Raw genomic sequence first — 72,089 nt, 5'->3', positions numbered from 1 at the left:
TGTACTAGCAGCATCTATTTTTCACTTGACTCCAAAGGACTCTAGAGTCACTAGCTCAGAAACTGGTATCTACAGTGCAAATAAAAATCCATAGCATAGTGTAGTCAGATGGATCCCATCTATGGAATTCTGATTACAACATGCTTTATTTGCAAGTTCGTACTTATCCTGGTATAAAGAGTATTACAAACCATGCAGCACAATCTCTGCCTTCTAGGATCTCAGTCCAACGCCAATGCCTGTTTCTAGGAGAGACACATTGTCTCAGGAATTTACCCTGGTCAGGAAAGATAACAAAAAGTAACTTGTCCGGCTACCTTCTCCAGGAAAGTAAAATGTGTTCTACTGCCGCACTGTCTGGATGCTTTCTTGCATTGTAATTAGTGATGGGACTCAGTCATTTACCCCAACAAGAATCGCAGAAAGTAAATTAGCTGAGCTTTACATTTGTGTGTCTGCACAGTGACATACACTACCCACCAACAAGTAACCTTCATTAAATCCAACATGACCATCTTAAAATGGCTACAGTAATTTTTGAAGTAGATAAAATAGAGGCTTCAGAACAATGTCACCTTACAGTCCTTTCATGGCTTTCCTATTTTATTAATATATATGTATACACTAAATATTTTTTAACAGTCTAGTCTGTGCAGAATATTTTATTTGGAGCTGTATTGTATGGAGGAAAAATATTTTTTCCCATTAAGGATTTGTAAAATGATTAAAAAATAACAAACCCCGTAGTCTAAAGAGACTTACCCTGAGCAGATCTTGAAACTTGTTATTTTAATATTTCTTGATACCAAAGCATTGCCCTGGTTATGTAAGATAATATACCATTTCACACACCACTTCATGTACTCGGAATCCTGAAACCAGACAATTACTGCTTTCTGATGGAACTGTAGTTCTCATGTCAAATTTCTTCTGAACACTTTTCTTAATTTATTGATTAAAAATTGCTTGAGCTGTCTCCAGCAATCAGATACTTGGATCAGCTAGCAAGGGCTCAGACAACTCGTACTGAAAATTTAGCAGATGCCCTGCAAACATGTCACACTCTCCTGATCCTGTGCCCCACCACCACCCCCCGACCCCCGCTTTTTTTTTTCTCATTGCTGTTTAGTAATGTGTATTTGTTCGGCAGGATTGTTAACCTTTTGCTCATGTGCACAGTAGGCAGCCACAACTGCTGGAATCTGTTCCTTTTCAGACTGCTGTTAGGTCCAGAAGCCAACGGCACATTTCACCCACAAACTGCTCTGTGCCAAACCTAGGGTGCTCAGGGTTAGCCCAGCTTTTCATTTGGGGCAAAATGGTGTCAGTGATGCTATGCTGGTTTGCAGCATCCATGGATCTGCCCTGCTCTGCTGCCACTGCTTGGTCAGGAGGTATGATAAATATATCTCCCCTTGACATAAAATCAATCTGTTGACCTTCACAGGTCATTAAACCAGGTCTGTCAGGAGGACCAGACTAATATCTTGCCATTTATTAGTTCCAGCCATGGATCTATATTTGCCCTATAGGAACCAGCAGCAGGGGAGCCTGATTTAATAGAACATTTTAATTACTGCACAAGTCCAGTACATTAATCTGACCTTTCTTTCTGTGGCCACCTCAGAAAGAAGCTGGACTATGATTTCAATCTCTTTCTTTGAGTCATAGAATGCCAGGCACATCCTCAGGAGCTACTGGAAAAGGTGCACTCAGTCAGGAAGAGCCCTCAGGTAGGTATCAGGAGATGTTGTAAGAGAGAGCTGTACAGATGAGGCCTTTTTTTTTAAACTAATGTAGATATAGGGTTGTTTCATAAATATGTTTTTGGCAGCCTTTCAGGAATTGTGGCTCACAGTGCCTTTAACATCTGCAGTCATGGAGAGAGGAGAGAAAAACCTCCATGAAAACTCTCTCAGTTTTGGAAGAGCCGTGGTAGTCAGACAATGTATTTGTGCAGAGATGCGAGTGTTTGTTCTCTCCTAGATCAGCACACGAGAGGAATGACTCTGTGAACAGAGCTGCTCCTGCTCCATGGCTTGCAGGGCACTCACCCTCGCTGTGCTGCAGCTGTGTGTGGGCAAAATGCCGGGCAAGTCCCACATCCCTGCGTCTCCTTAAGCCAGAGAGGGAGCCTGTCTGCCTCCCTCCCCCTGCTCCGCTGAACAAACTGCACAAAGGCATGTGCAAAAGCTGTGGCAGAGATAAGAAGAACTGAAGGAGGCATGACAGGTGTTGAGCATTAGAGTACCATCTGGGGCTGTCTAATTCCAGCCAAAACAGTCTCCTCCGCAACTGCTCAGAAGGGTGGGATGGCATAGTTACTCAATGTCAGGCAGGCAGAAAGGAAAGCAGAAGCTCTGGCTGGAGCCTGCAGATTGTTACAGGAGCCAGCAAGATTGTACCTATGCTATTAATGACTAGGCAGCATTAATACAAGTGCCAGCTCGCATTTTTCCTCTAATTACTTTTGCTGATGTATCATGACATCTTGAAGTCATCCTTGACTCTGACTGTGTGAGCCAGATTCCAGAAACATGGAGCAAACCACATCAGCAAACACAGGAAAAGTATTACCCCTCCCTATCTGAGGGTAAATTAAGCTAAAATATTCCTCACCTTCCTCAGACAAAAGCTGAAAAAACCTGAGGTCATCAGCACGTACTGAAACTCAAGCAGGTTACAACCAACCTTTTGAAAGGCTTCCAAGAAACACACACAACTCAGACCAGGCTTCACATCTGCAGTTCTGTTTGTCAAATGTCCCCCGAGTCTGCTGTTATTAACTTATCTGTACTCTCAATCAGCCACAATTTCTGAGGGAATTTAGGGATTCTCCACTTTAAAATACAGCAACTGCTAAACATTTCTTGAGCAATGGAAACTGAAATGTATGCATTTTGTGGCTGGCTATGCTGTGACAGGTTGACTAGAGAAAACACCTGTAAAACCCATTAATATGAATGCATTTGATTCTGGAGCTAGTCTTTTCCTGGGAAAGTAAGATCAAATCAACAAATAATTTTTAAGGTATCTCACGTGTTCAAACTAAAATGTAGTGAAAATATAAAATTGGACTTTAAATAACTGGGAGGTTTACTGTTTTCTGAGTTATTTCTAGTAATGCAGTTGTGTAGTTTTTATTAGGAAAATAAATGTGTGCAGACAGTGAAATGCTAACCAACCATTTTGCACTTGTATCTCATGAAGTTGAAAATAAATTATAATGACCCCAATTAAATACTCAGATAAAGATGAGAATGGTTAGACTGTTTTAGAAAGTAACTCGTGACTTACAGCATTGAGTCATACAGAAGAGGATTTATCCAGAGCAGATGATGGGTGCCATGACCTCCAGTGAATGCCATGCCTGGCAACACTTCTGGTCATTCGTACTGTCTCCTCAGAGGTCCAGAGCTGATATTTCAGAAATAAAGTAAGATATGCATTACCCATGTGCCATGAGTGAGACTTCAAAAAACATACTGTATAACTGCATCTTAAACAAATGTAAACTCGTACTGATATCAGTAGGAGAGCACTCCAAATTCAAATGGCCAAAACGTGCATCTAAGTTTCCTAGCTTTCTGTGTCATGTTGGGTAGGTGTTTCTGAAGAGCTGAAGCCAACAAATAGGAGGCAGTAGGCAAGGACTTGGGTGGACTTCAGGTTTACACAGCTGGCTGAATGTGGGCTGAATGATTTGGAAGACTCCACCTTGTCACTGCATCATCTCCTTTCACTGTAAACACATAGCCTGGAAGTTTACAGTGAGGTAAGAGGTTATGATTAATCATTGGTTCTTCTTTGCCCTCTCTTGAGTAGATTTGAGAGAATCAATTAGTTTTAGGTAAGACAAATGTACTTTTCTTTAATTATGTTCTCCTCATACATGCTGGGTTTAATTTTTTAAAAAATCAATGTAAAGAGTGTAAGAAAATTTGTGTGTAGTTTTCTGCACCACATATTACCTTTCGTATTTGTAATTGCCCGTTTATAATGTTAAGAGGGAAATATTGCTGTAACATCATGAGCACAAAAGCTACAGGGCTATTACATATTCTCATTCTCATATGTGTTATATATTCAGGCCAGCAGGTAATAGTATGATTACACTGGGCATGCGATAACCAGAGGTCATATATTTCACTGTAAGCTCTTGGTGTTAAGTCTTATGACACTAGAAAAAACTGGAGGCGCTGCTGTGTAACCATGGAAAGGATAAAACTCCAGTGCTACAAAAGCTTTTGTCCATATATTCTGAAACCATACCATGCTTTGCAAGATCCATATGCAGTTTTGTTTGGAGGCTTTGGATTCAGTTATCAGTATCACAAAACCAATATCCTGTTATTTCTAACGTCTGTGATTTTTGTAATTGCAATACAGAGGAGCCAGCTGCAAATGGAGCACTGTAAGACTAACTTCCATACAGATGCAGGCTCCTAGGCAGCCACTGCTTTTTTAAGCACAGTCTGTCAATTCAACACAGTAACTTCTCAGCTCTTCTTGCATCATATCTTAGAGTTTTGGAAAGCTTCCCTGTGACTGATTACATATACTTCTTTAAACTAGATCCAAATGTCAATGCCCAGGCTTAAAAATATTGGCATATGTCCACAAAAGTATGTTTTATCGCAGAAAATAGACATTAGAAAATAAATGATGGAAAAGACCTATGATATCATTTTGTCTCTCTCCATGAGCATAGGTTTGTTCTCTACAGTATATGTCAGGCAGCTTCATTCTTTCTGGTTTAAATGACTCTCAGGCTTTCTTCAGACTCTTTTACAGTTTAATTTATCTTACTACTATGACGTCTATCCAGATATTCAGCTTACTTTTTACTATGGTGTGTTTCATCCCATGATTTTGAATTGTTGTCCTTCCTTCCAAGGAAAGAATCTCTGTGTTCTGTGTTCTTGGGAAGTGCAAAAAATTCTGGACTTAAGTACACAGAAAATGTAAGCGGGTTTCAAGTGCATCCAGTTGAAAATCTCTCAAAAAATTATTATGCCCAACAGTAGGCAAACTATCTCCAACTCAAAACTACTCAGAGCAAAAAGTTAGTTAGCTATTTTCTGATAGTTTCTTTAAAATGAGCTTTCTCATTGTAATTTCCCGTTTGTTTTTATTGGATTCTGTGTACATCATCACTTCAAGTTCAATAGATACATTTGCATATCATTTGAATAGCAGTTGAATAGACATGGTTACTCCTATAAAAGTATGTGTGTTGTGGGTTTTTTCTGTTAGTGCCTTTTTAATTGACTGGTTTAAAAAGCACCTCCATGTTAACACTCATGTTTGCACTCTCATATACCCTCCAGCATCCTACCTCTGACCTTGGTCTCACACAGTCACTTGTCCTCCAAAGCATTCTGCTTCATGCACCCACATGCCCTTCAGAAGAAGTCTAGTGGACAGGCCACTCTAATTAACAAGAAGTGTTATCTGACTAATCTCATTAGACACTGTAATCCTGATTAAAATGTCCAGGAGACTAACATTTAATGGGATGAGTAAAAATGTGAATCCAAAGAAAATCTGCATGTTTAATTGTCCTCAAATAATAAAATACTGCTTGTTACTTCTGAAGGCTTTTCACAAATAGCATTACCTTAACAGAAATAGGAGACTTCACAATAGTTCTTAGGCAACTTCACCATCTTATACATCCTCAGTAGCATTTCAAATAAGCATATGATGTATTTGACAGACATCAATTGAACATACATATTAGGTTGGCCACTATATATTTGTGTGTGTAAATGTGTATGAAGAGGGGGATGTATATGTACGCTCACACATACAAATACATATATGTGGACTGGCTGTTGTGTTTCTAAGATGCTTAGTATCCAGGAGAGAGAAATATTGACTGGAACACCAAACTAGTTGTATCTTTTGTGCAACTAGAAGAATCAAAGTTTGAGGAGTGCTATATCCCATGAAAACTGCTATGCCCTATCCCTTTCACCTCTTGCCACTGTGGCTCTGCTTGTTTTGGCTTTGTGAACATAAACTTTCTACTACACAGTGTGTGGACCAGTGACTCCTGGGAGTATGCTTGTTCTACCTCCGATAACAGCTCTGTGAAATACTGTCTTTGCTGCTCAAAGCAAAACGTGGCAGCAGATTGCACAGAAATGGCCTTACTGTAAGCTAGAGTTTACCAGTGTTTGCTAAGCAATTTTAAGTATGCTAAGCTTTCTAGCCTCTTTACTGTCTAAGAAAGAACTTTATCTTCTCTCTTGAGTACCCTCCTACTAGAAGAAAAGCAAACCTGCTCTAAGATACCGCAGAAGCCTTTCTGGCATCATGACAGATACTCATGGCAGGTATTTTGTACTATAACCTCTGGCTACTATTTTTCATTTGTTTTAGTAATTACTGGCCAAAATTCATCATTGTCAGAACTCCACTGATTCAGCAGCAGACCCTCCTAGATAAGTCTATCCCCCATGTTTAAGCAGCTGCTGTACCTGCTCTGGCTGAGCTCTACATTGGCAATGTGATCCTGAGAAAATGCTCATGGAAATATCTGTACCCCATTCCTTCTGCTACACAGGCATTTACTTCAGGAAGGTCTTTCATTATTTCCTTCAGTTTATCTCATTTCATGGTTCTCAGTTGTAAAAATTTGACAGAGAAAATGCTTTTTTTTCTACTTGAAGAAAGCACCGTTTTGCTGTTCTTTACCACTGCAGACACTGAACACACTCAAAATATCTGCACTAGCTGCTGGCTTAAGCAACATCTATGTGAAAGGAGCCAGACCCAAAACCTCAGAGGAATGTAGCTCCCTTTGTTAAAAAAAAAATTAAAATAACATAAGGAATACTGGAGAGAATAAGAATCACTGTTTCTGAAAGTACAAGATTACCGGGCATAACGAATTTAACCATGTAAATCAGGATAATGTAGAAGCCAAAAACATATGCAAGTCCAATAGCGCAACAGGCTGATGAGGAACAGATCCACTGACTACAGTCACCTCTACCGTTATCTGTTATGATCTGGACACAACCTCCAGCACAGGCAGTCTCTAAAGCACTGGTTGCTGGAAACTAAGAGGGCATACCAGAGAAAGGTTTTTCTATATCCGCTCAGTTCCTACACTTTTAAGAACCTCCTGCTCACTGTTGCTGGAGAAGACACTAGAGCAGATGGCCTCCTGGTCTCATAAATACTGTAGATCCTGCAGTATCTTTGAAGATAAGACTCCCAGTGCCTTTGTCATCATATAGTATGGATTAAGTATTAGGAAGACCCTGGACTGACAAGGCATCCTTCCAGAAAGGTACACAATCACTCAGCAGTTTTATTAATTGACCCAAGGATGCTCATCTGTGTTCTTGGTCTTAATTTTAAATAATTGATCCTGGCTGTAGAGTTTTGATGGAGTGATTTCACACAGCCCCACCTACACTGTGTTATAAATCTGCCGTGGATTAAGCAGAGGTCACTACAGACATGGGCTGGATTGGAGAGGCTGCACAGCTGCTCCGCTTGCAAGTGACGTGAAACGTGCCATACAGGAGGAGCAGAGACAGTCTCCTGTTCCCTCCACACCATCCGCCAGCAAATCTCCTCCTGGATTAAGCAAGTTCAGTACACAGTTGTGTGTTATCTTGCTTTATTTCATACAGATCTGTTTTTCTGGTTGTTGTTGTTTCTGTGTCTAAGCCCACTGCAATATCTTTTGGGGTGAACATCTATAATGTGTGTGTGTGTGATTTAGCAAATCTCAGTAGGCAAATTGCTGTAAACTATTTGTTGTTCATCTTGTTTGAGTGGTCATCTAAGAGCATTACATATAACAAAATTTACTTGCTAGCATGCTTTCTGAAAATTGTAAAGCTCCAGCCTGGCTTTCGTAAATTTAAACCCCTGTATGATCAGAGTTGTCCTAAAAGATATATGTGTACTTTTTGAGGAAAAAAAAGGCATAAGAAAACTACAAGTGTAGATAATGACTGATATTTTAGAATAGCAGAATAATAAATACCAGCTAAAATTCTTATTCATCCAGAGATGCATTACATTTTCATGATTTGCAGACATCATAATTTCATATTCATGCAGCTGTCAGGACAGTTTTGGATTATAACCAGCCTCACAAGTCATAGTAAACCAACTCTGAAACAGAAAAAAATATTTGCAGGGGACTTTATTTACTATTAAGCCAACTTGAATGTTAAAACAAACAAATCAAGCATACCTTTTAACATACTTAAAAATATCTTGGCCTATTCCATAAGACTCACATTTTCTAAAAATGAAGGTATTTACTATACTTCTATGCAGCCCTATCCACTCCTGATAATGCTATAAGGAATAGCTTAGGATTTACAGACTGAAAAAGTGACTCCAGTTAGGAAAGAAGAAGCTATACAACATATGAAGGTGCTATAATTTCAAAATAATTCAAGAACAGAAATATGCTCAAAGAACTTTAAAACACTTCTGCCTTTAGTCAATCACACAGCAAACCACAAAACCACTTTTAGAGTCTCACATGGATTTTTCAAGGTTGTTAAACTGACTCTGCGAACTGCCCATGAGGGATGAAGGGATGGGTCTGTAGCATGTTTATTTTTAGTGCCTGAATTAGTGAGAAAACAGCCATCATTGCCTGTGTGTGCTGCCCTCTGGGGACATGCTCTTGTCCGCGTATCCCACCCACCAGCCAGCAGCGAAACAGCAAGCAGAGAAGTGAGCAAGCAACCCGAACAAGAGGCCCACAGCCTGATAGCCAGGAAAAAGAATTACTGGGAGCATGGGGAATACTCGCTTTCCTCTATATACTCCCTTCTTGTCCTGAACGTGCTGTAGCCATCTCAGCTAGGTAAAGACATCGTGGCGGCACACAAACACACGTGATCCATAGCCCCTTCATACAAAAAACACACTCCGGCACAGCTGACACCCAGGGGGGGTGAGCCCAGAGGTGTGAGAGCTTGCCGGGAGCCCCGGCCGGCCGAGGGGCTGCGCTTGCCTGGGGGCGGCTGCACGGCCACGCTGCTGCCCGCAGGCACGGACCGTCCCTGGCACCCGCCTCTGCCTGCCCGCGGGCACCGGCTCGCCGTGAAAGCTGTCTTCTTGCCAGCTGAGGCAGAGCAAAGCCATTTCCCTACCAGCTATGTCTCCAGAGAAGCTGGGCACGTTCGCCTTTTGCTTTGCTGATATCTGTTTTCACACTTTACCAGGATTTTGTGGGGTTTTTTGTTTGTTTTTACTTCAAGCCTGCCTAACTAGACTGTAAAACATTTCCTGCTCTCTGAAAAAATACCTGAGGCGGGGCTATTTTGCCAGGAAGGTCTGTAGGTGTTGGGAGAGGCACAGCCAGCGTGGGCTCCACAGGGCGGGGAGGAAACCACGGGGCCCGTCTGTCACCACCCAACACAAAGCAGAGCTGCACCGCAGGCCAGGGCACGACCCCTGCGCCGCGGCTGCCTCCCCATAGCTGGAGCCACTTGAGGGACCCTCTGCACCTCCTCTCGTCTGATCTTCTGTTTGTGTTCATGCACGCCTGTGTGTATAATCCACGAACTGACCAACGTTAACTGGAGGTTTCAGTTACATTTGTCAAGGAAAAGTTCCTTCTTGTGCTTATCTTTCCCATGTGTATATGTGGGACATAGTTGACAGACACTCCAAGCTGAAAAATGTGACTGTGTTAGTATGATGCTGGGCTTCAGCTAACACACGAGCCTCATCTTCATGTCAGAGTACAAATTGAGCCACTTCGTGTCTGTCCATCATACGCAGGATAAACACACATGGAGCTTTCAAGTAGTCCCTATCAGCTTCCAGATTCTCTTGCCAGTTAGAGTATCCACATAGTTTAAGGCCACACTTTGACTCACTTGGAATGGTTTTGTGTTCTCAGGAAAGGTCCTCTGAAGTTCAAAAATTACTTTATATAAAAGCCACTCGTCAGTAGGGAAATACGTTCTCTGCATTTCTGTTGCATGCTGATTCTACAGATCACAGTAAGAAATGAGCAAGCTTTACAACAGCCCTCCTTCAAACATTCGCTCAAGCATTTAAAACCACATCAGTTCTGTGTGCACATCTTTTGCTCTCTATGAATAACCGATGAATATTATTATTGTAGTATTATTATCTCCAGTAAACTGGAAAAGCAAAGCCTATGAGAGCAGACTGCAGCAGAACACAGCAATCTCCCATTTTAGTATTATATTTAACCTGTAAGGCCACCCTTTCTCCCCAGCACCAGCCCGCCACAGCCATTTGGAAGCCCTTCGCCAGTCTCAGGACTGCTAGCTGGGTATGTGACTCCACTCTGGCCATCCAAGGGGCCCCTACAATGCACTTCACCTCTGTGACTTTTCCTCACCTTTCTATGTCTTTTCTAGGTAGACTGGAAAATCTTGAGACCACAAAAGGGTTTCAGGATGCGTTTCAGTGCTGCATGACACCATGGGAGCACGGTGCTTGCTTGGCCATGCCAGTAGTACCATAATTCAAAATAATTATGATATATATTGTACAGGTGGAAGGGGACTTCCATAAATAAGTCTTATAAGTCTGGGAAGTACTTTGGCTACATCAAAGCAACAATAAATGCTGCTGCAATCTGGACTCCTGCTGGGTTGCACATTTGATGCGCCTTCAGCAGATGTAATACTGTAAGTCTTCAAAAGCATAGTACTGCTTTGCTTGATGTGTTTGGCTTTCTACTGAAACTACTTCTGGTGCTGTGGCCTACTAAGCTGCTTAACTTCAAATTCTGACAGTGATTGCACTATGTATATTGAGATACCAGTTAAATGTTAGCAGTTTTGTTTGAGTTTCATTGACACATGGCTAAATTGCCACTTCTGAGTAAGTATAATAATACCAAACCACAGATCTGTGTGCTCCTTTACTAATAATCGACTTGTCACTTTGCAAACCTGAAGTAAAGCTCATAACCTGGGATGAGATAACAACAGGAGTTCCAGGTATGCAAGGAATGGAGGACTAAGTCCTTTGTGCCACATTTTGCAGTTTGCATGTTACAGACACTTTTTTTCCTCACATTAGGGGCTTTGACAAAACTTGGCAACGAAATGTAAAATATTGCTAATAAAACACTTGGACACATGGACACATGGACACACATCTTCAATTACCCCAAACGCAAAAAGACAGAAGCCATCAGCTCATTCATTCCATATTACACACCTCATCATAGTCACACTGAAAAGAGAGGAACAACTTTTGATGCAATATTATGTAGCTGCATTATTTAACCTGTTATTCACCTGTTTACATCTGGACTACCCTGCTCATTGCTAAAGCTGAACAAGTATCAATCTTGTGTGTGTCATTGCATTGCACTTAGTTTTGCTTGCATGTGCCGGAGTTAGTGTACAGCAGAATAATGATCAGCAGCTGAAAAGACAAACTGGTTCCAGGTTGCCGTTGTAAATAGAAACATTGCATAGGACAATAATAAGACATGAATGGAGAAAACACAAGTATTTTCTCCTGCCACTGTGTAAAATCTGATGCTCAACTTTGTAATGATATCTGTCATTGCAACATGGCCCCATCAAAATGCTTTTGTTCATGTGACTATTTTTTCCAGCATGTACTTTACTTTTCTTATGTATAAATCTGATTTATCACTGACTGTAGCCTGCCTTGACAACTTCCACACTATGCCAGCCAGCTTCGCTAGAGCATGCTACCTTCGCAGCCAGGTGGTGAGATGTCCAAGTAAGGGCTGCAAGTAGTTTCTGGGTTTTCACAGGTCAGACAGGAGGGACCAGCATTCAAAGACATGCACTTAATCTGGCACAGAAACACCTACCATTATATGCAAATGAAATCGTTAGAAAGAACACTATTTAAAGATACGGGTGTGGGACTTAATCTTGTTATTGTCCTCTGATTTCTGCATTAAGAGGCAAGGAAAGAGATTCAAAGAAATGGGATTAGAAAAAAGGCATGTGCTTCCATGGCTTGCCACAGAAAAAAATGGGAAGCATGGCTGGCATTAGTATATTGTAAGCATTAATGAGGAACAGTTTTCTGTGATATGATAATCCTATGACACAATAAATAGATTCCTGTTGTTTCTACAACCAAAACTAATTGGACTGGATGGTTTATATTTACCTTTCATATAATAAAAAAGTGCTCAGAAGCAGGGGATGAACTAGTTTATTTTTTAAGCTGTTCTCTAAGAATTTACTTCTCACTGAAATTTCTTGTTTTCTGTTCAGTTGTGCCTGTTTGGATTTGTTACACTGCCAGTGTCATCCACACGTCCCATTGCACAGTCTGGACACAATCCCTGCTATGGCAGGTACCACTCCCAGGGTGGCTGACACTCTCCTCATTAGCCCAGCTTCCTGTGTCTCCTGAGAAAACTGATATAGCAAACACACAAAAGCAGAATGGGGCAAATAGCCTTGAAAAGGCATTCAAGCATCCATTGGGTATTATTACCCTGAATGCAGTGCAAAGGCAAGTTGACCTCACTGTCTCAGCAAGTCAGTGGCACAGTGAGACTGGGATTCCCAGTGTATCTCCATCTACTGGGCAAGAGGCAGCCACCTTCACCTGATTCAGTGCTGCACGAGGAGACTTTCTTGTTTTGCCTGTTGAGTATACCCAGATACACCACTCAGTCTGTTTTGGGGTTTTTTTATCCACTCTTCTTAAAACTGTTTTCAGCCAACTTGTAATTTGCTGTCTAACTTCACGTGACTAAATTTTGTGGTTTAAGAAAGAGCATTTTGGAGCTGAAGGGGTAAAAACACGTGTGAAGTTTTTCATGTATTTTGACAATGAAAATTTACTATCACAAATGTTTACAGAGAGGCTGTCAAAGTCTACCATTCATAGATGGCCGGCCATGCTCTGTACTGTTATTTGATGTCTGGAATGGAACTTCACTAATGTGCAGGCATTCTTAATGCACTGCATAATGTCAGAGATACTGGTTTCCTACAAATGAAATTCTCTTCCTCCACTTTAAATTATTTAATAGAAAAACAGTGCAAGTGTCTCCACTTAAAGAGTTGCTTCTGCTGGTTTGAAAAGCCAAGTGCTGATCCCACCCCACCATCTACTGGAACTCTGCAGAATCACAGGACTGCCTTAGAGACTTTGCTCTACAGGCCACCATCTGGAAAAGGCCAGAGACCAGGGGAGTGCTCAGAGGAAACATCACTGCACACTTTTCCTGCAGTTTGCCAGACAGCTGCTGCTGGATGCTATTCAGACACTGCCATTACCGGGAGCCTGCAATAGACACCTTTTTTTTCCCTTATACTATCTTGTAGAGCAAACAATAACAGAATAAATAAACTTAAACTTTAAAAAAATTAAATCTTGAGGGTTTGCACATAAACTTCTCTTTACCAGTGTAGTACCACCAATGTGACGGGCCCCATCTCCAGCTCCCTGCTGTTGCAGACAGGGCTATGTGCTTGGGACAGACACCCCTGCATCCTGACTACCCTGCATGAGCAGGTCTCCACACCGACCTCGTCTGCTCCCCCACGTGCACATCGGGCTCACCCACTCCATCAGGGTCTTCCAACCAGCCTTAGAGCATGCCAGAGGTACTGAATGCAGTTTTAGACCTGAAAATATCATGAGGAATTCTTTGGCAGGTAAAGAGGGAAATTACAGCATGGTAAGGGTAATAATCCCAGTGGGAGACTTCCCATTCCTTCTGAAGTGGGCAGAAAAAATCAGTCTGAGAAAAAAAAAAAAAAGGTTTTGTTAATTACAGACAGATTATCACTTGGGAAAATAAAACCCACAAAACCAATTGCTGTTTAAGAGCCTCAGGTGTGGGTGTGATTGGCTTGATACTAAATTTGTCTCACAGAATGCTAGTGATACCCTGAACAATCATACCATGGGAGATGCCCTGATCCCATTGAATTCAAGGGAAAAAAATCATATTGACTCAGCAGAGGATGTATTTGGTCTTATAAAGCAGGAAGCAGAGCAGTACAGATCCTCAGCCTGTCTTACATTTCACATGGGGACCTCTAGGACATAGCTCTGACTTTATTCTCCCTTCTCTACTCAATGGTTGTCTGCTGACATTTTAAGGGAGATTGTCCTCATTTGGGTGGACAGATCAGTCCCCTCCAGAAAGCACAGCTGAATCCTTCTGCCTGGGTAGGGGTCTGACTTCTTCACGTGATCTGAGCTTGCTGCCATAATAACACTCCCGACATTGAGGACTGAGCTGCAAATCCAATAATGAGTTAGTTCATAGGTAGCATGTTACCTGAAATGCTTTATAATCTAATTATTATTACTGGATTTCATTAGGAACTGAAAGTGTAAGCTGATGGCATCCCTTTCTTCGTTTCGACTTGCATTCACTAGATTACGTGTTTACCAAGCAGTATGGAGGGTGTAAGCATTCAGGTTTGTGACACACCTGTGAAGGAAGCAGGAAACACTTCACCCCTGGAGCTGCTGCCTCTGCAGCTCTGGCTGCTGGCTGTGCTCTCCACAGACGAGGGCACTGCTGCTCCAGGCACCTTGCAAAGGCAGAAAATCATCCTTCCTCCAAAACACTGACTGCGTGTGGCTGAAAATATGAATGCAGAGCCCTTGCACACTTGCCAATGTCCTCCGCAGGGGCAGCAGAAGAGCAGATGCGTTGGCTGAGTCTGTGCTTGTGATGGCAGCATGGCACAGAGCAGTAGCTGTCAGCTCGAACCGTCGATGATCTCTCAGTCTCTGTAATGCCAGCCTTTAGCCCTCCTCTGTACCCAGTAAACAACATTTACACAGCATTTGAATATACATTTCGACCATTTCTCTGTGGTCTTACTGCAGCTCTTGCATTCACTCAATGAACTGTTATTAGAAGGAGAGTTAACTACCCTACGTACAGCCAAATATTAATGCACAGGCAAAAGTGACCAAACATGAAAAAAAACCAAAACCAAACCACATAACCTCTGTGTTTCTGCTGCTTTCTCTTCATCATTTTTCTGTACCAGAGCTTTCCTCCAGTAAAAAAGAAAAAACACCTCAAAAAAGCCCAGCTACCACTGACAGCACAAAAAGTCAGAAACACTTTGCTTAAATTAAAGAATAATGTAAATCAATTATACTAAAGCTATCATCTTCATCTGCTGCCTAGATCAGGCTCAATCTCTTTTGCAGCTTTGGCGTCCTTAGTCAGGGTTGCTTTCACAGCCACTGAGCACAGGAGGCCCTGAGGAATTTCGACAAATTTCCTTCAAGTCTTCTGAAGAAGCAATTAAAAGATACTTACAGAGAAACCACTGACTCAAGCCAAATTCCTAAATCTCAGCTTTTCTGGCAGGCTCTGAGCTGTGATATGCCTACCACAGCTGAGAAACAGAACAGTGTTCAGCTGGTACTCATGCCCACACGGCGAAAGGTGTTTTGCTAAAGCGCTGGCCTTGCTTCTCTTCTGATGGATGCAGAGGGCAGGAGTTGCCAGTTCACTAACACACTTTGTTCCTGTGGACAGTGGACACCTGTCATGATTTAACCCCAGCTAGCAATGAAAACCATGATAGCCACTCGCTCGCTGCCCCCATCCCACTCTCAAACAGGGGAGAGACTCTAAAGGGAAGGGGAGAAACTCATGGATGGAGATAAAACCAGTTAAATAATAAAATAATAATAATAATATACTAATACTACTAATATATATGTAAAATTAAAATAAAATGCAAAATAAGTGATACTCAATGTAAGCCCCCACGAACTCCATCCGCATCGAGCAGCCAGTCCCATGTGGAGAAAGAGCACCCCGGTCCCAAACAGCCGATCCGAGGGAGAAAGAACAAAAAGACCAAAATGGCAGAAAGGCCCAGAGGCCAAGTGCAAAGCAGCAGAGCAGCAAAAAGCTAAACTAAAGGAACTCCCAAGCAGAACTCAACCAAAATGGAGCAGAACCAGAATGAGTCTCCCCAGCCGGAAAATCTGACTCCCATTAAATACAAAGCATGATGCTAATGGCATGGAATATTGTCATTGATCAGCTGGGATGTCAGTCAAGGTCTGTCACATTTATGCCCCACTTTCTTGCTGTCTCACACCTGCAGACAGAAAGACCTTGGTCTCCCAGGCAACGGCTAAGATAACAGTAAGTTCTTACATTATCTCCATTCCAACTCAAAAACACTGGAAAGTTACTTGAAGAAAAGCATTAATTCTTCCAGGGATGTTATCTTATTATTCTCGAACTAAATCCAAACAATGATCGTGCTAACTGCAAAAAATAAAAGTTTCTAATTTTATGAAGAAACTCAACTCGATTTCAGTCAGCCCAGTCTCAGAGGAGGTACCTGGCTTTCCTAAAGCCGAAGACAAGCTGAGCCCCTGTAAATGTACACAGTGCCACAGGGAACATTGCGCCCCATGTGGGACCCACAAGGAATCAGCTTCTGAGTGTTTCTCCCCCAAATTCCTTGCCTGCACGCCTGTAATGTGCCTCATTCCCAGGCTAACGCACAGCAAGAGTGAAACTGGAGCAGTAACCTCCAAAGCCCATTGCCTCCATCTCAGGAGCAGAATGGAAGGACAGAGACTGAGTAATGGTAAACAGGCAGATAAAACTGTGTTTAATTGATCAGATGAGGTAGAGGGCTGTGGAGCCACCAGCTAACTGCATAACCTGCACCTCAGCAGTGCCCATGGTCAGAAACGCTGAGCACAGAGAGGACAAAGGGCCCCTTGCCACATGCAGGAAGCAAAGGCCACTTTTGGTGTCCTTTGAGGAAGTGGCGCCAAGTTGCACCAGAGGAGGTTTAGATTGGATATTAGGAAAAATGTCTTCATGGAAAGGGTTGTCAGGCATTGGAACAGGCTGCTCAGGGAGGTGGTGGAGTCACCACCCCTGGAGGTGTTTAAAAATGTGTAGATAATGTTTTTAGGGACATGGTTTAGTGATAGTGTTAGGTTAATGGTTGGACTCAATGATCTTAAAGGTCTTTTCCAAGCAAAATGATTCTATTATTTCAGCTCTGGTCTTTGTCTTCAAGCTGTTGAGGCCGTATTGCTTCCTGGACCACACTATCTTTTTCCAAACACATAGTTTGGATTTACATTCAGAAGCAGATGCTTAGGGTGTGAAGCAGATCCAGATACAGTTCCTACAGTGTCCACATGTATGTTACATCTCTAGCATTTGTTGTAGTCATGAGAATCAGTCAATACAGCAGAATATAATAAATATAGTGAATAAAGTTTCGGGGCTTCTTAAGCTGACCCAACTTAGGCATAGCTTTAGTGTAGGCCCTATCTGCACTTTCAGGCCAAAAATGGTTTGCCTTTCCTAATTTCCATATGCAGGTCTGCCTTATTCAGTAGAGGTGATGTGTCTCTTTCAGTGCACCAGTGCTAATTAGACTTGTTATGTTTCTCCCGTCCACCAGCCCCCAGGCACTGCTGGTGATCCATCACTCCTGGTAAATTCCAAGTCAGCCCATTTATTGTTATTGCCTCCGTGGAAATAACCCAGCAAGAAGCAAAGTTCACCAGGGTGCCTTTCCCTTTACAGTAGAGACTCTCAGTTCCTAACTTAGGGATGCATGGAGCCAGACGAAAAAATAGTGTGAAGATGTGTGTCTGTTTTTCATTTGGCAGACACAGGATTTGGAGTATCTGCTGTGAACTATGATACCTGTTGCACTATGGAGATATCACTGTCTGCTTCAGCTGTGGTAATGTGCTCTCAGTTATTATCCCTTCATTAAACATCGTGCTTTACCTAATTTTAATTGGGTAGTACAAAACTAAGGGAGTAAGGGCTTGCTAATTTATGCTCTCCATGCAGGAGTTAAATTAGGAAGCAGTCTGTGAACACATCATGTCACAAGCCACCCTCAGCGGTGCTGGCCGCAGCGGGGCCTAGATGCTTGCCGGTGGCGCCCGGCTGTCCCTGGGCACCGCACCGCGGGGTGTCCTTGTCCGGCACCGCGGGGTGTCCTTGTCCGGCACCGCGGGGTGTCCTTGGCCAGCACCGCGAGGTGTCCCCAGCCCGCACCGCAGGGTGTCCCGCCGGCCGGGGCTGTCGGCTCTGCGGATGCTCCGCCTGCAGGCAAGTCCCGCTCGCCCTCCCAGGCGTGTCCGTCTGTCTGGGTGAGCTGCAGCATCCCTCAGAGCTGCTCGTAGGCGATTCCACTCGCTGAAGCGAAGATGTTTGTCAGAAGCTCAGCTGAGCTTCCAGGGATGTCATTTTAGGAAGGTCCATAACAAACAGAATACACTGTTCCCATCGAGTCAGTGATAATGCCCTTGCCTTGACAACAACCTGCAGCCATAAAGCGAGTTTAATTCTCCGACAAGAAGATTGGAGACAGCTATCATTGCATTGTTTACTGTAATATCTGGGATTCTTCCCAGAAAAGCTGGGAGATGGCACTTGTCCGGTCTGGTTGTAAATAACGAGATAGACTACAATGGATTTCAGTACCTCGTCAGTATTTGATCAGCACAAAGGTAAGTCACCTGCTACTAATTTCAAAATCCTCTGGTCCTCCCATGCCTCCCATGCAAGTATGCTAAGATAGCTTGACAGGATGAATAACAATACATTTTTGAAAATATCAGGTCTCATTTTGAGATCAGGTCATATTTTGATTGCACATGAAGGAATTTCTTCTATCAATTTTAGACATGGATGTTTCAGCCTATTGCTACAGTTGTTTTTAAAAATAAAATATTTCAGCAGAATAGCAACAGCATTTGATTGCTTAGGTTTAGCACTAAGAGATGTATGTATATGTTTATTGTTTGTATTACGTATTGATGCTCTTATGGATATATATATAAAACAATTGCAATATTAAGCAAACAGAGCAGTTTAAAATGGAAGAAAAATGGAATAAAAGGTGATTTTCATTAGACTACTAGTTTGTATACATTGAAAGGACTAGATGCTGACTTTGCTTCAGCAAATCTTAGCTCAGTATTGCCGTAATTGTGACTTTAAGTTATATTTTAAAGCCCAAACATTAAGATTTTCTACATGGTAAGGTTGCTATGGAAATACAAATGTCTCTTTGTTGTCTGTTTTAAAGTCAGATGATTGAATTTCATGTCTTTATTTGCCAATACAATCTTTTATGCCTTATTGCTTTAATCTGTTATAAGGAATGTAGTGGCATTTGTTTTATGTTCCCAAATGAGGAAGCTGTCATTGTTTGATTATCTGTGTTACAACAAATTTCTCTTCAAGTCAGCTTGCCAGATAATTTGTGTTCAGTGGCCAGTTTCCAGTGCACGCCTGCAAAGTGTCCAAACTGACACAGCTGTGCTGGCCTCACAGCAAAGGTGCTGACTACAGAAAAAAGACGAAGGGCAGGAGTCATTCAGGGGCAAGATGGGTGCTGCAGTGGCTTTTGGGCATCCCACAGGTTGTGCCTTTGTGCTTAGCTACACTTCTTTTTTGAACCCAAAGTAAATACACTCCATGTAAAGCTGTGGGCTCATGGCTGCCTTGCAGCCACAGCAGCCTTCAAAGCCTGAAGCAAGTCCTGTGTCTGTGCCAACCTGGACAGGAGCCCACGCTGAGCAGCCGGGTAAGAGCGAAGAGCCACCAACAACGGAGTGACAAGAGGTAAAAGGCACTGCCAGCAAGGATAAAGGAGGAAGGGAAATGCAAAGGGAGAATGGGGATGTGTTCTGCAGAAATAGAGTCAGGTTGTCCTAGGTCATATGTGGGTGACGTAAGGAGCATTTTCCCCAACAGGACAGAGGTGTGGGGCTGACTGAGCTTCTGCAGCTCTAAACAGCTGTTCTTAAGCTCTCCTTCTGCAGGCATTACAAGTATGGTCAGTGTCACTACAAGTGACACATGCCACATGCCAACCCAGCAGTACTCAGAGTGGGGAGGGAGATGGAACTGCCAGGAATGCAGATGGAATATCACCAGGGCTGGGGAAGGAGCAGCGAAGTCTCCAGATGGGTAACAGGGCAGACAGCAATGCAGAAGACCATTGAACCAAACCACCCCACCTGGATAGAAGTGAGAGAGTTGGGAGGCAACATCTGTCTGTACCTCCCCTTACTCCTAATCTGCAGGCCCAACTCCTGCCAAGCCACTCTCCACAATGACCCATCTTATTCCTGTCCAGCATCGCCTTCAGCCCCATTGCACACTCCACCTTCAGCACCTCCCCAGCAAGAGGGTCCCCTCCAGACAAATTCGTCATTCCCCTTCCACCACCACCGCAGATATGCAGGCTCATTAGATGATTTGTGATTTAAGGTTTGCTTTCCCTGCAAGCTGCATAGGAGGTGGACAGGGAGCAGGAGCAGACATCACACAGTAATGGGACACTTAACCCATTGATTATCATGCAAAGAAAGCTCTATTCAAAGTACATAGTGTATGGTGGATTTTATCTAAGTAGCATGTTAATGTCTTTGCACAGTACTGACTTAAGTAGGCATGATTTTTTTAGCAAGGAGAAGGGAAATATTTTTCATTGGAGCAATTTGTAACATTGGAAGAATACAGACTAGCTTTCAAACACCCCACAAACCCTTTCTCCACCCCATGGATCAGAAAACTATCCCAGCTACAGTCAAAAAAACAGCATTCCGGGCTTGAAAATCGTAGTCTCTTTGCAACACTTCCTATGGTACTGCTCAGTAATATTTTATAAAACTTACCAATAGTAACGGCAGTAGCAAGGCAAGACTTCCAGAAGCCAAGCAATATCAGAAACTCTTCCCCTCCTAATTCTGCTTAGTGCCCTTTAAATGTGCATTGTACCTGGCTTCAAATGTTTACCAGTTAAACAGAGAAGCCAGACACAGACCTGGACTGGTGTGTTCACAGCCAGGCACACACAGAGATTATTACTTTGTTAAGCAACCAATGAATCCATAATAGAGTGCAAATTACAATTTCCAAAATCTGCACTCATCCATCTGTCACCCACCCTTGACACTGACACGCTGAAATCAAACTGCCTAGTATTGTGTCCTGACGACCAGCTGTGGGAAATCACATGGGGCATTCGACTACTGTTGGAGACAGCAGGGTTTTTAGGACATGGGGGAGTAAATTATATACATAAACATTTCTTCCCAGTGAACATAAATTCCTGTTTTCCAGATTTCAGTCTTCAAAACTTAGTGTTTTAGCAAGACCTAAATCACTCATTGTCAAGACCACATAAACTAAGCTCCAGGAAATTTATTCAGATCTTAAAAATCCAATGTAGGAGAAAGCACGCACTTATGTACATCTAATGTGCGCATTGTAAAACAACAGATCAGCTGACATCATAAATCAAGGAAAACATGCGTTCTTCATAGGAATGTTAATGTTACGAGCAGTGTAATTTCATTGCTCTGAATCCTGTGATCATTCTGCATGTTTCTTTATATACCTCCTTTCAGATCAAAAGAGGCTATCGATGATGTGCTTTTAAAATACTGCAGGTTATTTCAGATAGATTGGCTTTTAACTCTGGCTCCTTCTGAGCATTTTAGCTACAAAAGAAAAAGTCACAGCCTTATATGTAATTTTGTCTTTGCTCACTAAGGCTGTTCTAGAGCTTTCTACACCACTGTCACGCCAGTCTGCATTTTCTGCCTACCCTTGCTGCATACACGGGCTCTCAGTTGGACCTTTTGCCTTCCTGAAGCTAACTGACAGCTTCCTTTCAGCAGTAGCACAGTAATTTTCCGAAATAAACTGCAAAATGGATCTGAAACAGCACCAGTACTCACTGGCATTTACAGGACTGCAAGGTAATGAATGGAGTAGCACTAAAACATCTGAAGAGGGAGGGCCAGGCAATCCCTTTATCCCATGTGATGCTGTTGTCCCTGCCACAGCCAAGCTCCCCAGCAGGGTAAGCCCACAGAGGGGTCACAAGCACTCAGACCTCACTGTGGCCTTTTGCAAAATGCCCACTCACCAAACTGTTCCTCTTCTGCTTTTTGTCTCAAAATCAAAAAAAAAACAAAAAAGGCCTACCAGCTTTGCGTCCAGGCCCCCTTATTCCTTGACAAGGTGAGCTGGAGGAAGATGAGGTGGGAGATGTTGTACCACCTGGAGCCAAGTGCATCCAGCATAAACAACATCCAAGCCCTCCTGGCGCCAGAAGACCACACATCTGCCTTCCCACTCTCCCCCCACCACACAGGTCATGTTAAAGATACACCACTTGAAATCATATCACGCTACAGAAATTGAATTAGTGTCAGTCTGGTTTATGTCAGAAACATAATATGGGCACTCATCAGTTCCTCCTGGCCCAGACTTCCCCTCCAGCATGGTGACAGCCTGGTCCACCTGCCTCTCCCTGCTCTGATGGCCTGGACTCATGAGTGGGGAAGCGTGAATCTTGGACATGGCTTCATGCCACTGCCCCTTAACTGGAGAGGGGCCCGTGTTCCGTGAGAGCTGGTGTGGGGAAAACTCCTTCGTTCATTTATCCACCCGTTCATTCAGAGTTTTACTTTCCCTTCTCATATAGCACAATTCTCTAGAGAAAGCAGATTCTGCCCAGCACAAGCAAAGGCCCAGGGAAGTAGGTGTTTCGGTTTTAGATGAATAAGGGTAGAGGGAGTCAGGGACCCACATGCAAGTATCCATCCATGTCCTCATCTTACTGCCATCCTGCCTTCTGGGTAAGAAACTGGCTCTGCTCAGGAAATGGAAAGTTTCATTTTCTGGCTGGATTGCTCTGCTCCTGACTCAAAGCAGGAAAAGTTAACAGTACCTACATGACTAAAGAGCAAAAAGTACAAAATCTACATGTGTAATGTATAAAAGGAGGTGAGGGTCCCTTTGATCCACTGTCTGTCCCAGTACATCTAACAGTTTCTTTCCCAGTGCCTGCAGCATCTTCTCTGTACCATTCCCATACAATAACCACCGCACGCAGCTGTGAGTGGTGCTCGTGGCTGGCACCTCCCGTGTACCTCCGGAGACTGGCCAGGAGGAGGAACACAAGCCATTAACTTCTGCCTAGTCTCCTTGCCTTCCACCCAGCCCACACTACCTCACCCTTTGAGTAGGGATGAGCTCAGACCTGAACTTCTTATTAACATGTCTTTGCCGAGTTTAGCGATTGTGAGACCAGTCTGCAGATCTGGTTAATTTGCCCTGTGGTAAAGCCACTTTTTTCATATACTAGTCACTGATGATGACTCTCCAGAGCCAATGACTCTTAGTGTCTCCTGATCTCTCAAGCCCACAGGTCAAAGCTTCTGAGCCAAATAAACAATGCCTTAGCAATAGACTCCCTAGTAGAATAAAAATCAAGTTAACATTTTTAATTTTAAAATTTTATCAAATGGGTATTTTAAAAGACCATCTAGAATAAAGAAAATAAATTAAATTCTCCTCAGCTGAGTAGTGATGGAGAGGGAATCCGTGCACTGGTAAAGCCTGATTTAACATCAGCTTTCTAGTTTTCCCAAGCCCACAGCCAGAGCTCCAGCTTTGACAGACTGACCTTTCCCAGGATGAGAGCTGGCTGCATCCTGATGGCAGCTAAGTTTTGAAGTCAAGAGTGATAATTGTGTCGCAGGGATAGAAGGTAGCATGTGGGAAATTACACTGGGCTGTAAACCCCAGCATGGAGCGCATGGGGGTTCAGCTGCAACAATGTCTGATCGCAATATTAATAGTGTGGCTAATAATTTAAAATTATATTTAAAGATATTTTATCAATTAAAAATATATACGATTATGTTTAAAATATAATTTGTATCAATGTGTTAATAAAAATTTATTATTTGATTATGAAAACAACTTTTTACTAACTTTTCAAATTATTTTCAAACTATTTGCCTTATTTCTGCAGACCTTACATAGCTATGCTGTCTCCAGAAGTTACGACAGTAAGGAGAAGTGAGCATACACTTAATCTGTCTTTCCTTTGATCAACTCTCTAGTGTGATTCAGGTGTCAGTTTTATTGTCTCCTGCTAACAAGGCAGTGCACCGGCTGGACAAATGTTATGCTCTGTAGCTCTGACTGTCAGCCACAGTGAACGGCACAACTCATGGCAGTTGCACTTCTTTTTGAGTTTATAGAGACAAGAAACACAAACACAACACTGTGGCTGACCAGCAATACATATCTGGAGCATTTTACCATTACATTAGATCTGACCCTGAACCAAAAAATCAGCTCTCTTGACTCCTGGAGTTGACAGGTTAACAGTCCACTTGAAGCCAAAGGAGGTGTAGGTGTGTGGACCATGGGATGACCAGTCTGGAAGGAGGTTACAAGCAAAGAAGCAAACAGAGAATCATCACAGTAATTCCTCTAGAAACAAAAATCTGAGTAGTGTTCAGGAACAGGTCCTGCAAGGCATCTGCTTTAAATAATACCTCATAATGTAATTGCCAAACAAAATAAACCTCTTCTGGGTTCCAAGCAATAGTCCACCAGTCCTTTTTGCAGGAGCTATTAACATAAACCATTGCTGCCAGAAGTGCACTCTCCTGAGAATATAATTCCCCCAGACACTGCAGGGAAAGGAAATGAAAAGCCTCAGTCTTCTGACCGGTGCAAGGATAACACGGAAACTAAAAACACCTATGTCCTGATTTCATCCTATTTCAGAAAAGTGTAGCCAGCAATATTATGGCTAGTTCAGTTGTTACTTCATTGTTTCTCAAGTCATGTTACATTAATGTTAGTATGATTTCTTATATGAGGTCGAAACTTTCCAGAAGTTTTTTTTTATCCTCTCACTGTCTACGTCTGACAGATTTTGGAAGAAGTTATGATGAAAAACAAGTTTCAGATGACTAACAAAAACCACAGTGCTGTTTGGATACACTTTGTTCCACCTCGTTATATAGCCATAAAAACTTAGTGAAATAAGTGTCGTAATTTTCACTGTTGATAATTTGTACATGCTCTCTGCTTACTCATGGACATACTCCTCCCCTGCAGGTGATGCAGCAGAAGACATTGACTTGACTGTGGTTTACCAAGCAGCAGCTAATGGCGATGTGAACACACTAACTGCAGTGATTCGAGAAGATCCTTCCATCCTGGAGTGCTGCGACAGCGAGGGTAAATGAAGGCAGAGCTTATTCTCAGGCAACTAGCTGCTTCATCTTGCAATTAAATTTTCCATTTTTTATCCTGATTTTTGTGGTCAGCAAATTATATTTAGTAGCAGAATATGGGAAGTTTGAGTTATTCTTTGGAACATGCACTAGAAATGCTCTGTTTGAATATTTCTTTCCCCCTGTAATGGTAAGATTTTTATATAGATACAAATAAGTTGTTTTGCTATAATCAGACAGTACTTTATAAGGAAACTATTTTATCTTCTTTAGAGAGATGCTGGGAACTTGTTGTCATTTCAGGGAAGGGAAAAAGAATATTTTTTATCAAAGCCAAATGCCATACATTCGGCACATCTTTAGAGTAGAGAGTTCCAGTCTTTTGCACCTAAAAATTGTGTGTACAGACACAGTTTGAAAGATTTTGTCATTTAATTGTTTGCCAAAGGGATGGCTGTAAAATGTGCAATGATCTAAATAATGTTTCATCCATGAGATTGTGCTCCTTTTCATCTTGTGTTCGGTTACTACTTAATGTTATTACAAAGTGCTGTCTATTGTCTGGGGTTTATATGCATCTATTTTCAAGTGAGTTAAAGCCACAGATATCTGGAAGCTTCTCTCAAGAAAGACTTTGTTTATTCAGAAGTAATTTTTATTGCAGTTTCTTTTAGAGGGTCCATATGAACACTGTCTATTCTAATCTTTACCAGCTTTTATGAAGTCACCATTTTTTCCTATGTTTTAAACCAGACATCCTAACTATTACCTTTAAAACATCTGTTGGTCAGCAGGAAAAATGCTTAAGCAAGCTGAAATGCTCTCAGTCCAGATCTTTAGCAGGAGAGGGACTAGGTATGAAGGGTGGAGATAGACAGATCAGCAAATGGAAGTATCATATTTCAGCTCCAGAATAAACTTGTTTACTAGGTTGTACATACAAATGTAACTAAACACTAGTCTTGCAAGACAAGACATATGGCTCATAACCTGCACATATGGCAGAGTCTGCACAATCTCAGGTCGAGTAGTGCACATTTGCTCAGCAGCCTCATTGAATCCAGTAAGAACAATTATTCCTCAGTTGTATCTGAAGTTTCTAGTACTATTATAGTTTCTAACAGTCATGTGTATTACCATCTTATTCATTTTAAGTCGCTTTGTCAAATTCTGCAGGAAAATCTCTTGCTGTTATTCAGCAGTTAACAGAATGGAAGAAAGAGGAAGCAATTGAAACATATCGTAATACTTCACGATGAAATTTGAGTATTACGTTTGAGTGTAGATTTCAGGTTTTTTCCAACAGAGAAATTGTTTGCAGGACATAAAATAAGTTCTCATGAGAACAGAAAATAAAATATTTTAAAACAAACTCAGTCTTAAAAATATGTTGTTGTATACACCAAGCATTAACTCACATATATACGCCTTTGCTTGGGGCAGGGCATAATTTCATAAATCTTTTGAATATATAGAGACAGAATGAGGCTGTGGTTTGAGAAAATTAACCAAGCACCATCTAGCTGCTAGTCAATCTGAAGAATATCAGCCTCCAAAATGGTGTACAAAGCCAACAGTTCATACTGGAAGCTTGTCAACAGAAAAACACTTTTCCCTCCAGAAGCAGAGTTAATGAGGCAAGGCTTTTGCTAATGAAGTCATGCTCCTTTTAAAATCAGTGGTCAGTAGCTGGCACAGCAGTTACTTCCTGCCTGCTAGAGCCGAGTACAACTGTTGGACAGTTGTCAGAGAAAGGACTTGTTAATTTGCCAGTGCTAACATTAGCAAATAAGAAAACATCTCTATCTTATGGCTTTGACAAAATAAAAATTGTAAAAGAATATATGACTTTCTTCCCCAGGTTGCACACCTTTGATGCACGCTGTGTCAGGACGCCAGGTCGATACAGTGAAGCTTCTGTTGAAGATGGGAGCCAATATTAATACTCAAGATGCTTGTGGGCGTACCAGTTTATCTCTGGCAACTTATCTGGTACGAAGACTTGGGCAAGGAGGATGGAAAGATAGATGTATTGAAGGGAGTAAATACACAGACCAAATAAGATTTCTGTTTATACTGCAGAGAGAAAAAAAAAGTACAAAACATTTGGTTCTAGACAACAGTGAAACTGTAAACTTTACTATAATGCAAAGCTGGAAGCAATGACTATTAGGAAAGGACTAGGACTCCTTTACTTTCAGGGTGTCCTTCCTCTTCTGGGTTGGAAAACCAGTGCTTGGCATGGGATTCGCACTGGATCCAGGGTCCTCTGTGTGGTTTCAAGAAAGCTACTTGTTTCTGTGCACTGGAAAGTCCCTTCTTGTTCTTAATAAGCAGATTAACTTCTCTGCTCTCACTATCAGCATCAGATTTTTATGCTCCAGAGAGGGCATTCCTATCTCAACTTCTGGTGGTCAACGGGCATGTTTTCCTGTGCACCACATGAGCCAGGGCACTGCTTTTTTTCACTACAGTGCTGGGCCTTGGGTGGCCAGGTTAAGAACTTAAGCTCAAGGTGCTGCAGATGCCAATGCAGATACTCAGATAATAAGCAATCCAATCACCCAATCAATACACAGACAAGTGATAGTAGGGGCAGACATCCCACTGAGAAGTTTGGGAAGGGACTTGTGGTGGTCGTTGTCTGAAGCACACAAGGATGCTCCTTAGCTTTCTACTCCTCACTGGAAGGAATTCAGGATTCAGAGAGAGAATGGGGACCAAATTAGTTGGACAGAGAGGTTGACCATGGGCTTCTGTTATTAGCTGGACAGAAAGGAGGAAGGAATGTTCACCCGTGTTCTGTAGTATATCACTGGATGACTGCCAAATCATCTTAGCAGATACTGTGGCAACCTAATTAATCACATCCCTTCCATCTAGTTTCTTCCTGCACATTCAGGACAAAAACAATGTTTCTGCTCAGCTACATGATATTTAGCCAGAAAATAAGTGTAGAAAATAGCAAAACAGGCAGTCTCATTCAGTGCAAGGAGCATGCCCCACTTACTTGAGAATAAACATTTCATCTGCCAGATATTTTCCAAAAAATCCCATAATTAGTGTCATGCTCCTTTTTTCCTTCCTCTTTTCCCAGAGGGTAAAAAATATTCTTTGGGAAAAAAAGCCATGACTGGAAAAGATTTAAACCACCCAGGCTTTGAAGTTTCCATTTCTGTTTCTGTGATGGTTATAATCAGAAATCTAGAGAGCATTTGGCTGTGATGTCTGCCCAGAGAACTGAATTCAGTAGAGTTCCACAGTCACAATCACAAGCAGAACTCAGTGGTCCTGTACTTCCACTGGGAGCAGTAGCAGCCATGTTCTGACTCCATCATTCTGCACTTTTTCCATATAAATGCTGGTAATGCCAATCCAACACAGCTCATACAGTAGGGAGCAGTCTTTATCGATTTTCAGTGTAGGTTTGAACAAAACAAACACATGCTTGATTTTCCTGGGACTTCAGTACACACTGAAACAGTTATGTAGTCACAACCAGATTGTTTACTTGCTTTTTTGTTGAGGTGATCAATAGAAGGTTTTAGTCCAAAAACTGATTCATCCCATCTGTTTGGGTGCTGTTTTCAACCTAATGTTGTCACTAGTTCAAACTTCTGCAACAATATTTATAAGACCACACTCTAATGCTTTCTAGTATTGATTTGCCATTCCTGCTAAAATCTCATAAAGGAAATGAGATTAAGTGCTCATGTTCTTGGTTTAACCTAGCATAATTAAATCCACATGCAAGGATATCTGTAGCATTTGCTAGTGATACAGGAATTTGCAGGTTTTTAATTACTGTTTACTCAGTTAGTACTTGCCACATCTGCAGACCAAAAAAAAAAAAAAAGGCAGTGTAAATAAAACACCTTATCACAGGAATGAATAGGCAAGCTAGTCTGAGACTCAGACTCTCAGGCTCCAAGGGGGAACTGCTCTCAGTGCTGAGAGATCTATATTCGGGAAACAGAAGGCCACTTCCTTCGCTGGCAGAAACAGCTACAGTGACACACACACAGATGCCAGAACCACCAAGCAAAGACCTGGCCTGGTGTATTTCACTTTCCTCTTTGACGTGCTCTGATTTCTCTTTTAGGGCTGGCTGGAAGGCTGTGTCAGCCTGCTCAGAAATGGTGCTAAGCAGAACATACCCGACAAAAACGGGAGGTTGCCGCTACACGCTGCCACTGCAGAGCCCGACGTGAGGTATGTCCCAGGCTATAGCAGTGTTTGCTGGCTAAATCTCAACAGGCAGCCACCAACACAAGCTACCCAGCCCAGAGGTTAGCTGGGACAGTTGCACTTGTGACTTGCTCCTTTCTTTAGTGGTTTTCATAAAGCAGGTAGAGATGAGGAAAAGCATTGTGCAGCACTTGTGTAACAGAGATATATGGCCAAGTAAGGTGAGGAGCCTGGTTTAAGATCACAAAAGCCAGAGGAAAAAAAAATGTATATATATAAAAATATGTAATATATATATATTAAAAAAATGGGGCTGAAGCTCTGGGTTTCCCGTGACCAATTACTTTTCTGCCATGTCCGCAAAAGAAACATTACAAGAAGCTCCTTCTCTGGAACATGCCTCCAGGTAGCATGGCAAATGTGAGGAAAGTTTTCCACATGACAATCTCTCTGAGAGCCCCTTCTGTAAAGGACAAAGCTGAGGTTTGGTGGGCTAGCTCATTTTTAACTCCTCTTACTGAAGGTGGAGTAACAACTACGGAGTGTATTCTCAAGAAGTGTTAAGAAAGATCCTCTTTGTCTCGTTCCAGCCTGTGATAATAGGAAGGTTTAATAAATCACAATTTGTACATCTGAATAAATTTACTCAAAACCTCTCCTAAGTAAATAGCGTCTGAAGGGATAGGAAGACTAATATTAGAGACAGGTAAACATTCAGTACATGCAAAATGCTCCTGTGACTTAATCACTGAGTCTATGGTTTTGCTGCTGTCACCATGCAAGGCAAGCCCAGACCTCTGTGCATTTCTTCTGCTCTTGGTTTCCAGTCTTTTTTAACAGCTTTATTCATTTTCCACATTATCACTGGTTTTCGTGCATCATTTGGAGATAATAGTTTGAGGTTTCCGAAAAAGTAGGGGTCACTATCATTAAACAAAGCCTCCACAGAAAGAAGACAATGTTTGTACAACCCTGCCAATGCTGCTACTTGAAAGGGAACAGTAATCTACTTTACCAGCAGCACACAGGGTTCTCCGAACATTTTTCACATTCTCCATGGGTACAGGCAGACCTTTGCTCTGCACAGGAGTTTACCAGTTGCTCAATTCCTTTTCCTCTTTCTTGTCACTGGATTTGCCCCATGCCCAGAAGACATGTCTGGAGCACTGAGGGGTGGCTTTTCCACCACTGCCATTGTCACTCTCTTGAATCCCTTGTTGTTGCCAAAAGGGTATATGCAGTGGCCAGCTATGAAATGCTTTTTCAGCCAAGTTTGAAAACTGGCAGTCCACTGCTACAATTCCATGTGCTCAAGCAGTACATGGACCACATGGAAAGACAGAGAGTGATCAGTCAATTAATGTGTTGATTTGATAAAGTGTTTATGTGCTTCAGCACATTCCGTAGAGCCTAAGAGGAAAGGTGGAAAGAGAATCCACAGACTTCCTGAACTCTGCCTTTAAGAGTAGATATCTGAGAAATCTCAGCTACATGGCTGAATATCTTTGCATTTGATTGGTAGCACTGATGTTGCCGTAATAGCATAAGGATATAGGTGAGCCAAAGTTTGTTGTTGGCAGAGGTTTTACACTTAAGAATGAGATTTCCTTCACATACACTGGTTTCATTTATTATATCTGGGGTTGAACTACAGAACCACATGTGAGATTATAAAACTGTGATAAGTGGGTTTTACAAGCATGTTATAGTTATCACGCTTCCCTTCTTCTCGCTAGTCCATTTTTACCCAGACCTGTTTTCAGATACTAAATTTCTGGGATTCTGAGTCATTGTGCCAAATGACCACAAAGTGTCTCCTCCCTTTTACAAATTTTTACCAAACTAATCAAAGCAATCCTAAAATGCCGTTCTTTTCAGAGTTCCTATAGTATGGCTTCATGATGCCGTTGGTTGTGTGATTCAGAAAAGGAAGTGCAACACTCCTTTTCTATAAGTACTTGTACCCATATACAAACAATTTTGAAGTCCTAGCAAAGGACTGGGATACAAACAGTCTTCACTCTTTAGGGATACTCTAGTTAGAAAAAAATGAAATCTGGACTTCTGGCACCTGAAGATGGTGTTACCAATGGATAAGCTCTTCACCTGCAGAATTGCCCAAAACATCCATAAGCAACTGTAAATGTCTTCCTTTGAAACATTTACATTATGTAGTTGTTTATTACAGGCAAAAAAAAAAAAAAAAAAAGAACAAATTTGTCATGCAACATACTCTGCTTGATCTGATCCACACATCTGAGCACAGGTCAGTCCAGAAAACATACTAGAAGTTGTTGAAGATTGTCCTGATGAAAAGTAACAAAAGATTTTCATTCCATTTCCTATGCAAGGAAATAAATGTATTGTTGTATATATTTTTATGCATTGTCTGCATGTTTATCAGAGTTTCCTCCTTGACACTTCACCATCCATTAATTTTCTTGCAAAACAGCATGTCTTTTAAATGACCATGTTTTGAAGGTTTCTAACAAATTCACACCTTCAGATGAGCCACAGATTTGCATTACGATCTTTTCTAGGGATGCACTAAAGATGTATCTTTCCTTTTGCTAGAATCATAAGAACTTTACATCCATGTTGGGATCTATGCTATTTGGCTTTTTTACAGCCCATGATAAGATGGTCCTTGTCATTTCCATGGTCCAGCCATGTACAGTATCCAAACATTTAGCATTCTATTATAAAACACAACCATCTTTACCAAAACTTCGGTGATTTCAGAACACCTTCATAAGATGCAAAAAGAAAAAGAGAAACAAAATCCAGTATTAAAAATATTACTGCACTTGAATAATATTTCATGTAACTATTTTATTGTAACTGTTCCCTCCACCAGAGGGGAGTGTTTGTAGCCCGATATTCTATAAACTGTGGACCAATGTATTGCTGCCAATAGTTGAGAATGAGAAATCATTGAAGAAACTGGACATTAGCATTTCAGTTTGTTTAAAACTTTATAAAATAATACTGGGATGACAATGAATTACTAAGCTACCAAAAACTGCACACATGAATAGTATTACACACTCTGATTCTAGCCTGGCAATCAGTACAAGAATTCTTCCTAGTGGATCTGCTCTTAATTCTTAGCACCAAACTTCTGTTGTTACAGCCAGCTATGAAGTCTTTTCTAGTATGACCAACCTCCAGCCTAAGATTCTGACCTGTGCCCATCACTAATACTGATTTTTCTTGAAGTTGCATGTTTCGTTTCTCAGAAAAAATGTCAAATTTTCAGGTTTAGTCAGGAATGCAGTACACTGATTATGTCATTGCTCCTGCAGGCTTCTGAACGTGCTTCTGCAGAAGTCAAATCTTAGTGAAATTAATCATCAGGACAACGAGGTGAGTGATCTTGTGCTGCAAGTCCCAGTCCCAGCCTCTAGGGTCGTACAAGTCATGCTATTCAGAAAGAGTCCACTGTACTGTCAATTCTATGATGACACTATGCACTAGTCAAAGATTTCTATAATGTTTTTGCTGTACTCTGCAAAGCATTATCTCATTTTTCCTCCTATATGTGATGAACTTTTAGGCTCATAAACCTTCCCCATATACTACCAGTTATGAGGTACCTTGAATCAGTCACTTAACTTACTTGCCAAGCCATTAATTGCTTTTGATTCTTCTGAAGCTAGACCTTAACCAAGCATCCCATCATTAAAGTACTAACTGTTCTCAGGAAGGAATATAAGAAATTTGGTATTACACAGAACAGGCATACAGCTACAAAAATGAAAGCTACCCTATGATCCTTAAGGAATTGTGCCCTGCCACCAGAGTGTTGTTAATTTTCCCTCTTCCCATGAATCTCCTTTATCCACTGAATGGTTTGCAAACCCCGCTCACAACAACCTAAACCAGACATATGCCGTGTCTCGGTGTCGAATTATGTGGCTAATGAATTGCCTGGAACCATGGATCATAATTTCAAGCAGTAATGTTTTGCTGTAATGCATTGCTACCTGCAATTTGGAACTTTTATTCCAGCTCACTGTCATTTGCCACTGGGAAGATATTTGTTGAAATGTCAGTACGAAGCCCTGAATATTTATGTTTTATGAAAAATGTGGATCCTCACAAATGATTGCAACTAATAGAGCTGTTCTCTTGGCATAAGTAAAACACTTCAGTTTGCCGATCTTACACTTGAGAAAAACACCCTGATGAATGCATGAACACGTCAACAGTAAGAAATACATCTGGAGGTTTCATAGTTTCCACAACTGTGGCTTTCTGTGGGTTTACTTATGAAGCCCGTGAGATGACAATACAAAGAAAAATTCCCTGAAAAACCTCCAATCTGGGCAAAACAAGTGTCATGCTATATTTTCCAGAGGCATTTCTTGTTTGTTTGTTTGTTTTCTCCTTGTATGTCCTCTACAACTCCTTAGTTTTTATAAAGGCAAAATTTTTTGGCTGTCTCACCTTTAATATTATATTCTGCTGCATCCTCAGCTTTGACAGTTCTGATATCACTCTCATGCTTCCTCTCACAAACAGCAGTCTATCTACCATCTGCAGATGCCACTCAAGGATGGTACCACCACGCACAAACCAGATGGGTATGGGTCACACAGCCATTGCCCGCTGCAGCGGGCCCACACGCGTGAGCTGCTGCCGCAACCAGCTCAATGCTCTTTGCTCAGTTGGGTGCTCCGAAAGGACACATGGAATGTACAATATATTACAAAAGAAATAGAGAACAAAACAGGGAACAGCATTATGCTCTCTCTGAATCCTTGGTACACCCACATCTGGAGTGCCAGATGCAAGTGTAATTTGAAAAAGGATATACAAGAAAAGTAACTGAAAAGGACTGTAAGGACAGTAATAGTTACAGACTAGCTTCCCTTCATGGGCAGGCTAGCAACTAGAACAAGCTGACTACAACAGGACTTTCCACTTGGCAGCTGTGCCAGAGGGATGATGTAATACAAGTCCATGGCATCATAAATTGCATTGAGAAGACAAAAAGAGAATTATTATTAACTGGTTTTTACATCCAAATTAATGGGGACAGCTACAGAAATTATCAAGCAGCATTTTTAAAGAAAATGAAAATAATTACTTTTTCAGGAAATGCATCATTACCCTTTGGAGGTGTGGATATCACAGGAAGTCTTTAGCCTGATTATCTAATGTTAGGTAATTATATATCATCAAGCCTTGTTTCTTATGCTTTCTCCCTAAGCCTCTGCTGCTGACCTGTCTGAGCTGTGTCCCTGTACTAAAGAGATTTCTGATCCCTACACACAGTTCTCACACTCTTACATTACAGCTGACTCTGCTAGTTACCACAGTAAAAACAGAGAAAAAGTTGATTTTTCAAGGATTTTTGCCTTTATAAACAGACTGAGAGGGAACAACAGAAAGCTTGCCTGTTATGCTGTGGCTTCTCCTCTTTCAGTGACTTTTCCTGCTGCCCAGGACTAGGCATGAGGACCCATTTCCCAGCTGGAAATCACTTTACTGAAGCCCCACTTCACAGCACTCACAGATATTGAGTGTCCATCAACAGTATTAAGTCCATTGTGTCAAAACCTTGGTCCACTGACATCAATGGCAGAGCTCCCATTAATTTCAGTCAGGTCAGGATTTTACTCTCATTTTTCATTTTACAAAACTGAAACCCCCATGATTAAGCTTTGCAAACCCTTACTAAAAACAAAACTGCTCTTGTTCAACTACTCTATTTTGTCCTCACCTATACTTAAGCCATCTGAGCACTTGAAGAGACTTTTAATATACCTGATAAGTGAGAGAAATTAATGTCAGGGTATTCAAGCTTTTATTTAGAAAATAATTCCTAACAGTGTCCACTATTAATGTACTGATAAGCTGTCTGCATTGATGTTTTATAGCTCATACTTTACCTGGGTTGTTGTCAATTGGCTTTAGGGGTTCTATGTCAAGTTTTAATTTCTTTTCCATTCTACACTTTTTGCTTTTTATCATTTCAGAAATGAGACAAGACCCTTGAAATGCATTTTCCCTGATAAGAGTTCATAGGATCATAGAACGTCCTGAGATAGAAGGGACCAACAAGGATCCTTGAGTCCAACTCCTGTCCCTGCTTAGAACAACCCCAAAATTCACACCATGTGTCTGAGGGTGTTGTCCAGTCTCTTCTTGAACACTGTCAGGCTTGGGGCCGTGACACCTCCCTGGGGAGCCTGTTCCAGTGTTCCACCACCCTCTGGGTGAAGAACCTTTTCCTAATGTCCAACCTGAACCTCCCCTGGAACATCTTCCTGCCATTGCCTCGGGTTCTGTCACTGGTCACCACAGAGAAGAGACCAGCACCTGTCCCTCCTCCTCCCCTTGTGAGGAAGCTGTAGCCACCATGAGGTCTCCTCTTAGTCTCCTCTTCTCCAAGCAGAACAAACCAAGTGACTTTAGTTGCTCCTCACACGGCTTCTTCTCCAAACCCTTCACCAACTTCATAGCCCTCTTCTGGACACTCTCCAGTAGCTTTATACCTTTTTTTATCCTGTGTCACCCAGAACCGCACCCAGTGCTCCAGGTGAGGCCGTGCCAGTGCAGAGCAGAGCGGGACAATCCCCTCCCTGCCCGGCTGGCCATGCTGTGCTGGATGCACCCAGGACACGGTTGCCCTCTTGGCTGCCAGGGACACTGTTGGCTCATGTTCAACTTGCCGTGGATCAGAACCCCCAGATCCCTCTCCAATAGTCAGATAGTAACCACCTGCTCAAAGTAAAATGTAATATCTGAGCAACACTAGCAATTTTTAAGAAATACACTTGAGTAACTTGATACAGAAAATCTCTAGTATTATGGACGTAGAGTAAAATATAGGTGTGTATAACAATGCTGATGAAGATGCAAATACAGGCCATGAATTCTCTGATCCACCAAGACTGACTGAACACCACTAAGATAGAATGAAAATGCAGGTCAATAGTTTACTATTGGCTTTGTTTTCTCCCTAAACAGTAAATATTGATGTTTATATTGTGACTTTTTTGTTGACATCGCTTGGCCAGTTCCTTAGCTTGCTGATTATTGCCAGCTAGAATACTAACTTATATTTCTTTTGGATCAAAGATAAGACCTGAAATAAACATCACAATGTGTCATGTTAAAGTACCAGTCTAAAACAGGCTTTTCTCACAGGATCCAAACTGAGCAGTGAGGAAGAATCCCCCAGCTGTCGTGGTCCTAACCGCGCATTATTTATAACATGTACCAAAGAGGCATTTTTATTTGTAGCCATTTTCTGCAATAACTCCAAAAAGCTGATTGCTTGATTCACCCTTATGACTTCATTAATTCAGAAGCTGTTATTGATTACTCCAAGCCAACAGGGAGAGGGAAGAGTCATTGAATCATAGAACCATAGAATTATTTTGGTTGGAAGAGATCCTTAAGATCATCAAGTCCAACCATAATTCGGTCACTAAACCAGGTCCCTAAGAACCTCATCTACATGTCTTTTAAACACTTCCAGGGATGGTGACTCCACCACTTCCCTGAGCAGCCTCTTCCACTGTTTCATAGCCTTTTCTGTGAAGAATTTTTTCCTAATATCCAATCTAAATCTCCCTGGGCACAACTTGAGGCCATTTTCTCTCATCCTATCACTTGCTACTCGGGAGAAGAGACCAACACCCTCCATGCTACAACCTCCTTTCAGGCAGTTGTAGACAGCGATAAGGTCTCCCCTCAGCCTCATTTTCTCCAGGCTAAACAGCCCCAGTTCCCTCAGCTGCTCCTCATCAGGCTTGTGCTCCAGGCCCCTCACCAGCTTCTCCACCCTCCTCTGCACTCTCTCCAGCACCTCAGTGTCCTTCTTATGACGAGAGGCCCAAGACTGAACACAGGATTCAAGATGAGGCCTCACCAGTGCTGAGTACAGGGGGACAGTCACTGCCCTAGTCTTGCTGGCCACACTATTCATTATTTCAGAACTGCCTAGCTTATCTACAGTGACTTGAAGGTTACTCCTGTGAGTGATGAGTATTTGCTCTCTGGGTTTGTGGCTTTCAGGGAATGACTTCGCTCCACTGGGCTGCATTCCACAACAGACCCCAGCACACCCAGACTCTGCTGCACAAGGGAGCAGACCTGACGCTGGTGGATAGAGACTTCAAAACAGCTCTGCACTGGGCAGTACAGGTGAGCCGTGGCCAGCTGAGCTGGCTATTGTGGTGTCCTACACGCTCCAAAAGCAATTACTTTGGCTGTGAAATGAGGAAAATGCGTGCTAGGAATGCCCATTAACAGCCCTAGCATTTTGCCAGTGGGCAGGGATCAAGGATCTAACATCTTCTTGGGAGAGCAAGGCATACTTAAAACAGGCTCATCACTGTTGCCCTAAATAAAGTTACAATTTATCTCACTGGGACTTCGTGTAGGCTTCACGATGAACTCATGCTTAAATTTTTGCACTAAATCAGGGTTGCAGAAATCAGTGGCTTAAATAGTCTTGCCAAAGGCCTTTGGGAGTAAAATAATGTAAACACAAGTTAAATCATACTTAAACAGCTACACTTGTGGAATAATTAGCTGAAGGGTTGAGACCCTACTTCTCTGGAGATTAGGGAAGACAAGGAGACAATCACATTTCCTGTTGAGCTGTATGTTCCTATCTTCTAGGGGAAAAAAAATTGCTAAAAGTTACTCAGGCCATCATTAGAGAAGAAAAAAACCACAGAGGTTTAATGTGGCATTAAACACTGTATTACGCAATTGGTAGTAAGTGAATAATGCAGAAACTTTACTTTAGAAAACTTCCCAGATGAAATTAAATAAATATGTTTCTACTTGCACACTTGCCATAGCAAGTTCCGGTATCAATGTTCAGAACACCTGCACATCAGATAAGCAGAAATAGAACTTGCACAAAAATCCAGTAACATTTTCCTCCAACGATAAAGTATTTGCATCCTCACCTTTGGTCTAAGTTCACTCATCATAAAAAAATGTATCAACAAAGAAATTTAAAACTCTGAACTGCCACATACTATATTTGTAAATGAGTAAGGACATCTAGACCAAATAATGCTTCCTTCAACCACAGCCTTCCACAGATGTTTCACATACAATAGGCTTAACTTTTCCTTTTTCTGAAGGAGAGGTGTATTTTTGCCTCTGAAACTGGTATTATTTCAACATGTTTTGTTCTTCTTTAACCCTAATCACTCTGAAATTGAGCTGCATCCTTTGCTATTTTGGCTTAGGAGGCTAAAGGTATCTGTTGTGCATTTTTATCAGGCTTATTCCAGTGCAGGCTGCTTCTAGTGGGAAATCTCTGAAACTCATGCAAGATCCTGCAGGCTAGGCAGCGGTCTGGATCACAGCTCTGGGAACAAGCTGTCTCTTGAACAGAAAGACAAAAGGGAATCCCCTTCGAATCAGGACCCGCAGAGGTCCCCTTATACCTTAATATTTCCCTGGTTCTCTATTTTGTAAATTTTATTATTTAATTCCACCATTAACTCCCACCTCTACCTTTCTCTCATGAATGTGAAGAATAACTCTTGAGAAAGAAGGAAATTAAAACTGCACAAAACCCATTTGGCCTCAGGTGGAAGCAAATCACAAGTCCCTCTTCTTTCTCCCTTTGAGCTGCACCCAAAAAACAGAGGAAAAAATGTGCAGGATGACCCCCTTTTTTCTTTTTGAGAGACGCCTGCTATAAAGCATTATAAATTGCTTCTTCCATCCACATACTTCTCCATATTCTAGATCCAGAAGGGGTAGTTGAAATACCAGAGCATGGAACAGATCTTTCAATATTTCTCTTACTCAAGCTTGGCCAACAAAAAACACTTTCAGCCAGTGCTCTCTGGTGCCCTATTAGGTCCCAGAGAAATAGATACTGTAGACAAGCATGACTTTCTCTGCTATGACAGAGAGCAGAACAACAGCTCTGATGGGTGGGGTTATCATTATGTCTAATAGCCTTCCCCGTGGCTGCTGGAAAGGGGATATTTTTCCTTTAAGAACTATATTAATATCTTCAGAGCACAAGAGTCTCACAGAGCTCAGGCAGTACCAGCTGCAAGGGTTGTTTTTGGCTGTATAGGGCCCTGTGTTTAATTTCATTTTAAAAAAATGCAGCAAGGGGAAGACCAGGCACCGTGCAGAAACTTGTTTCACAAGTTGCAGGAAAGAGGAGATTTGGCCACACTAAACTGAAACACAGTGCAGGACTACATAAAAACCATTGCCCACCACTCAAACCCAAATTATCTAGCACGTTTCATACAGAATAACTGTTCCACACTGGCTGTTTCAAAGACAATATATTTGGGGCTTGGTCTCGCATCAGACAAACAGTGGCTGTGGAGTCCCAGCTGTGTAACTGCATAGACCTTGCCCACAACAAGGTCTGCTGTATTGAAAAACTCAAGCCTCCTGCAGCTCAGGTTCACTCCTTTGGTGCAAATGTGTTACACCTGTGTCAAAAACACAGGTTACTTTGGTTTGAAGTGAGAATATCTCATACCACAGTTTTTACACATACAATATTTTTAAGAGTTGTTGCAGATAGAGCTATAGTAGAAGTGTCTCAGGAGGTATTTCTTTCCTTTCATTCCAGACAGCAATAATTGTTTTAATGAAAAGGAAACACAGCTTTGTAATGAAAAACTGTTAACTAATACTGGAACAAAGTGAAAAGCCACTCTAACAGTTCTAGATACGGGTGTCACTGAAATCCCAGTAAAATCTAGTATATACTATGTAGGATATACTACCTTACAACATACTGCTGTATCACAATAGCATTAGTAGTACCTTGGAAATAGACTGGGAGTGTGCCTGCATTGCCTTGCCAGTTGTCATGACTTTTATCAGAAGTATCTTTGTCTCTTTCTTAAAACTCTCGCTCCCTAAGTCATATGATTATATTAAAATATCAGCTTTAATTTAAAGAACAAACATACAATCAAAGATTTCTTCTAAAGTGAAGAAACGCAAACCTCTAGGCATAAAAAGAAGCCAACTAAAAAGAAGCCATTGAAAATAATATTCTGCCATGTGGACCTGCACTTACAATTTTTTTATAGGCTGATTTGGAGTGCAAAGTTTTAAAAAAGTATGAGCCTGCATATTCACTACATAGCAACAATGCAATTATTTCATTCCTCTGTTTCCTGAGAGCAGAAAAAAATACCTATATATCTTAAACACATTGTAAAAGCCAAGCACAGCCAATTATTAGTTTGTGTTTGGCTGAGCAAGCGTGGCAGCCTTTCTGCAATTACTTGGGAGGTGAGAGCACAATCAGATTTGAGGATGTCAAGGAACAAATGTCTTTGTTGCTGCAGGGGATCTAGAAGACACAGTTGGCCACCAGCCAGGGCAGAGGAAAGGGACAGGGGAGGCAGCAGCAGCTTGGGGCCAGGGTCTGTCCTGAGGGATCACCACACTCCTTCTCTCTGCCCAGAACCCTGTTTTTTTCCTGTGGGCTGCCTATGGTGGAAGAAGTCAGAAAATCCAAAGACTTCTTAAAACCTAGTGGGTGTTTCTCTGTGGCAGGCATGCTTGTTGTTGGATTAGGCCAAATAAGGTGCATTTTCTAGGCACGGTTCACAGTCTGGTTGGTTTCAGGCAGATCTCTTTCAGTGCAAAACTCTACTTATTTTTTCTTTGTTTCATGCAGTTTTCTAGACATGGCTAAAAAGAGAGACTAGTGATTTCTTTTCTTATGTCACTAAGCTTTAAAGATAATTTTGACTGTTAGCAAACAAATGCAAATCAGATTCAATTTGCATTTTTAAGCATGCCCTTAAGAAATCCCTTTCATGTGTAAACATTCCAGCAAAGGTACAGCTGTTGCCCATGGGGGCTGGAACATTGCACAGCAGCAGGACTCTACAGAGTGGGCAGTCAAGTTGGAAAATGAGGAGGAAGAGAGTTTGTAAATAGTTTTGAGTAAGAAATAAACTTGCTCCAGTACCATCAGAACCTTTTTCCAAAAAGTCACCAAAACATTTGGGACAATGTCTGCAATAGCAAATTAAATGTGCTTTAGTCTTGGCTCTGGCAGCAAGGCCAACTATCACAGGACAGCCTGTGTCCCTACAGCTAAACTCTCCTGTTCTCTAAAACAGGGCAGTCATGTCAACCACTTATTAGGAATGGTCTGTGGTCCATGCCAGCTCCTCAACTATGTCCAGGAACTGGTGGGGAAAGTGTTAATTGACCCAAGCCAAAACCATGCATGGGGGGATTTTAAAAATTTTATGGTACAGACAACTGAGTTTTGATGCTCATGGATGATCCCTAGTGCTACTTAGTTTTTTTGTATAGCTGTAAACTAGTCCTCTACTTTCATTTGTCAGTTTATAAGCCAAAGCTCTATTTTTTACTTGTATATGATACATCAGTATTGATATACAAACTCCTCAGTACCACCAAATCACCAGAAAAACTGCCTTTACCTGAAATAACTGACTGTTAAAACTGTGAGTCCTTCGAGTATGAACATACCGTTGACAGTGTAACTATTCACATCAATCACGTCCAAAGAAATCAGTTGCAAAACTCCCACTGAGATTAGCAGGAGTTTGTCTCAGGCAAAACCTGTAGGTAAGAACAGGATAATTGCCTGCACAAGCACAGGCACTTCCAAGCACACGGTCTCTGTTGAACTCCAGTCAATGCCAGAACATGAGTAATGTACATGTGCAACAACTTCTGCACATCTGTAAATATCCTGATCTACTCTGCCTGACAAAAAGTCACTGGAAGACAAATGTTTCCATTTCTCTGATAGTAGTAAGGAATAAATCCTTATTTTACTGTGGAATAAAAGATGACCTCTTTTTCAAAGCACATAAAGAGTTCATCCAGAGACATCAGTCTTTACAACAATGTACTGGCAGGGGAAAGCTGCCAAGTAATTTTAGTCATAGCCATAGTCATTTACACAGTAAATCATATGCACTTATTATAGAAGACTGCAAGTGAAAATAAATTCCAAGGGAGGCTTGGCCAGTATTTTATGCAATGTTTTGTTTGAGCAAAGAGAGGGTAAGAGAGGCAGGGACATAGGATAGCCATATAGGTATGCCTCCACAGCTGCCTTTGTCATTTGGTAGCTTTTTCCAACATCCACTAAGGCTGCTGAGAGGATAACTATTTTAAAAATACCATGTCCTCTAGTTGTACCAGAGGCAGCAGTGCCCTGAGGACCACAGAACAAAGTATCCTGCACAACAACAACATGTTCTCTTTCCAAGAGTACCACAAAGTCAAGCCAAGCTGGGTCGCTCTGAGTCTGCAAGAGACACTGTCTCAGTGGGTGTCTGGGGCTGAAGCACGAGGGTTAGGAGAAGACAAATGAGCTTCTTTCTGAGCTGGCTGAGTCTCACCAATGTAACTGAAACGGCGTCAGTAGAGTTGTTGTTAATTTATATTGGTTTGCCATCAGAAACACACCCTGTGAACTGCCTGGGCTGCATCCAGGCAACTTCTGGCAAAGTTTCCCTGGCAGGAGGAAAGCTGAAGATGGTGTTATGGGTTGTTCCTTTCCTCAACGCAGAGCCCAGTTGCCTCTGTCCCTTGAGGGCAGACAAACCACACGGTGCTCTGGATTTTTGCACCGATCCTCCACTGCCAACACAGCCATCTGGCAGCCAGGGTAAGGCAGCACCAGAGGCAGAGTTAACATCCTTCCACTCCTCAGCTCTCTCCAGTCTGGAATACAGAGGGGAAACGCTGGAAGTCCTTAATAATAGGAGAAAGCTCAAATGTGTGAAAAAACCTCCAGCAATTCAAGTTGCCAGCTTTATGGATGTTTCTCACAGCACTGTTTGCTGCAGATTAGAAGGAGCCAGATTATACCTGTGCTCTTGAGTTCGGCGTTGTCCGTGTTTAAAACAGCAGAAACTGCAGCTGCGACAAGACAGGGATGTGTTGTTCTGATACAGCCTTAATATCTGATTCCAACCAGAGGTATCCTCTTTGTTAATGCAACATTTTGTTTGTCTCGTTCTGATCCTAGGACAAAATTCTGAACTCATGTTACAGTAAAGGTAATGACATAATACACTGCCGTGGTGCTCTGAACATGACCATAAATGAAACTGCACTTCAGTGAAGCGGATCTCATAAGGGACAAAATTGTACTGGAGGAACAGTTCAGTTTTGCCAGTATAGCTGTAACCAGATGAGGGTCTTCTGCCAGCAAAGGCCTGAATCAAATCTCCAGACTTTTCAAGCCTCAACCAACAGAGCCATGTGAGAAAAGTCTGTGGAATAGTTTTTGCTTTCAGTAAATACTGAATTTCAGAATCAAAAGGGAAAAAAAAGTGACTTCAAAATGAAAGATTTATTTACCAATGTAATAACCTCAACTTCAGTTATAAAGGAAAACAGTCCACAGACAAGTTATTTGTTCAAATTTTGCTATGGGTTGCTCAACAAATACTTGAAATGGCTCATGTTTCTTTATTTCAGCAAAAGAGATGTTACAGTCAATTTCATATTAAAACATGGTCTGTATGTCTGTTTGTGAGGATAATAGGAAGGATAAAAGGGTTGGGAGACCAGTCAGCATGTTGTAAAATAAATCTCAAACAGCACGCAGTGATGCACAAAGACAGTTTCCAGGAGGAAGCCAGCAGTACGATGCAAATTTTATTAAAGATATAGCGATTTATGGTGCTCGTTTATAAAAGTAAGTTACCTTCTAGAGTAGTGCAATGGGAATAGTTCTTGCTTGTTGCTGCAGAAAGGAGTGAAATACTGGTTAGAACGTCAAGCCATTCAGAGTCAGAGCAGAAAGACATCAAAGAGAAAATTAAAACTTTGGATTCACAGGTGTGGAACTGAAAGAAGACGGAATGCAGAAGAGGAAACACACACCGCCCTAAAGTGCAATGATAAGAAGCAATATCAAGAGCTGCTGGTGGGGAATTTCCATCCAGCAAAGCTGGCTATAGATACAGAAAGGCTTTAAACTGCACACTCATACAAAGAGAGAGAAAACACAGGAGAAATAATACAACTTAAGCACATGATCTCCAGAGGCATTCACTTGGAAAAACAATACTTTGTCAGGATTTCCTGAAAACAGTTAAGTGGTCCATAGCTTGTCCCTTTCTCCCTCTCACTTCTGCATTACTGATAGTCACAAGCCAGTTTAGCAGACTTCCTTCACATTCCTTCTTCCTTCTTCTCTTTGGCATTGAAATACCTAGTTCATTAGAGTATTCTGATGAGGGAAAAAATTAACCCTCTATACAGTGCAGTCAACAAGGAAAACACTGTACTACCTATGATTGAAGAACTGGCAGAATAAAATGCAATGTTATAGCAGAATATTACATAAGCAACAAAAACTACGCAAGTAAAATTATTGTTCTACATTCAGTTTGACATGAAAGGGCTAAAGTAAACAACAATGGCTGTAGCAACAATGAGGACAAATTGAGTAGGCACAGGTGGAAAAAGTGTCAAAACCAGAAAAACATCCCAAATTTGCAGGATTCTCCTCATGGTAATTGATTTGGTGGATATTTGCTGAAGAATTATTTTCTTATTTTGAAAGCACTGAGGTAAGCAGCTATCAGAAGTTGGGCTTTTTATCAAGAAACCTAAGGAAAACAGAGTTGTAATGAAGTGAAAGTGAGAGCTAATGACCCTGTTAGTGAATTTGTCTGGACATGATACAAATCTTAGACAAAAACTTGTATAAAGAACAATGTTTGCCTTGCAAGGCAAGTCCTGGGCTTTAGGACATTTCTTCTTCATGATGTAAGTTTAATCTAGATGAGTAATCTAAGAAAGAAAAGTTCACTGAGGAGAATTAATGATGCGTGGAAGCAGATAAAGGTGTGAGATGGGACAAAGGGGTAGAGAAAACTGTGGGGGGAGCCCTGCAGAATTATATAGAAACACATACAAAAGTAACTAATAATCTCTTAGAAAATTGCTGAAAATAATTGGAATGCAAAAAGGGACAATGAAATGTAGGGACACATACAGAAAGGTCACAAAAACATGTAATTTTCCTATGGTAAATCTACCACTGAACGTCCTGGCCTAACAATAGTACTGTGGTTCATGGTAAATTTACCACAGGACGACTACATTTTTGGTGACCTCAGCTCAAGCTATCAATCTAAGAATAAGGGCAGTGTAAGCATTTTAGTAGAATTTTGTGGGCAACTTAAAAAAGCCAAGATGAATGTAAAGATAAGAAGGCATTCCTAAGAAAAGTGAGCTCGAAAGCCACAGAGCAGTTGGCCAGAGATTTCTTACAGCAGAAGGTTCAAAACATTAAGAAATTTCCTTTGATTATTTAGAAAATGTAGTTAAAAATTTGTTTTAATTGTTAAAACAGGACAGAAATTTAATAGCCATCTTCAAAGCAATTATTGCTTCCTCAGATAAGAAGCTATTGGATATAGTATGTTTGAATGTCAATTAAGCAGTTTAATGCCATGTAGTAAAACACAGAAATGCTGGAAAAGTGCCAACAAGATAAAGTCCATCACATGGCACAGAAAGCTTGTTAAGTGGGTGGTGAATAGAGTCATCATAAAAAGTCCAATTCCTTCTCCCTTTCTAGTCTGAGCAGTACAGACAATGTTAATCACATTGAGTGATGCCAATAGCATAATTTCTATAAGCACAAGCTGCTATAATGGACCTAAAATTCAGTCCAAAGATAGGATGTCCCAGTGCAGAAGAATAAGGAGTAATGCAACCAAAATCAACCCAGGAACTTACATCACACATCAAGATTCTGTATCAGCCACATTCAGGACAGTTCAAACAATGTTTGGAGGTGAACATCCCACAGAGAGATTTATCATAAGGGATTTATCATAAGAACATTTTCATTTGTTCCACAATGAGATGATGAAATACAGAATGCATATATAACCCACAGCTACAACCACATTAGAGGGACACCAAGCACTTTGTGGGTCAGGATGAAATTCAAAATTATTTTGATAAATTGTAGTGACAACCTGAAATTAATAAAATAGCACTGTGTACAGAACTGTGAAAAATTAAAGCTATTTGCAGAAAATGAAGAGTACTAGAGTAGTACACTAGTGGATTACAAAGTGAATAGAAGTTTAAATTATGGTGTTGATACAAAATGAGCAAACATCATTCTGGGACATATTAACAGAAGTGTGATACATGTGGGCTACAGGAAGTACTGATGTAATTTTCAATGCCAGTAGAGAAGCCTCAGCTGGATAATTATGTCATTTGAGGTGCCATGGTTCAAGAACGCTGTAGACAAACTGAAAAGATGCCAAAAGCAAGCACCAAGTATGATAAGTGGGTTAACAAACTTGACCGATGAACAGAGGTTGAAATGGTTTGTTTAGTCTAGAAAATGGAAGATTGGTGGGAGACAGAACAGTCTGTAAGTTAATAAAATGCCAGTAAGAACAGTGGTAAATTTCTTATGCAAATGTCAAGAGTTGTGCAAGAATATCGAGAGACTGAAACTGTAGGTGCAGGATGTGAAATTTGGACATAGCAGGACAGTATAAAATTAGAGGAATAGTAATGCCACTAGAACACGAATACAGAAATACTAAGATATTACATGTTATTATATTTTTGTATCAAAACTGAATTGGAGGATGATGATAGACAGATGTTTATTGTAGAAATATGCAACAGACTTCTAGATCCAGTTAGCCCTGAATGTGACTAGGGATTTCTCTGATGCTAGTGACCAGAAAAGGTACCTGAGAATTATGCTAGTGTGGAGGACATGGACATTTGGTATAGGGAATGGAGGATAAAAATGACAGTTATTCATAGGACCTCATTATTCCTGAATGTGAAGATCAATACTCTTTTCTCATTGGATATTCAGACAACTATAAATTAATAATAATTTTAATGTGGTTAATGAGAAAGTTAGAAAATTCCTGCTCAAAGAAAATAAGCTTGGATTATATGATCATGAGTAGACTCTAAATTAAATGGGTGAGTAAATAAAGCACATATAAGACAAAATTCCTTATTTCAGAGTGACATGTCTTGATAAATTAAGGGAATTCTCAGCCAGAGTGAGAAGCTCTGGGACCAGCAGGTTCCAGTGACCTGGAACATATCCTGTCAATGGTACAAAATGTAGTAGGAATCTGTATCCCAAGACTGTAGAAGAAAAGTGTGTAGAAGAGGCGTGAGATATAATGGATGACTATCTATTCTTAACAGATATATTTAGAGTAAGTAAACATCTTACAAAATAAAAGGCAAAAGTATGGAGAAGCAAAAGAAGTTGTACCTCAAAACCAAGAAACAAAGAGTAATAATCAAATGTTGAATAGGGGCTGGAAGGAAATTATTTTCATGGATAAGGCTTGAAATCAATCCTGCTTAATATTTTCATGATAACATGGTACAAAATACAGGAGCTTTCTGATGAAATCTGCCAATAATAAAAAACGGGAAGACATTAACAGAAAAAAATGGGGGTATCATGCTGGACAAGATGGATCACCTTCAAGTCTAGAGTAATACAAATGGGACAAAAATGAATAGGGTAAAATGTTTAAGTCATGCATTTGGCTGCTAATAACAGAAGGTCCTCCCAGGAACTAGAAACTCTATGTCTGGAAGTAACTATAGAAAAGAAGTACCGAGGTGTAAAGGATTATTCCAAAATTACTAGGAGCTTCTAATGTGACACAGCTGTGAATAAGGCAAATACTACTCTGTGACATAACAAAAGAGGTATTTCTAACACAAATAGGAAGAGCTGTTGTCACTGTACAAAGACCTGGCAAAAATGGCTGTGTATGACTAGGTACAATTTTAATCACCCCTCTCCAAAGATACACAATTAAAACAAAAGGAGAAGGGTTAGTAGGTTGATGACAGAAACAGAAAGCACATTTTACAAGGAAGACTTAAAAGACCTTGATTGATTAAAGCCACAAGAGAGCAGCTCAAAAGGGATATGATGATTGTCTAGAGATACATCTGAACAATAAATATCAGTTAGAGGAAAAAAGTATTTAATCTAAATAATAATGCTGGCACAGACACAAAGAGACATAAATCAGCCACGAGTATGAATAGAAATCAGAGATACTAATCATTAAAGCAAACAAGTTCTTGAACTGCCTTCCTTTGGGAGTAATGGGGACAAAAAAAAAGTAATTGCTTTTAATGGACACAGTAAGTTTATAAAAGAGATGATGTAACATAGCTGCAAGTGATTGCAGGGATTGAATTTAATGACCTAGAAAGACCTGTCCAGCCTCATGCTTCTGTGTTATTACAAAAAAAATTGAATTATTTTTCTCTATTTTGACCAAGTTAGCATAAAAAAATGTTCCATTTCATTTGCAGGTTAGAGACCAATTTCAACTTTCTATTAAGACACTGAAGCACTGGAGCAAACTAGTTAAGAAAGTTTTCAAGAACCACTTCAGCAAATATTTGACATGGCTTTTGTAAGTGTACTTGAACAGGCCTATGGAAGTGGGTTGGTCTTTTGAGGTCCTTTCCAACCCTACATTTCGATGTGAAAATATAGGCTCATATCTTTCTGGACTCCAGCTTAGCAAAAAAAGCAAAAACCCCAAGTTATTTCTGAGAAAGCTGTTGAGTAATTTACATTCTGTAACTTTTGGAGATACTTGCAGTGGTACATTATTTATTATTTTTCCAGTGTTCAAAGTGTTCTAGGAAATTCATAAAGTAAAACCAATTCCCAGCAGGAGACTGGAAGCTTTTGGCTTTCATACCTGTGGAGCCTAGTAAACACAAAACAGAATACCAGTATTGTATTTAGCCTTCTCTGGCGGAGAAAATGCAGTTTGGTGTGAGCTCCATTGTAAAATGCTTTTCTTCTCTGAACTTCCTTGCCAGAGTGGCAACAGGGTTCTGTGTTCCATCATTCTGGACCACTACCAGGGGCCATCAATAATAAATTACGATGATGAGAACGGCAAAACATGTATGCACATTGCTGCTGCTGCAGGCTACAGTGATATTATCAGTGAGCTGGCTAAAGTCCCGGAGTGCAACCTACAGGCCCTTGATGTGGATGACAGGTAACCATGGCAACTCTGAAACTGAAATTGCTGCTTCCTTTCTATTAACCTGAGACTAGCTCTGTTTATTCTATAATCATGCTTCCTGTTACACAGGCCATGGCCTAGTTAATGAACTGCACTTACAGAGAACCATGCTTGCTCAGAAACACTGCAAAAGAGTCTAGCTCACTTTTATTTTATCTAGTATAATAACTGACTAGTACGAATGTTATTCAACTTTGTGTTTCTGGTAGGAAATGATAAGATTATGTGTGAAATGACTTTGTCACCACTTGACTTCTTTCAATCAAAAGTGAACATTCTTTTCAAAACAATAGAACAGGATCCTACAACTTGAAGTTGGGATCCTGCTGCTATTTCTATTTAAGAAATGGCAATGTTCCCTTGTTGCATTTCAGGTGCTAACACAGTATTCCCGTAGGACCAGGGCACCTTCACCTTCCATCCTGACATGCATTTGATTCTTTCAAGGATGAAATCCCTACATCATAAGTGCAGAAGACATCTTCTTTCCTCTTTTTTGCCCCACACCTACCTCCCTTGGAACTTTGCTCATGAATCTATTTAATGCAAACGGAACCATCTGACTGTTCACCTTGATTATTCCATTCAGTGGAGCAAAAGCTAAGGTTTTCTTGGCTTAGGCCTTCAGATACTTAAAATAATAGCATTGTTCTTGGAAAAATGCAATAAAATGGAACAGAAATAAAACCAATAGGGTTCAGAGAAGTTTTTAAATATCAGGAAAATGTAACTGAGAAGTCTGTGTTCCTATGGAAAGAAGGGTGAAGGGAGGAGTTTAACTACACTTAAGAGCTCAGTAAGACATGGCCTCCTATTACACATTCTCAGATATTTCCATAGATGGTATTATAATTGAAAAGGGGAAAAGATAAGCTGTTCACATGCACACAGTAGATTTCCATTCTATTGTGTTTCTGACTGCACCCATCTGAAATTACCAGGACTGCAAATAAATGGGCAGAGAAAAGTCAATTTTATTTTTCATTCTTGCTGCTTTCTGATGGTGTTTTCTGTGCTTTCAGAGCTTTTACAAGAGCAAAATATTACAATTTGGAAACTGGGATAAAGTTTTCAAAGACCAGGTGCAAATCTTTTGCCAAGTAGAAAATCAGTTTGATTCTCCTACACAGATTCATGACAGTTAATGCCTGCCCCAGTCTGTGCCCATCAAAGAACACAGAAACTGGCAAAGGGGAAATGAGAGTCTGGTCAATGTGTCTGGTCCTTCTCATTCAAACAGGAGAGGCTTCTTGTCCTGTTCCCTTCCCAGAGAGCCCTGACCCAATCATTGCTTATAGTGTTTGGTGTAAAGATGAGAAGAGCTTGTTCCTGTGCAGTGAATGCTACAAAGATTTTTTTTCAAATTCTGCTCTGAAAACTTCAGGCACTGCTCCCACCCTGCAATTTTAGCAGTGAAAGAGATACTATTATAAAGCATGTATAGGCATTCTGCAGCCCCATGTCTACTTTCTCTACAGCTAAATAGATGCACATAGATAGATGCCAGTTTATGATCTTATTACCACCACTGGCAATTAGATCAGTGTGGGATAAGTTGATAGAGAGTTCCTTAAAATGGATGTTGTGAATCTGGACAAGCAGCATAGGAACATATCTCATTATGTCATTAACAGTTTTGATAGTAAATTTATTAATCTATTTTAATGATACATGCCTTTTTTTTAGGACACCTTTGCACTGGGCTGCAGCAGCAGGGAAAGCTGACTGTGTGCAGACACTGCTAGAGCTGGGGATAGACAGCAGCCCTCGAGACATCAATGAAAACACTCCTCTGACATACGCAATGTACTGTGGGCACACAGCATGCATCAAGCTGCTGTCTCAGGAGAGCAGGTAAAGCAAAGTTTACATCTTGCTCACTTATTGCCACTGACTAGAAAATAAATTTATTGCTTTTGTATGCTGCTGAAGGGTTTGAGCCATGGGTCACGTATCCTCAATTCGTATGCAATACTCAGTTCAAGTTTTCCACCAAAATAGCAACACTAGAATTAGTCATCTACTGAAGACTCACCACTGTGGTTACAGTGCCAGTCTGCCAATCAGCAGAGGGTTCTGAACTAAGAAGATGTGAGTATAGCTGTGCCTCAGTCACCTTGGCACAGAAAATTTATCTTACAGAATAATTTCAGCTTTCAGACACATGCCGTCCACTTTTTTGAAATCTCTATGCGCTGGCTGTGTGTTCATGTAATTGGACAGAGGGATAGACTGAACACAAGAGCAGCTTTGACAGATAGATAATAGAATACATTTCAAGTTTTCATCCTCAGAGTAAGGATGTGGGAGTGTTTTCTAGCTTTCTTTGGTTCTTTACCTTGACTGTCTCTTCTTATTCTGAGATTCTTTTCTGTTAAAAAGTATAATTCTTTTGCCATTGTTTATGGTCTTCCTCCCTCTTTGTATTTCTCATGTTTCAGCAGCTGTCATTTCAGTTTCAACTTTGGTAAATGAGCATACACTTACAAAGCCATTTATCATCACATTTCTTTGTGCTTCCCCCTCCTTCCCAGTCAGCAGTATTATTTCCTGTGCTACAGGTTGTGAGACATGGGTAACATTACCTCGCCACCTCCTCCTCATCCTCTTGTGCATTGCCTGTCAGAGTAGGTCTGAAATGTTGATTAGTCAAAATCTCATCTGAAAACATTACAGCATCACCACTGTAGGTAATTGTCTTGATAGGTTTTTTGAAACTGTGCCAGGCCTCTTTAGTACGGGCAAGACAAGGAGAAGGAGAAGGGGAAGGGGAACAAAGAGAAAGAAAAAGGGAAAGGAATGGTGAACTAGTGCCTTTGTTAGAGCATTAGCAATGACTGTACTGTTGGAAATACCACTTTCCAAATATGACATAATACAAAGACCACTTGGTTTTAAAGATCCTGGGATGTTCTTCTTGTTATTATTGGATTTTGCCTTACCATTAAGAATCATGATTCTGCAGCTGGTGGATACTGAAGCCAGAAAAGTTTGTTTCTTTTTTTTCCTGATAGCTGCACTGAGCCTACTGTAAGATGAGTGTAAGGCAATGAACTCCACAAGAAAGGGCAAAGTAACACAGTATCATTTTCAGTCTTTGTTAATTACAAATTCGGAGTCCTAATTTTCTGCTTCCTTGAACAACCCCTGCAAATGTATCTGAACAATATATAGCCCATTTCACAGGCTAACACAGGCAGAATTTTTTTCATTGTTCGGCAATAATGACATCACATTTTGATTTGTACTTCCAGTAGGTCTGAGCCAGTTCATCAGTTTCCCTCTCAGAACGACAGGCTCCAAAAGAAAGAAGGACGATTTGGTATGCTGAACCACATCTTCTCTTGCAAAAAGAAGAAAGATGATCAGAAAACCAGCCAGAAGGAGAGAAACAGAGACCGACATCCTAGAGAAGAGACCTCAGAAGTAGATGACATCATTACTACTTTTGATTGCATTATGGACACAAACTGCAAAGACATTCCAGAGAAGTGTTTGACCACCGCTGACTTTAAAAGAAGGAGCACAGACACGAAGTACCACATATCAGAAAAGAAGCAACCAGAGTGTCAGGGACTTCTGCCTGTCAGAACCCAGAGCCTCCCTCCGATCACTGTGGGCAATTCTTTCTTAACTGCTTCCCAGAGCATAACGTCAAGCTTCTCCTCCGGCACAGGCACCCACCATTTTGCACACAAGTCTCAGAAGAGTAGGAGTGAACACAACTTGCTGGACCACAGAAGCAGCTGCCAGGCTTTGTTGGATGATCCCTGGAACAGAGACTCTAACCAACTACTCTCCTATAAAGTTTGTACCAGGACTCCTTCAGACAAACTGATAAATGGTTTAAACTCTGATAGATCTCACCATGTGCTTTTGTGCCCTCCCCACCTTCCTTCACTTTCCAGTTCTCCATCAGGTAATTTCTTTCTTCTCTACCTCCCATATCCTATAATCTCTACTGCTGTGGTAATCTGAGTCAGAAAAAATGGGTAAGTCTGACCCATGACATTTCTGTTTCCCTAATATCTTCTTCAGTTTCTTCTCCCTGTACGTAGTGCGATCACAGATTGACAGGACATAAGCTAACAGCTAAAGTAAGGAGCTTAGGTGTGAGAAATAAGACATTTAAGTAGATCCGATGAGTAAGCAAAAATGCAGGTAGTTAGGAAGCATGTAAGGTACGTGTGAAAGGCAAGTGTCTCCAGATTTATGTATGTGCTTTGTGAATTGCACGTTAACACCCACTGCCATGCCTGCTGCCTTGTGTCTACATTTAGTCCTGGAACTAAACGTGCAAGAGACCAGTACTGCACTCAAATGTCTAACTGCTGAGAGCTGCGCCTGCATCCAAACAGGTAAGTCCACACATGCCATGTTGATGGCTCTACACCATGCCGCTTTCCGCTTATATACGTATTCTGACTCCAGACTGTAATGTCACCCCTTCCCAGTCCTCTGACTGAATGCCCACTCTTTGGTTGAGTATGCTGTTCTCGCGGTTTCTCCAAAGCTGAATTCAGGTTGCTAAATTTACAGCGACAGAGTAAATGCTTTTATGTTGTGGTTTGGAAACTGTAATGCAACAGTAATGAAGTAGAGCACCAGTATTCTGAAGTAAACTCGAAACCAGGATTTGGCAGGATTTGGGATCTCGTACTTTGTTTGGGTCACATCCATGTTTAAATGAATCTGACTGGCTGGCCTGCATGCTGGAGTTTACTTCAACATATCAGCATCTCCAATTTCATCTCCTTTGGGATTAGTCCCATGCCAAAATTAAACACATCTAGCATGCCTTCCAACCACTGTAATATCCAACTGAAAATTAAACAAGCAAAAGCAGTCTCCAGACTTACCAGTACATCATTACAAGGAGTAAACATTACATGATAAGTTGATCAACACACACCCCAACAGGCATGAGCCATTCTCCTCCAATGGAAAGAGGAATGAACAGAAACTCTGCCAGAGAAGAACCCTCTCTTAGGTCAGTCAGGTCACTATCTGAGCTTGCACGGCAGTGCAAATTGTACTGACTCCTAAGCAAAGGGATCTGTAAAATAGCAAATATCTGTTCACATCTCTAATAACGAGAGTAGGGACAACAATTTCAGAATGATAGGTCATTCTGCTTTGTGCAAACTAAAGGCTGGAAACAGTTTTTCAGCGTAAAAAGGTGCTACTCAAAAAGTTTCATTTCCTGAACATTAGGTCACATTCCTGAAAGCTTGATGGACCTGGTCTATAGGTGTCACTACTTTTTTACTGTGCGCTCTTCAGCTATTCACTGAGCCATAGAAACCCCAAACTCCACATGGCTAGCAAAGATTGCTCCAACATGACACTTTGTCACATGTGGAAAACAAGAAAACCTGCAGGACTTCTTTACAACCTAAATATCACCAGTTACAGTGAGGCTGAGATATTTAAGATCATTCGTGTTGACAGCAGGAGGAGGAATGAACTCAAACTGGATAAATCAAACCTGAGGACAAATATGGGGAAGGATTTCTTGACGGAATTAGCTAGACTATGAATACATTTGATGTGGACGTAACTACCATGTAATTTAAAATGCAATTGTAGATTTTTCTTAAGACTGTAGAATACTATATGGTTAGATCGTTGTTTGCTCTGGACAGGTGATTTTCTATTAATATCCTATGACAAAAATCTGCAGCCATGCAAATGCATCAGGACAGACCCTGTGCATCCACTCAGTGCTCCATGATCTGCACAGGGACTCAATACAGGACCAGCAATCTACATGCATGAATGAGGGCAAAATTGTATCAGTTATGGTAAATCTTCTAATTGTTCCAATGAGAGCTGTCTTTGTATGTCCAAAGGAAGGGTAAGTCATTTTATCTTTGACATTTTATTATCTGCCTTATAGAAAAGAAAGAAAGAAAAAAAAAAAAGGAAAAAAAAAAAGAGCCTGAATTTGTTTAAGCCCAGTTCTTTCTGCACCAGCCCCCTTTAACAAAACTTTCCAACAATGAAAAGATTCCTGTAGCTCGCAAAAAGGACTTCCACTGGAGCATGCAAATTAAAAGCTTGTAAGGATCCAGAGAGTGTCTGACAGGCAAATATTGCACAACCCAGATACTGTCCAGCATTTCTTCACGATAAAAAGATCTGCTTATCCCTCTTCACGCCTATGTGTGTGGCTTAAATCTGCCTTCCCCTGTAATTAAAGCCACCTGACTTGCTGTGAATTAGAGCTGCATTTACCGTACGAGCTCCAGGGCTTCCAGGTCTGCAGTGCACTGTGCCTGTAGGACTCACAGGGGTCAGAAGCAAAGTCAGCGTGGCTCCTGCCGAGCCAGCAGCACCATGCAGGCAGCTCTCTCTGAGGAAAGATACTTCCTCATTGTTTTTTTGGGTTGGTTTTTTGGGGTTTTTTTTATTTTTCCTGGAGGAGGCCCAGCTGAGGGAAAAAAACCAACATCCGGTCTTTCAAGGACACTGAAGTGTTAAGGCTCCATTTCTCAAGTCATGACTGTGGGGGCTACATATAATCTCCTAATCGTTGAATATCAAGGGCAGGGTTATGGGTATCAATAATGTGGGGAAACTCATTTTGAAAATTGTTTTCTCACCTGAAACGCAGTATTGGTTGTCTTGCATGACCGGGACTTCAAAGTCGGAGCTAATTTTTGTGCTTCGTGCTATGATGGCAGCTGGCACATAGACGGGGATTTTTTGAGGTATTTTTCCTGTTTTCTGTGCTCGTGAAAATGAAAGATGAGTCAATGTACTAGCTGAGTCTTAGCACTTAAACAAAGGGGAGCAGTTGCTGTGGGTAACAATGAGACTTACCTTACTGTCATGCCACTGGTTTCTCTCAGAATAGCTACTTTGCCTTGCCCTCCACTGGGGAGAGCAAAGACAGACTGTGCCAAAAACGGCTTGCTGTCAATATTGCAGGAGTGTTTGCCAGACACAGTGCTGAGCTGGCATCTACAATCTGAAGCATTTTGTATTTATGAGCTTTGTAATAATCTCTTTTGCAAAATTTATTGTTATCTACTTTCCACAGGCAAAAAGGTGTAAGTAGAGAAATTTCAAGTGATAGGATAAAAGGAAGCCTGTCTCAAATGTATGGCAGCTCTTCACACCCTCTAACCAGCTGGAGGCCCCTTCTATCACCCACTTATCTTTTAGATTACTAATCTTCCAAGTTTAAGGTGACACTTTATGACATGTTTTATTACAGCAGCCCAGTACTTTCTGTTTGCTTGAACGGGTAATGTAAAAAATAGGCTATCAGCAAGCTTATGTTGGCATAAGCAGTATGGTATAGTCCAACAGGAAGCACTTACTGGCCAGGAAAGAGTAGAGCAAACCTAATCAGTGTCCTGTTCCTTTCTCAAACTGAAGGACTGATTTACAGTGGGTTATTCATAATAACATTTACAGCTTTTCCACCAAATGCACCACATTGTGATTTACCTGCCTAAATGCAAAGGAAAATGAAAGAAGAACCTGTAGAAAATGTCAGTAAATGGAATGCAGAGCAGTCCTGCATTTCAGAATAATGAAATTTCATCCTTTCCATTTCATTCGAAAATAAAGGCCATCGTAAATATGCTCTTGGGGATGACAAAGTTGATGTCTTCAATAAAGAAAAACTTTTTTCTCTGATGTTATGTGTAGCAGGTGGAAAGAAAGAGCAGAAGAATACTTCCATTTGAAGCCAGAACAACTTTTAGACAAGGATTATTTTTCAAGCGTTCGTATCAGCCTTGCAAACATGATTATGCTTTGTACAGTTGTTTTGCTGCTAGATATTCACATTTATGAAATAAAATATCTCAACAGAAAAAACAACCTCCCATCATCAAACCATAATGGTACATACATAATAAGCCACTAGTTCTCAGCATAAGCATCACTGAAACCAATATAACTCAAACTGAACTAATGGGAGCAGCAGGCTTGATTCTCTGCTGGTTTTGAATCTATATATTTATTATTTTGTGCACAGTGGATGTGATGTGTATAAAAGAAATTTACCAACTTTTACACTCACTTTTTGATCACCCTAGAAAAAGTGTTAAAGACTAAATAAAGAGTAAAACATACCAAAAGGAAAACAAAGTCTGTTTCCATTAGACACAGCTCATGCACAAGAGATTCCTCATGTTTTAGCCTAATATGCATCAACTTTAACCACAGGATCCAGTAGATTGATCCAATGCCTATCAACTGCTGTGGTTTTGGGGCCAGAATCATGTTCCGTGCAGAGGTGAAGCCTGCACTATAACATGGGTATTTGTCTGATGAACACCACTTTAGCTCCATTTAGTCACTAACATAGTTACAGCAATCTTGACAGCTACTGCAGTTCGCCTCTAGGAAACTGTTCTACAACTATTTTCCTACAGGTTTATCTTGCACAGCCCAGCACTATATAGGTGTCTTTGAGTACCAACCACAAAGCCACAAAGGCAATTTATGCCGTTCCATTTCTTCCTATTGCTTAAGACGTCCTACTGCATCCAGCCTGTGTCTCCCCTCATCTCTGCATGCCGACACAGCACATACTTGCTCTGCAATGAGCTATGTTGCAATGTCGTGCTGGATGAGCAGCTGTTTGACAAGACAACTCCAGACTCCTTAAAAGGCTTATCTCAGATCTGAGGATAACAAAAAAGAAATATTTGAGGGACTCAAATATCACAGAATAAGATCGACTCAGGAAAAAGATCTGGGGAAAATGCTGATTAGGTGCTTGAGTTTCTATTTTTTTAAATAATATTTGATGTGTCATTTATGTAGCAAAATGCATGACATCATCTAACATAGTCTTTTTTTAATAGTACTAGACCAAAGTTAACTTTAATCTTACCCAGTGAAATGCCACAGTTAGCCAACTAACCTTTTGGTTTCCAGTATCTGTTCTTCTTGGTAAAAATGAAATTGCCATAAACATAGTTTAATAAGAAGCAACTTTAGTTTATATCAGTTCTGTCATGATTTCATCTGCAGCAAAACTCTCTCAAAGCTCATCTTTACTACTGATATACTTCCAGCAGTCTCATTTTCCAGCCAGCAGTTGAACTCCATTTCTGTTCTAGTACTTAGAAAGGCTGAGACCCTATTAAAAAAGTTGGCAAACCAAAGCTTCAATTCTGAAATCAAATCCATCTAGTCGAACATTTCTACAAATTTAGTGTCTCAATATTCTCACATGGACCCAGATACTGGACTGTGCCTGTTTTAAGACCAATTGCTATACTGTCACTGATAAGGGTACATAGGAAGATTACATTAAATCAGTCACTCTTATTAATGAATGGAAAGAGAACAAAGGAACAGCTTTTTTCAGTTACTGGTTTCTTGTTGTTATGTATTTCTGAGAATTACTAAGTAAGTTTTCTTTTTTTCTAGAAGCCAGAAATCTATAGTGCACCATAGTATTTACAATTATTTTCACATAGTAACAGGTTATCTTTTTCTTTCACAGGTAGAAATTTTCAACCAATGCCTGTAGACCAACCCAAAATAAAAAATCTCACTCCTGTACGGAGCAGCCTAGCTCCCACACCCAACCACTGTGCTCACAAAAGTAAGTAAACGCAAGTCTCGGTTACAGTATCATACTGTGTGCCTTCATCGCTGGCATCTGAGAGCTTGAGAGTTTTCGTGTTCCTTTTTCACAGTATTGTAGAATGGCTGAGGTTGGAAGGCACCTTTGGAGGTTGTCTAGTCCAGCCCCTCTGCCCATAGAGTGGTGATCTAGAGCAGGTTCCTTAGGATCACATGCGGTTAGGTTTTGAATACCTCTAAGGATGGGAACTACACAACTTCTCTGGGCAACCTGTTCTGGTGTTTGACAAATAAGTAAGTTTCTTCTTACTTATTTGTGCCCATTAACTCTTTTCCCTTCATAGGACGCCACTGAGAAGAGTCTGGTTGCCACTCGACTACTGCCCTGCAAAAAGGTGTTTATACATATTGACACAACCCCCTGAGCTGCCTTCTGTTCCCAAGGCTGAACAGTCCTAGTTCTTTCAGCCTTCTCTTTGATACTGGACACTGCAATCCCTTGGTCATCTCCCTCGCCCTTTGTTGAACTTACTCCAGCATGCCCGGTTCTCTCTTGTATGTGAGGCCGCAGAACTGGACACAGCACTCCAGATGTGTCTCACCAGTGTTGAGTAGAGGGGAAGTATCACCTCCCACAATCTGCTAGCATTGCTTTTCCTAATGCAGCCCGCATGCTGTTGGCTATCCTTGCCACAAGGGCACATTGCTGGCTCATGTTCAGCTTGGTGTCTATCAGGGCCCCCAGGTCCTCTTCTGACAAGCTCCTTTCCAGCTGTTTGATCCTCAGCATGCATTGATGGAGGGGATTATTTCTCTCCAGGTTCAGCACTTTACAATTCCCTTTTTAAGAGTCTTGCTTGTCTGTTTTTCCAGCCTGTCAGGGTCTCTCTGAATGGCAGCATACCCATCTGCTGTATCAGCCGCTCCTCCCAGTTTCATGTCATTTGCAAACTTGCAAAAGGTTCATTCTGCCCCACTGTCCACGTCACTAACGAAGACATTAAACAGTATTAGCCCCAGTACCAACTCCTGGGGTATCCCACTAGTGATGGGCCCGCTTCCACTTGGACATTGTGCTCCTGAGCACAACCCTTTTCTCCAAGGAGTTTCATAGATTTGGCCTAGTCGAAGAAATGTACATCAATATAGAGGAGAGTTTTGTTTTACATTTGTTTTCTGGAGCACAAGTGGCTGAAATTCTCACAGACATGGGATTTTTAATACTCGGTTTCACTCTTGATTGCATATGCCTGTGTGACTCTGGTGGATTTTCATAGGGGGCAGGACACGATGTAACATGGTGACTTACAAGATGTAAAGAGAGAGATGACAACACCCTAAATGACTGCATGGCAGAGAAAGATCGAATATGTGAGATGAAAGCCAGGCTAAGGAATAACTCTTCTGCAGACAGCATGAAAAATATCACAACACTGGTGTTTGTGTCCTTTTGCTAGAAAAAATTAGAGGGGAGACATTTAGAACAAGATCATCAGGTTTCCAAAAACTTTGTCATTTTCTGAATGTTACGTAGGTGAAAAGATGTTCTATCTTTTTCTCTGTTTTAAGGACAATGGACAGACTAGCTTCTACATGAGGATGGGAATAATTCATTTCTCTCATAGCAATTGGTTTGGGTAGCTTCCATAGCACAAGAGCTGAAATAAAGGGGACAGAGAGAGCAGCAGCCTTTTTTTTCCTCTGCTCTGTCAGGCAGCTCCTCGTTCCCCAGGCAGTAAAAAGCCAGCTCCCGGAGAGCAGGGAAAGCCTCATCCCGCTCCCACAGCCCCAGCAGAGCATCAAGACTTTGTGAGTGTCCCAGGCTGGACCCAGCCAGCAACTGGAGTGTTCTTCACATAGAAACACCAGCCCTACTCCCAGTAGTGTCCTGCCCACTTGTGCTTGTGCTCCACTAAGTGCAAATCCCCCAATGTATTTTGGATGAGGATCTGCAGTTTATTATTTGTCATCCTGTAGATCAGCCAAGTCCTGAAGTATTCACATTTCAGAGCTGAATTTAAGATTCATTGTCTCTTATAATCTGAGTTTCAGAAGCAATTCAGCAGCTATAGCAGTATTACTAAAAACAAAACAGCAGAGATCGCTTTATAGGGAACATCAGATTGCCTAGGGGAAATAAAGAATCCTGCACTGCTGCTGTAAATAAGGGAGGAAGCAGAAAAGTAGAGATATGTGGAATACTGAGGTGGTATTCTCTGTCTGTTCAGAGGAGGGAAAATAATCTATCTGCTTGCAAACCCCAACCTCCAAGTCTTCCATTTTTAAGCTTTCTACTAATGTACTCTGTGTCTTCTAGTTAAAATATAGTTGTAGGCAAAATCCTTAAAAAAAAAAAAATATTTCATAATCACCTGTGTTCTTGCAGGAAGTCATTCAAACAGCCAGGATTTTAGTTCTAGTCTCATGCCAAAAGCTGTGTTTTACAAATAAGATGCAATTATCACAGTTAATAATCATGGTTTAATTAAGTAATGCAGCACATTTATCCAGGGCCATTACTGCTTGAACATCAGTTCAAGCCAATAACGGAAAAGCAAACTTATTGGCAGAATAGATTACATTTCTTCTCTGTTAACACAAATGACACATTTGATCCTGGAGCTTTCCAAGTAACTGTTTCAGACAGAAGGTTTCAATCACCCTCCGTCTATCTCTAAAAATATTACTGTTCTGGACACAGCCTTTATCCAGACAAATGAGCCTTTAACCAGGCAAATGGCTCCAGCAATGAAGCTTGGGTGTAAACGTTTGTGTTCGTCTAATATTTTCGTTACATAAGATGTGTATTAAAAACATAAAACAAAGCCGGGGGGTGGGGGAGGCAACCAGGGAGCTAGAACAATAAAAAAGGCATAAATTAGAAAGAGAACTGCAACTACTCAAAGATTAACAGAAAGAAGAAACATCTCCTGAAAAAAGGAAGGCCAAAGAAAAAGAAGAAGGAAGAGATGCTTTTATGTCTAGGCAGAAACATTTAAAAATACAAGTTAGAAAGAGGATAGAGGAATGAAACGGTAGCCTAGGAAAAGAGTACTTGTGTGACTTTAAACTGCAGTTTATAAACTCCCACTGTCCAGATGTTCCCAGGGCCAAACAGATCCTTCACATGTCTTCTTGAGTAGCCTCAGCACAGCCTGGCATCTGTTATTTTGCATGCTGCTGCTCCACTCCCAGGACACTCTTTCTATCTCATCATGCAAATCTCCCAAGGACCCCTGGAAACAAGCTTACAACTATCACACATCACTTACACAATGCCAGAATAATTTTCCAAATAAATATGGGACTTATACAGATCTCTCTGCTGTTCTCACTTCTTCATGTGGCTTAGAAGATCTGAAGCCATAGTAAGGTTACTATATGTTGAACAAAAAAAAAAAGAGATATACTTCTGCAGGTCATTTAACAATGTCTTCGGGGGATCAGTGGTCATTTTTGCTATTATTCATCATGAAGTTTCTTCTTTCCCAAGTTAACAGCAAAGGATTTCACAAAGCACCCTCCTCTGTGCAGAGGGCCAGCATCATCCACTGCTTGCAAAAGGGAGTCTAAGAGCCACCCCTTCTGCTGGGTAGTACATACTCCTTGGGCAGTGCCTCCCTGAGAGCCTCATTTTGGTCTCTGCAGCTTGTAAGAGCAGCCACTCAAGAGTCAGTCCTGAGTGGAAAGGCTCCCTGAATTAGTAGCTCTTACAGTATCACTAAATCTTTGGTAGCTGTCTCCCACCCCCTGAATCAAAACAGCTCCTAAGGCTTTTGCAGTAAATACCTCCTGGATGTACGGCAACCAGCCTTAAGGGTTCTCTCTTTCACAGACCCGAATGCTAGGTCCAGGCTTATGCGTTTCAATAGATATACTAATATGAGTCATTATATGTATTATTTTGATGATATGTATTATTTTGAAGCCATCCATGTACCAGTCCGGAAATCCTTATCGAACATTCTAAACCAAGAACAGTATGTAGGACTAGGTGGAAAGCATTCATATTTGGATGTTGTTTTTCACTTCTTTGAATGAGCACAGGCTTGTGATCGTTACTTGGTCCTGAGGGTCACGTTAAGCTACACTGCTTTTGCCCTACTTAAACCCATCATTAAGTGCTTATCTAGTATGTATGTAAAGTGTTCTGGAGATATTTTCTAAAGGTGTAAACTTTGAATGCATGAACATATGCCCGTGCTCCAAAGAGGGAAACAGTTGAGCCTCTCAATATGCTTGTGGTTTTAAACACCAAAATTTCAATGTACGTTGCAATGAGCATTCCATCACGTGCCAGAAAACAAATGTGCTCATTTATTGTATTTAGTCCTGCCTGATTCACACAAATTCAGTAGTAACTAAAGCAAAGTTGGTTGGTTGATTGTTTTTTTCATGGAAAGGAGAACTAAGCAATTTCCTGAACATGAATGAACCTTGAATATGACCTGTGAGTTACACAATATTGCCAAAGGCCAAGCAGCTTTAGTAAACACTGCCTGCTCAGGCTATCACAACTTGAATTGTACTGAATTTAGCATGAAAAGAAAAAAAATCTACCAATTTTCTACATCCTCTTTATGAAGATTCTACTTTGCCCTGAATAGATACCTGGTAAGTCTTAAAGTATTACTGCTCCTGACAAATAGATAATGAATGACGGAATGAGCGTATGGCATATGGTACAGAGGAATATGGCAAGGAGAATTTCACCCTCTTTTGCACAATGCATATATTAAAAAAATGCATAGGTGCACAGCTCTACCAGTACCCATTGCAGACACTAGAGAGGTAATATTTGTTTTCAACAGGGCAAATTGATGACATTAATTATATACTGCATAAATGTACAGACACAGAAGGGCTTGCATGACAAGACTGGAGTGCTTCTGCTTTGCCAAGGCACGGAAGCCACAGGATTTCTGCTTGAACTTCTTCAATATATTTCTGATTTGGGAACAGCCTGTGTCCCCAGTTAGTTGCAGCACTGTAACTCCCCTAGCCGTCTTACATTTGGACTTTTGGTGGTTTAGCATTTCTTTGTTTTCCCTAAGTGCAGTTGTTTGCATTTGCCTTTGCTGAGTATTGTTATCTGAACTTCTCACTGTTTCTCCAATTTACCAAGGTCATTTTGCATTGTAAATTGTTCTCCAGGAAATTACACCTTGAGTGCCTTTTTTCATCAGATGTGTGTCCATGGTATGATAACAGATCTAGCTCATTTTATATGAAAATTTGTGACAAAATTAATAATCCTTCCTTACTAAAACACATAATTTTCTCACTTCTCCTGCATCCACTGAGTCAGTGTCCCAGTTATTCTTTTTGATGCTGCTTGATGAGAAGTGAGAACACAGATTTCACAGGTCTAAAGATTCACTTTTGAGAAACACCAACTGTAGGCAGGATTTTAGGTAATTAGAATTTTTTTAGCTTAGGTTAACTGTCCTGAAATTACTTAAGTCCTCTCTTTTTTTGGTCTCTTTATTTTACAGGCCTCAGGATATTTCATACGCTATTCTACCTATGAGTTCCTCAAATGTGCTGAATGTTTAGTTTGGTTTGGGGATTTTTTTTAAGATCATCATTTACTTGTAAGGTCCAGTTTATCACAGGTGTTTTGACTGCAGTAGTTATTCAGTTCATCAGTCACCCTCTATTAAAATGGTGCAAATCTAGATTAATTTCAGATATTTCTCTGGAATTACACAAGATTTTCATAGGGTTAAGAAAGAATACTCTTCTCCATTCCTCATTTCTGTAGAATCTCTCTCAACCTACACCAGCAAAATTTCTGTAAGAAATTATGAAAAGGGAAGAAAAGTGCTACCAGTAAAAATGCAGACATTAACACTCAGGTTTTCATTAGAGTTGACCAGGAAGTGGAATAATGAGAGGCTGAGATGGTCACCTTTCGAGCAGAATGCTTTATGGCAGGATTTTTCCTGCATGTAAAGAACTAGGACACAGTCATGACACCAAGCTGAGGAAAACTGGTTGGCTCAGAGAATGGTTTTTAATACCTGACCCCTAGGAATCATTTGTGGTTAGTTTCAAAGTCTGAAGCCAATGAAACAGGGAAGCCAAATAGCCTCCTGGAGGCTGTCGTGACTAGTAAGATGAAGCTCAAACAGCAACATCTCAGAGGAAAACGTTAATAGCCTCTGATTTATTCATCACAGCAGATGCAGATGTAGGGAAATTACAAATGGAATGAGAATGCAACCAAGGAAAAGTGATGTGAAAAATGGCAAGGAGGATTCTGTAGCCAAAACAGAGATGGCGTTAACTCCAGTAGGGAACTCTTTGGATGGTTAAACTGAAAAAACCCAAGCTGTTCATATAGAAAGAGCTTATGAATAAAATGGAGAACTAAGTGAAAAGAAGCTAATGCAATTCACAATAAATTCCAAGGCAGAAAAAAACAGGTCTACAATTAAGGTTTTGAATTCTACTTTAAAAAAAAGTAGGAAATGATTTAGTGAGTTGCTTGAATGATGGAGCTTGAGGATTTCAACTTAGAGAAGATACAGAATTACATTAACTCTAAAGCACAAACACTGTTACCCTGCTGAGTGTAAGGTGGAGATTAAGGATGAACTAAATCCACAGTTTCTTACAAAACTGCTGAAATACATGAGCTGTGGCTATCGTGTTTCAGTGTGGTTCTTATTGTGCTACAGAGTACTGAGCTGCTTCTGTGGCCTGTGACTTGCAGAGCATGTGTGGCCCTAATGAATGACCTCAACGACCATGCCTAGAGCAGCCCAGACACAGCATCTCACTTTCTTCCATTTCATCTTCCTAAGATTTTGATCAGTTTACCCTGGGTAATAAAGCATCATCCCACAAAGGTTTTGTTAAAAGTAATATATCTCCCATGGAACATTCCTATTTCATTCAGCCCGTGTTTTTTGATGAAAAAATGTCTTGTGGAAATCTCTCCAAATAGACGAGTCTCCTTCAGTTTAGATAGTAGTATGGAATCTCTGCTTATCAAAAGTAAACCTCTGAACTTAACAAGTCTTATAGGTTACCAAACACAAAGTAAATCACTTAACACTTGAGTTGTTTTCTCCACTTGAAGATTAGCTATGCCAGGCTTTTGCAATTTTTTACTCATATTTTGGTCACATTTTTCAAATACGGGTTTGAATACACAAAACATAAGACAAATAAACAACAGTTCAAAGAAAGTAGCAAACTAATTTGTAAAAATGTCATGCTTTTCACTTCCTGTGCACTCTTTTTCTCTTTTTCTTCTAGTTCAGCTACCATCTCAGGGTGCTAAGAAGTTTAAGTCCCTGCCTTTAAATTCCCTAAGGAATGGTGCAGTTATCCTCCCACCAGCCCCAACCTCCAGATCACAGAAAAGGGGACATTCTCAGAGTCATTTGCTATATTCTTTCTTGCCTGGTCTATCAGGAGACCCTCTGAAACCAAGCCGTGTTCTACCTGCTATCCCAAGCCAGAAGAAATCTAACCCCGCAGAAGAGCATGATAAATCTCTCATCAAACCAGATGCTGAAAATTAACTCATTTCATTGGCCTCAATCAGTTGAAATATATCTAAGAGCTTGTTACAAGATAATTGTACAATAAAATCTCATTAATTTGTACTAATGATGCTCTTGTGAACTGGAGTGTAAATTAACAAAAACAAGAAAGAGTAGCACATCACAAAAGCTGCATTATGTATTATATAGTCATTTTCGTTATAGTTTTAATTTATGATGAAATTACTAAATCAATATTTAATGTGCTGTAAATCTATTTTGTGAATGGAATCCTCCTAACGTGCAATCTTGTCGCAGCAATGTGCTGGTTAAGCTTTTCATAGAAAACAGGAACAAAGAGTAAGATTTTCTGTGTGATTTAAAAGTCGAAATTAGGGAAACAAATTGACAGGGATTCTCTGTAGTTTGTAAGTGCGAAGGTGCCAATTCTGAGGTTGTGTGCCATCAAAAATATCTTTTTAAGATTAAAACAATAAGCTCAAAATTAAAGACAGTTTTAGCAAATGGGGGGTTTGGCTCCTTGTTTTTCACATATTTTCTATGTTGTGGCTTTTGTGAACTCGACAAGCTAAAAAGGTATGATGAAAGATTAATCCTTGTGGGACCTACAGGGCTATAGCACACGCTGTTCAAACCTGTTCACTGCACTGACAGATTATATTTCTTTCATTTAATTCTTCATATTCCTCAGTGAAAAAAATCTAACTGTGTATTGTTATTTTCATAAAATTTTCATATTGTATGGTCCTGAGTTATTAGGCATTATTTCGTCACTTTGATCACGGAACTGAAGAAAGAAATCTAACCAGACTGCTGTTCAGTCAAGAGCCTTGCAAGTGCTATAGCCTTTGACTAAGTATTTCACAAGACTGTCCTTTCCTAGAGGCAGACAGGATTCTTATCTAAATCTTGATGCTGTTACTCTGGAGGCTTCCCCGCTTCTTACAGATGGGCTGTGGTGGTGGCTGTGGGCAGTGGAGGGGGGAGAGTCCTCTTTTGTCACCCCTCCTGTATCACCACTGCTAGTAAATCTCTCCTACATTAGCTCTACATCAGCAGCTCATTCAGCCAGGACATGGCACTTCTGTTTGTCTCTAGATAAATGTTTTATTAGCTGTACAAATATTTCTTTTGCTTTGTCACAGTAAAAGACAAAGCTGACATGAAAGAGAAGATAATCATGTCCCAGTAGCTGCAGTTTCCAATTTCCTTGCGGTAATGACTGTAAATAGAAGGATGGCTGGTGGCTGTCACAGACGGTCCCAGAAAGAAAAAAGCAGAGCACAACAGCTGCTGTGATGCAACACAGGGAAGAGGGGACTTTTGCACCCAAATAAAAGGATATTTTATTTTTAAACATATGATCCAAGTGTCAGGGTATAAAGCTCAAACTCAACAAGTGATGTAAACCTCTAGCTTCTTGCTGAAATCCGTGAGAGTTAAAAGCTCGTGTACCTGGGCCTGGCAGGCAACTTAGTCCTTGAGGCTAAACGGAAAAAATAGTGCATGACAGAAGCATACTCTGTTAAAGGAAAAATCAATTCTGGCATATTCTGTCTTTGCACTGGACCAGTCCTGCTCAGTCCAGCCTCACTGAAAAGTCCAGAGTCCCTCCTAGAGTGCAGCGCAGTGATATTTGCTCCACGGGGTCACTGCTCTCCAGAGCCTCTAAACTTCTGTGCCCAGGACCTCCACCAGCTGCAACCCCCGAACTCTCTATCTGACTCCAGCCCTTTTGTACCCTTCCTGTGGCCTCACACAAGAAGCAGGTGGTTCATAAGTGAGCTCCTAGGAACATTCAGATCTTCAGTGCAGACACTAAGCCAGCATCAAACGGTACAGAGCAGATGTTTTTGGCACGTAGTGCACAAAGGAAAAGAAAAAACTAATTCATGCAGCTCTGGCTGGCAGCAAATAACCTCTATGTTCACCCTAAGTGGCAGTGTAGACATTACAAGAATAAAGTTTATCTTTGCAGAGTGAGAGCCCAAAGTAACCACACTGGCAAAGATTAATTATCTTTAGTTTAACACACTGCTTGGGAACGGGTTCAGTGTATGGAGGGAAGAGGAGACCAAATGGCATAGTAAGGAAATCCCAGTGAGGTCAAATGTCTTTAACTCCATCGCCACTCTAGCCCTTTTGAGCAGGTAAGAAAACCGAGCTTTTTGCTATCAAATGGGATGCCTCAAAAGAGGCAGGTGACGTGCTGCAGCTCCGTTTTCTCCTGAGTCCAGGGACCAGGAGATTCCTGGGCTGCCTAAAGCAATCACACAAGAGCTGTGGTGTCGCCCATTTGTTTGCCTGCTGCAGTTCCATGCTGGAGACAAAGATACAGGAGCAGTCTCTGTTGGCTTCCCATAGCGGCTTGAACAAATTTCAAATGCTTCCAACATTACACCAAGAGAGAAAGGGAGAGACATTCCCCCACCCCTTAGGCCAGACACTTCTATTCCCAGAAAGGAGCTAATGAGCTTTCTGGTTTTCCCACTCAGCAGTGCTCTGTTAATGCAGCATGGGTGGACAAAGCTGAATAATGAACAAGTTTTGATCAAAGATAACGCTGTCTTTCAAATGAAATTCCTTCAAAAATGCAGCATTTCAGATGCAGTCACTTGAAGCTAGAAGCACATATTACCACTGTCTCCTCTCTACACAATCAGTTTGCAGGACAGGAAACATCTGCTAGCTGATTTTTTTCTTAGCATTTCCTCCTTTTTTCCCTCATCTTTTTCAAGGAAGGAATTATTTTTACCCTGGGTCTCCAACTCAGGAAATAGACGTTTTCAGGAAAGGAATGCAGATCTAATTTTCTGTTCAAAGGTAAGCATAGACTACAGTACTTACCTGAACAGAGAGTCTTAATTTGAATTAAGATCCAGGTCACTTTTCTGATGTGTTTCTCCTATAGACTCTAAATAAAGTAGTTCACAATTCACCAAATATAGATGTTTTAAAAAATTAATGCTCATAGAAAGCATTAAAAACTATTCTCAGAAATGTTGCCACCAGGAATTATTCTTACATTCTGGGCTTGATAGTCAAAATCTAGAGTAAATAAACAAGTCAAATTACGTTAAAGTCTTTGACCTTCACAGAAGAGCAGACTGTTCACTGCAGTATACTGCATGAAAGAACAAATAAACCAATACCTACTTAAGCTGCACTGACCTCTTGCTCAGATCTTTCCTGGAAAATAATGGCTGGAGAGACAATAAAAGCTTAACAGTTGATTAGCAATTGCCAAGAAATGTCTGGTCAGCAGGTCATGACAGAGATTTTTTTTTTTTTCCTCTGTCTAGGGATTAAATATCTTTGGCACATTCTTCTGTGGCACTAGTTGAGTGCTAACTCATAGAGTGTTGCAGTACTCACACATCTAGGAAGTGTGGCTTGGAACAGAGAGCTAAGAAAATACATATATGCATACACTATCTATCATCTATCTATCTACATACAGGATACATTTTCTGACCAAAACACAATCCACTTCCTCACTGGAACATGCTCTGGTTTCCATATATCAATTTGTATGAACAGAATTTGAAAATGCTTTTAAACATAGGGCAGTCTTTATTCCAGTGGACCATTTATTTATACTGAATGAAGTGGTCCACTCTTCCAGTAAACTGTGCAGGAGGTTAGCATTAGTCCATTATTTCAAACAGAGGAAAATGTTCATATGGAAAATGAAGGATTGTCCAGTATTACAGGGCTCTTTCAAAGGCTGTTCTATTGATGAGCAGAGTATCTGATCAGCATGCTAATTTTATTGTGTAAATACCTAAAGAGGAAGTTATATCCTCTAAAATGTAGTTCTAATAAAGCATTTTATACACCCCTACCACTGCCAGAGGTGGAGATCTCTGTCCCTTCACCCCAAATACACTGCATTCTTCTGCCGTCACCAGAGAGGAATCTGTACAATACGTATCTTTTTCCACTGCACAACACCGGAAGCGTCATAGTTACCTTTTCAGAACATAAAAGCATAGCCATTTTTCAAACCATTCTAACAGGGCTGTAAGAGTTCAGCTGATCATACTGTCATCATGAGTCATCACACCTCTTACCCTGCATCTGTATTATAATAATGCTTTAGAAGACAAAAGTATTGAAATTATACATTATTTATCTTTGTATTGTAAGAGAATTTTTCTCGCATTATTTTCATAGAGCTTTCATGTGTTCCTTAGTTCCAGAGAAAGCAAAGATTCTGTGCTGTCCCTATTAGTGGAAAAGCTCAGCACTACCATAGAGGCAATTCAGACCAGAAGTTGTCAGGTGTCCAGCAAGAAAACCACCTCTAACCAAAGGCAGTGAGTAGTACTTGATGTGAAGCAGCTGACACAGAGCCAAGGAAAAAACTCCAGGCCCATCAGGATCCTAAAGTTCAAGTGTTCCCTCCACGACAGTCAACACCGTCAAGCGCCTGCCTTCTGCAGCTGCTGCTGAGCCTGGTAAGGTCTGTAGACACCTGCATGGTACAGCCTCCTGCAGTAACTTTCCACTCTCCATCTCACTGTTTGTGGTGCTTGAGGGTACTTGGCATCATGGTGTGACCTTTCACTGCTCTGCAAACCCTGGGAAGAACCTGCAGAGTCCAGGGGGTGTCCGTACCTGTCCAAGAGGAGTACTTGACTCTATGCACATGTGCCTTCCTGCCTCTTTGTGCATGTTTCTGTGCTCAGCGTGTGGAATCCCATCCTTTTGGAGAAGGATGGAGTGGAGCTCCTTGAATCACAAAGGAGCAGACTCAGACTGTCTGAACACATCAATGCATGAAGCAAATGCTCGGTCCAGTCCTCCCAATGTGTCTCTGTAGCCATCATCACCCCTACAAAAGTCTCCACAGCCTTCCTATCCAGATTACACCAGGAAGATTAGTTTGGTAAGAGGAGAAATGAGGGGAAGGAGCAAAAGAGGCAGATCCTCTGCTCACACACAGTGCCGCAAACTTTAGCTATAAATTCAGCTTGTCGACTGAGCTGAAAGTAGCTCTGCACATTTACTGAAAATTATGAAGGGAGACCTTCCCACGGTGCGTGAATAGTTGGCTGCACTTAAATGATTGAAGAGAAATGGGGCTGCATCTTTTATACACAGAAGCTGAAGGTAAATACCATTGAAGAAAGGAGAAGATATAAGGTCTAACCAGAAAGACTATATTAAATATACCATCATAAAGACTGCATTTTCGGTTTCTAAAATTTGCCAATTCTGTCCTGTTTCTGAAGTGACTATTTGTAGTAGACTCTGTGAAATAAGGCAGAGATTTATTACTAAGAACAGCTAAACCAAACTGTCAAATGATAACTTAACCCAGAGAGAGTCTCTGCCTCCTGTTCTGTCCAACTCCTACCACTGGACAGATGTATTTTTTTCTGATCTGGGCATCTGGAGCTTCTTAAAGTTTATTCACCCTCCAGCTGTTGATCCAAAGAGACATTCTGTGTAGAGAATTTATCAGAAAGGGGTTGGATACTTTTGAAAATTCTGATACTTCAAACTCTAAAAATATTTTTGTGATTCAAGCTCTACTGTCTTTGTATCTACTATTTTTTCCATATTTCACTATGTTGTGATCTTACACAGATTTTCCTCCCATTGTTGATTTGGGCATTTTTTTCACTATGTCCTAGAAACTACAGACAGAAGCCACTTGAATTCTGCCACTGTCCCTGTGGTCTTTCTCTCTCAGCTACACATTTTTAAAACATTGATT

The 72,089-nt window shown here is 41.0% G+C and overlaps 1 protein-coding gene across 1 annotated transcript; it reads left to right on the top strand.

Annotated features, from left to right (window-relative positions):
• Positions 1-18,437: 18,437 nt before the first annotated feature.
• On the top strand, positions 18,438-66,382 carry ANKRD55 (ankyrin repeat domain 55). Its single transcript, XM_065656575.1, has 11 exons — positions 18,438-18,477; positions 24,914-25,036; positions 26,894-27,024; positions 29,135-29,244; positions 32,526-32,586; positions 37,252-37,380; positions 49,078-49,262; positions 50,976-51,143; positions 52,544-53,208; positions 58,765-58,866; positions 66,114-66,382. The coding sequence occupies exons 1-11, from the start codon at positions 18,438-18,440 to the stop codon at positions 66,380-66,382; spliced, it is 1,983 nt and encodes a 660-aa protein (XP_065512647.1).
• Positions 66,383-72,089: the final 5,707 nt, after the last annotated feature.

Source organism: Caloenas nicobarica, chromosome Z (assembly GCF_036013445.1).
Source record: "Caloenas nicobarica isolate bCalNic1 chromosome Z, bCalNic1.hap1, whole genome shotgun sequence".
NCBI lineage: Eukaryota > Metazoa > Chordata > Aves > Columbiformes > Columbidae > Caloenas > Caloenas nicobarica.
This window is presented reverse-complemented; position numbering and strand designations above follow the sequence as displayed.

Excerpts from the sequence above, each read along its gene's own strand:
- ANKRD55 (XM_065656575.1), top strand. The coding sequence starts at position 18,438 with ATGGATTTCAGTACCTCGTCAGTATTTGATCAGCACAAAG. Across the intron at positions 25,037-26,893 it reads GGAGTGCTGCGACAGCGAGG|GTTGCACACCTTTGATGCAC; the intron begins GTAAATGAAGGC and ends TTTCTTCCCCAG. Across the intron at positions 53,209-58,764 it reads ACTTTCCAGTTCTCCATCAG|GTAGAAATTTTCAACCAATG; the intron begins GTAATTTCTTTC and ends TTTCTTTCACAG.